This window comes from Vanessa cardui, chromosome 7 (assembly GCF_905220365.1).
Source record: "Vanessa cardui chromosome 7, ilVanCard2.1, whole genome shotgun sequence".
NCBI lineage: Eukaryota > Metazoa > Arthropoda > Insecta > Lepidoptera > Nymphalidae > Vanessa > Vanessa cardui.
Window position 1 is genome coordinate 13748453 of NC_061129.1, and position 72089 is coordinate 13820541.

General features: G+C 32.5%; 1 protein-coding gene across 1 annotated transcript; it reads right to left on the reverse strand.

The window, feature by feature from the left end:
* Positions 1-10970: 10970 nt before the first annotated feature.
* On the reverse strand, positions 10971-13647 carry LOC124531425 (serine/arginine-rich splicing factor 4-like). The gene is made up of 3 exons (XM_047106010.1): positions 13448-13647; positions 12089-12321; positions 10971-11291 (listed from the first exon to the last, which is right to left on the reverse strand). Exons 1-3 carry the CDS (start codon positions 13576-13578, stop codon positions 10975-10977), a joined length of 681 nt encoding a protein of 226 aa, XP_046961966.1. The 5' UTR covers positions 13579-13647; the 3' UTR covers positions 10971-10974.
* Between the last annotated feature and the right edge of the window lie 58442 nt (positions 13648-72089).

Sequence of the window (72089 nt, forward strand, 5' to 3'; positions counted from 1 at the left end):
ACTCAAGTTATCGTTCGACATTCGGTATTGCTCAAACATGCTCATTCCCTCAAGGCGGCTATTAAGAGTACAAGCGTACATAACATTTGAAATAGTTTCCCCTAACAGTATGCACAAAACTTCCTCATCGCACTCTGCATTCAAATTACCTCAGGGAATATCCGGCAGGGGTGTATCGAAGAGCTTGATAAGCTAGATGTGGTTTCAGACGCAAAATTACACACTTAGAAAAGCAACAGTTACAGTCAAAAGACTTCTTTACACTTTAGGTCATGAAACCGTTTTTTGATTATCTATGCTACTCATTAAATTTTTGATATATATAATACATTTCTATATTAGTACAATTAATATATATGATTATAATTTTGTATGGACTTGAAAGTCCATATCAAAACCAATAAATAGTAATAAATAAATATGAGACAACATCACATACATTACTCTGATCCCAATGTAAGTAGCTGAAGCACTTGTGTTATGGAAATCAGAAGTAACGACGGTACCACAAACACCCAGACCCAAGACAACATAGAATACTAATGATCATCTACATCGACTCGGCCGGGAATCGAACCCGGGACCTCAGAGTAGAGTACCCATGAAAACCGGTGTACACACCACTCGACCATGGAGATCGTCAAAAAAAAACCAATGGTACCAAAAATTCTTCCAGTGTAGAATATCGTATCATGACTCTTCCAGAATATTTTATATCAAAGAAAGAAAAGTAAAAGGAACACAAAGGCTCGCCTTGTGTAAACCTAGTGTTAGGGAATTTCCTTTTGTTTCAAAAGAAAAGAATTAAAAGTTTTAATATTTACAACGACGTCTGGTCTCGAGCTGGCTATTTACGAGATCTCGTTGAAAATTGTATTTCTTAATTTCTTAAAATGTATTAATAGGTTCATTCACTAAGGTAACTTGCTTTTTGCAGTTTCCAACTTCTGTGGACGCCATGTTCAAGGTCTTGGAGTTTGAAAAAAATAATTCGAATGAATAAAAGTTTTCATAAATACGTTTTCTTCCGAAAGAAAATTTGCACGTGTTTATTATTTCTATGATGATATTATGTTTATAAAATGAATCTTAGATAAGATGTAACATTTTAGATTCCCTAATGCTAGGATGATCGGATAATATTCGTAGATTTTGGTTATACAATACCGTTACGATATAAAATTGTATGTAATAATTGTACTTACTTAATTTTTTCATAGTGAGATTTTATTTAACTCCATCTGTTATTTGAAAGGACATCATCTTTGAAATTCTGACCTCTGTGAAGTCGCGGGCACAGCTTGTTTATAATAATAAAATAATCTATTAAGTGGCAACCAATCCTTGCATACAAATTTCATCTAAAACGTGTGTAAAAAAACTTCAAATATGAAATTATTTATTATTGAAAAATATTATAAAAAGAAAATTACTGAATTAAATCTATTTTAACAATAACATTGTCATATCGCCTGTACAGAATTGGTACAATTAAATCTAATTCTACAAAATTGCTATCTCTTATTCTGTAGGTACTTCGAAGCATTATTTTAATTATTTTAAACATTTTTTTTTATTTATTTTTTTTATGGTATGGGTCGGCGGACAAGCATGTGTGTAACCTGATGGTAAGTGGTCACCATCACCCATAGACAGTGACGCTGTTAGAAATATAACTACTCCTTACATCGTCAATGCGCCACCAACGTTGGGGACTAAGATGTTATGTCCCTTGTGCCTGTAGCTACACTGGCTCACTCACCCTTCAAACCGGTACACAACAATACTGAGTATTGTTGTTTGACGGTAGAATAGCTGATGCGTGGGTGTTACCTACCTAGACGGGCTAGCACAAAGCCCTACCAACAATTAAAAAATAATATCAACAAAACAGTAATTATTACGATTTAAGTATTTTTAATAAAAATATAAACAAATAAAAAATTAATTATGCTCTTCTTTTTTTATTTAACATGGATGGAGGAAACGGCCCATTCGATTAGTGATCATCAATTCTCAGAAACATACATCTGACAATCTTCTCAACGAGAAGAGCTATAAGGTATGCTCACGAAGATCCTTTAAATTTCTCCATCAGGGACAGTATTCGGAAACCCGTAGATTATTTCAAGTATCAATCTAATACTGAAGCTCAAATACTGGTTTTCATACTTCTTACTTAAAAAAAGAAGAACTTGCATGCAAACTTTCATACACAATTTCGTCGGGATCTTTCAAAAATAACGAAATTCCATACAAATTTACATCCCATTCCCAGCCATTGGAAGATGAATTAAAAAAAAAAACTTAGTGCAAGTGTAAACAAAAATTCCATAATTTTATTTTCCAGAATTAGTATCACAGTGTATGTTAGCGCATTATCTGTTAATCAGTTAGTATGTATGTATATATAACCTAATTAATAAAACAACTGGCAATAATTGATATTATATAAGATTACATTTTCTATCAGATTAATATAAATATAATTAGCGATAAATGACGTCATTAAATAACCAGTTTCTGCTAGGGGACATAAAATCCAGAACCGATTCGTGGGGTCCTTTTTAACGATTCCAGCACCATTTAACTAAACGTATTAGCGGGGGAAGGGTTGTAAACAGATCAAGTAAAAGGATCCGATGTTTTTATTTCCGCAATTTAGAGGGCTCAGTCTAATCTCCCTTGCAATTAATTTATTTAAACCGTGTTTTTTATATTTATCGAATTTGTTCTTTTTAGCGTACTGGCCGAATTTAATTTCTATTGACGGATTTTTCTTTGTTTAAAAAAAATTAACAGCCTAAAAAACAGTTCTCTTGATAAAAGAGGTTTTATAACTTAACGATAAACCAAATAATAAAAAACAAAAACAATGCGATTTAGCTATTCTTCCCTTCTACTAGGTATTGAAAAAATTACCTTTACCTTTACTTAACAGACTCAAGAGGTCATTTCACCAAAATGCTACAATCCTAAACGATATTGATATCTACAATTATACATATATGTAGGTTTCCTTACGATGTTTACCACCAACACCCAGCAAGAAAGAACTCGGGACCTTCGTTAATCGTTTCCTCCTTGACTGTGGTATAAGGAGTCTCCAACTTGGTTGTGTCCCGGCATGGCTCGAAAAACAAGGTTTTACATAAAATTTTACAACCAAACATATAAATCGTAAAAAATGCTCTTTTTAGTGCGTGCGTTTAGTGCATGATTTTACTTATAAAAAAAAAACAACACAATCAAACATCAAAAAGAGTAATATGGGATAATACAGTATTATAGAAACCAGAAAAGTTTTTTCAACACTAATATAGAATGAGACCACAATTTTATATTACAGAGAATATCATTAAATTTCTGTGATAAAAAGTTTCAACCAACTTTCGTTTTTAAATTTAACTTGAATTTTTAAATCTAATTCTCGTATCCTAACGACCGCGGTCTCGCCACTCGCTCCAATCTCTCATTCATTTGGGGTTAAGTTTGTTAGACTCTTTTAATTTTCCATCGAAATCAAATGCAAGCAATTACTTAAAAAACACCGAGTTGTGTACTGAAGCTGAAAGTAAATGTAAATAAAAAATAAGAGAGCACAGGGTGGTTTTTTTCAAAAGTGTGTTCCGTACAAAATTAACTTTCTTATAATATTTATAAAGTAACAGCCTATAAATTTCCCATTACTGGGCTAATAGCTTCCTCTCACATTAAGGAGAGGGCTTGGAACATATTCCACCACGCTGTTCCAATGCGGGTTGGTGGAATGCACTTGTGGCAGAATTTCATTGAAATTAGACTAGACTTAACTTACTGTTAGTAGACACATGCAGATTTCAACGCCGAGCACGAGATGAATTATAAACACAAATTAAGCACATATATATAGTGGTGCTTGCCTGGGTTTGATCCCGCAATCATCGGTTAAAATTTACGCCATCTCACACTGGGCCACTGGTTCTGACCATCGGGGTTGCCAACACTACTAAATTACAGATGATTTGGAAAACAATTTTGGCAAAAATATCCTCTATCTTTCAAATGCCATTTTCCCGGGTCTTAGGATATACAGTTTTACAAGCAAGTCGCAAGTAAATCATAGTAGGTATTACATGAAAGATTAATTACAGGATTTCCAACATGTTGCGTAACCCTAAATGAACCCAGACTCCACGTTCCCTTGAGCAAAGAAACATGAGGGTAGAAATAAAATTATAACGACGGCGCACGCGTTAAATCAAAATATTTACATGAAAACATTCTCTGTCACACAGGTGGCATAATATAACTATACTAATATAAACCCTGTCCTTAATGAGAGAGGAGGCATTAGCCCAGCAGTGGGAAGTTTGTTACTTTACTAATATAAATTAAAATCATTATATAAATAAAATAAAGGAGACTGACTCGATCATTTATTTAGAAAACTAATAGAACAGTAGGAAGCGTTATTGTTTTTTAAATAACTTACTTAGTGGTTTTAAATGGTGCGATCCCATCTCGGTAGGTACCCCACTTATCATACATTATTTTGTAGTGCTTGCCAAATTTGAATCCGCAAACATTGCGTAAGTTTCTCATGACCTAACCACCGTACCATATCAGCTAAGTCATATAGACTGTCAAGTATAAGTTGGCGTTCCTGTGGCAGCACCTGCTACAACTTTGTTTTGCCACTTTTCTGTTTATTTTACCAATATCTCCCTAGAAAATAATTCTCTACGTCTCATTTTTAAAATATTTTGGGTAAGTTTTCTTAATAAGGGCAAATAAAACAAATAAGATATTAAAGGGACAAAAAAAAAATTAGTACATGTTTTTGTCACACGCCAACTTACACTTGACGCGCTATATAAAAGAAACTAATAATACCTACGTTCATAAATCAGCTGTCATAACATGCTGAACAAAACAACTAGAAACTAGACATAACACATTCTAACTTCTCGCACTAATTGGCGTATGAAGACTTCAGAGCCACGCTTGGCTTCTCACACAAACTCTTACATACTTCCAACATTTCAATGTGCTAAAGAAACACCCGCAAAGAAACTACGCACGTGTCGCACACAGACGCAGTTTTAAGTGTGTGTGTTGTTGTTTGTGTGTGCTATTTGTTAATAATAGGTTGGGGAAAAAGTTTCTTCGTATTTTATATGAAATTTCAAAAAGTTTTTTTATAGTTTATTTACATTTGAATAAAGTATGTAGGTGCCATTTTGTTCCATAATTTTTTGCCATCTTGTTGGTAGTGACATGATCCCATTGCTGTAAAAATTTTGGGGCTTCTGGCTCATAATGAATGATGCCCTTCCAATCCCACCATACACACAGCATTACCTTGTTGCGAGTTAATCCGGGTTTTGTTACAGTCTGTGAAGCTTGACCGGCCTTTGACCACGATCTTTTTCGCACGTTTTTGTCGTATGTGATCCCACTTTTCATCACCAGTTATCAGCTTCTTCAAAAATGGTTCGGTTTCATTACGTCGTAATAAAGAATCACAAATGAGTACACGGTTCATTAGGTTTCTTTCAGTGAGTTCATGAGGCATCCATATATCGAGCTTTTTTGTGTACCCAACTTTATTCAAATGAGTCAAAACCGTTTTGTGGTCAATTGCCAGTTGTTCAGCTACATCGTAACTACTAATATGCCGATCTTGCTCCACTTTTTCAAAAATGGCATCAATTTTGTCCGTAACAGGACGACCAGAGCGAGATGCATCTTTGATATCAAAATTTCCGGCTTGAAAACGCTTAAACCAAACTTGCGCTACTCTCACAGATACTGCATTAGGTCCATAAACATCACAATTTTTTTTCGCGGCTCGAGTTGCATTTTTACCTTTTTTATGGTAAAATTTTAAAATGTATCGAATTTCTTCTTTAGATTCACTCATTTTAACAACAACAAAAACAAATGAAAATCACACAAATTCCTAATTTGAATTTGGAAGTGCCTTCTTTAAAATTAAAACTTTTTAATGATACCAAAACCAGCCAGATACAAATGGTATAGCCAAAGAGATTTTATTACAAGTTCATGCATACTATATGCGAAAAGACTTTTTCCCCAACCTAATATAAAGCAAAATAAACGACAAATTAATTTTAATTTTTGAAAAATAACTAAAAGATTTAAAACTAATATAAATTTAAAATTAACTATATTTATTATACTTTCACGACTAAATTATGAAACCAAATTTGACGAATTTTTTGTATAAATGAAGCTTTAAACTCAGGGATAACTGTACTTCTTAATACTTAAAACCTTATCACATGGCCCAACCTTTAACACGCTGGCGAATTTGCAGGCAAATACTAGTCGTACAAAAAATTGTAGTTAAATGTTACCTTGTTAATAGTGTAAATGTGAAATTTATTATTAACTAGCGATCCGCCCCGTCTTCGCACGGGCGAATATCATGACCAAATGACATAAAATCATTAAAAATTGTATCCTATGTGTTATTCTGATATATAACCTATATTACTGTGTACCTTCATCCAAATCTGCTCAGTAGTTTTTTCCTACATACATCCATCCTCATAAACTTTCCGATTTATAGTACTGGTAGGATAATGCTGCATTGTGTGAGAATTTATTCCATTTTCATTTATATAGAACAACATCAAATCAATACAGGCTATTATTTCCCTTTCGCTGTTTGCTATCCATTGATACTATAAATGTTTTATATTGATGTTATATTTTGTTCTTTATAATGGTAATGAGAACATGCGTTACGTTTAACCTAACTGACTTATAAATATTAAATTTGATCATTTATGAATTGCTGGTGTAAAATTACGTAGCATACTTCTGCACGTACATTAATTTTAAAAAAGTTATAAACTTTATATTACACAAGTGCAGGACTAGTTCTAAAGTATGATTTAACGTCGCTTATGCAATTCTGGCTCCAAAAATCGTAAGACGTGGCACCGAGTCCGCGAACATTACCACTTAAAATTAAATATTCACACTAGAATTAATTAAAACTACACTATCACGGCACAGCGCAATATCATACGCCTAAGTATAGTACGACATAACTTAGATGTAGCATCGGCAAATATCGCAAAACCGCTCACATCCGAATTATGTACGCTATCCCAAATTATCAATATTTTTTCGTTATTTGAATATGACCTTCACATAAACGTAATAACTTATAATATCATAATTATGACCAAACATATTCACCAATTTGACACATCGATTTACATACATGTGCACTTGCTTTCTAGGATTGAACTGATGTGGGAATCTATAGCGACGAATACCGTCGAATGGAGCGATAGGGAGCTATTTCCAGTGGTTGTGTAAATCGTCAGTAATCGGTCTTATTGAATTTGCCGATGCTACATCTAAGTTGTGTCGTAATATAACATATTATAATAAAATGGAAATGAATTTTAGTATCGTTGGGTGTGCAAAGTTTAAAACATAAATTTTGAATTAAACGGGCTAAAACAGCAAAGCATCGTTCGGTGTGTACATGACATAAAACTGCCGAGGCTGAGTGGTGCGCTCGAAGACGCTGTGGCGTTGACAAAACAATATTCAATTTTATTATTAATTTAGTAATATATTACATTAATGACCTTTCCCTAATATTAAATAATACATATGATAAGATTCTGTTTCATGTATATCTATTCTCTACACTCACCAGAAATACTATGATTATGTGTTTTCTTTTATCTTATATAATTGTAATTGCCAATCCGGCTCTTACGACTTTTTGAACCTATAAGATTTAGATTGTTTTCATGTCAGATGTTTAACGGCTTTGGAACATCTTCTTAAAGAATGAGATGATTGAAAGGGCTGAGACTGAATAGTGACACCAAAAAAGTCAGTTTTTTTATGGTATAGATTGGCGGACGAGCATATGGGCCACGTGATGGTAAGTGGTCACCATCACCCATAGACAATGACGCTGTAAGAAATATTAACTATTCCTTACATAGTCAATGTGCCACCAACCTTGGGAACTAAGATGTTACGTCCCTTGTGCCTGTAGTTACACTGGCTCACTCGCCCTTCAAACCGGAAGACAACAGTACTGAGTACTGTTATTTGGCGGTAGAATAACTGATGAGTGGGTGGTACCTACCCAGACGGGCTTGCACAAAGCCCTACCAATAAAGTCACATCAACATATTTAGTTTGTTTTATAGAATAGGTGGCAAATGAGCAGAAGGATGACCGCTGTTCATAGATATCTACACATGCAACACCAGGGGTTTTTTAGTTTAAGAAATGTGTACGCTTCTAGAAGTTTTTCAAGTCTTGGCAGGTAGTTCACCGATCTTATGTGCTTCCTTACCATCCTTCGATATTTATATATAAAAATATTTTACCTTAATTTACTTTGTACTTTATTCTACACCACATATGTGACTACAGGACAGACAGCATGGATTCAGCCTAAATAAAAGAGACGTACAATTTTGGCGTCCTTATCGCTACATAGCGATGTCTTCCAAGCAGCCAAAATATTATAATTATGATAAATAAAAAAATATAAATATCTTATTATCTAGGATTTAGTCTAATTCATCAAAAAAATAATCAACTAATAACACACTTACCACGTAATTACGAATATAGAAAATATTTCAAAATAGAATTATTTTTTTGCCAACGGTACAATATTCTAACAAACGAAAATATGTCAGCACTTTAATATCATATCCATTACGTGCATAATAGTTTAATATCAGCCACATGAAGTAGCTCTATGTACCGTTGTCTTAGTTTTTGGGAACTATCGTTTTTCTAAAGAAACAATGGCGTTATTCTTGGAGACAAAAACTTTTTGGTAGAGTTCGGTATTCAAAAACTCGAGAAACAATGAGTGTAGAACGCAATTGTAATAAAGTATGATAAAGTTCATCTTAACGAAACATCCACTCACGAAAACGCGTCTCATCGCGTTGAGTGTGTATAACGTTTCAACATGCGTTGACAAATATAATGTAATTTCAGTAGTTCAACAACAACAACAACAACAACAGCCTGTAAATTCCCACTGCTGGGGCTAAAGGGCTCCTCTCCCTTTGATGAGAAGGTTTGTCACGCTGTTCCAATGCGGGTTGGTGGAATACTCATGTGGCAGAATTTCTATGAAATTTGTCACATGCAGCATACGGTGTTATGACATTTGATTCTACATCATAATTTATATTAATATTATTTCATAGCATTTAATACTGGCATGTAACATTATTAATTATTTTAAAAAATATTGAGACATTTGGGGCATCATTGTAAAACGAGAATATTGTTTTGGCCACCCCGAACTACTGAAATAGTCGAGATGGCCCAGTGGTTAGAACGCGTCCATCTTAACCGATGGTTCAGAGTTCAAATACAGGCAAGCACTTACTAAAGATTAATGTGCTTAATTTGTGTTTATAATTCATATTGTGCTCGGCGGTGAAGGAAAACATCGTGAAGAAACCTGAATGTGTCTAATTTTATCGAAATTCCGCCACATGTGCATTCCACCAAACCTCATTGGAACAGCGTGCTAGAATATGTTCCAAATCCTCTCCGTAACGGGAGAGGAGGCCTTAGCCCAGCTGTGGGAAATTTACAGGCTGTTACTGTTTTATTGTTGATTATGGTACAATATCTGTCCCATTTTGAAAAGTTCCAATAGTAGATAACCATAAAATTAAAGAGGGTTCTTGATTGCAATATACTAAATTGTATAATTTAGAGGCTTCTATAATATTAGAGGCTATATAAGCAAAAGACGTAAAAACGGAAACTTTCTAACTGAACAAATGTAGTATACATTTTGTAATATTAATATATTATACATTTTATCATATACATAAATATTAAAGAATAGAATCGTTTTGACACCTTAGTTTCAGTATGTAAATACTGAAACTGGATTTAAAAAAAAACGCAACCACAAAAAATGTTAATTAAAGAAGATAGGATCGAATAAAAAGAGTTTTAACGTTAGAACATTTTAAACTAAATTCTGGTTGAATTTAAAAGTTTCTAGACTGAATTTAAACAAAAAAAAATCACAATATAAAAAGAAAACACAATTTCATTTTCAACTTATTTTGATTTGAGTAAATAATTTTGAGTATCCATTATTAGCAACAAGATATGCCCTTATTCTACAGATTTCGTAATCAAAGCTAAAACACGAGCAATACAAGTATAATCCATTTAAAACCTGTTTACCAAGAGCGCTGAACTTGCAAGTTCACCGGTGAAACTATCCTCGAGCTGAGTTTTTCCCACGCGTCAATTTTCCGCGCGATAACCCCACGATTCGGTACTAATTTAAAACTTCCCCGTACTCCAACCGGACCATTACTCCTGCTCCAAGCAAGCTAATGTTTAAATTTATCGCTTGCCATGTATTTTTGTTAGAGTTGAAATAAAAATTATTAGAGTTAAAATCTACTTTTTAGGGTGTATCGCGCGAGACTTTAAAATAAAACGCTAAACCATCATGAAATAGCTCTGGTTTATTTGACGATATCAACAATTTCGAAACGTAATAAAACATGATAGAAGTAGGATGGAATTAAACTTCAAAAAGTAGCGCGTGTGAAATATAAATCTACACAATATATGTAGGTACTTGTAGGTATACGTAATAATCAAATGTTTAATAACTTTTTTTAAATCAAAATATACACATGTGAAATTCAATTTATTTTATTAAATGATTTTGTATCCGAAATAAACGCTGGAGAATAAATTTCAATAATCAATAATAATATTATAAATGTGAAAGAAACTGTCTCTCTATTGCTCTTTCAATACCAAACCACTGAACAGAATTTGATGAAATTTGGAATGAAGCAAATTTGAACTAAAAGGAAGGACATAGTATACTCTTTTACCTAACACATGTCAACCAAACTAGATAGATAATAAAAAACAATGAATGCAATCGAAAAACTTTATTACACCACAAAATTAAACAGCCTGTATAAAACCTAGCTTCTTATATAAAATAACCTCCCACCTTTTGAGCTTCGCTATTGGAGCGTCGACGTCCACTGGCTTACTTTTCTTATACTTCCTGAAGAATTCGCCGTCTACTTTCACCCTCTGGTCACAGCTGTCCCGCGATCCCGATTCTGATATCGGATCGGATTCTATTAGGTTCCGGGAACGGGGATAGAACAGCCAACGCTTCGATCCCAAACCGTCACTCTTTAGGATTTCCTGGATACGATCTTGTCGCTTTTTCGTTGTTAGATATTTCGATTCGTTTTTTTTATGTTTGCTGGCTGGAATGTAGAAAAATATACATAATAAAGATAACAATTTTCTTAATATTACAAAAAGAGAAATCGACTTCGAACAAAACACTATTTTAAACAGATTAATATGCACTAAAAAGGAATTAAAATAATTTTGTATCCAAGATATCTTTTAGAGTCCTCCTAAGTAAAATTAAATGAAAAACATTAGACTACTCAAAAGTCGATTTACGATTAAATTATGTAGCTACAATTAAAAGAAATACAGACGAATTGATAACCCTTCTTTTAGAAGTCGGTTGAAAATAATAGTATCGATTCAATAATATCAATAATAGTAAGATATATCGTTACGAAAGCGTAAATTGAAAACAGGCAAACATCGATTTCAACGACTACCATACGAATAATTAATCAACACGACCAATTATTATTTGCAAGAGTTTATCGGCATAAATTTAAATAATAATTTACACACCGTCATAAATTTTATATTAAAATAAGCAACGCAAATTGAAAAAAAAATCACATTGAATGCTTTGTTCTATCAGGCTAATTAAACAAAAGTATTATATCATACATTATATAATATATGACTAATCTATCTATTTATAGATATATTTTTCAGAAACCTAAGTGAATAGTACTTAACCAATTTACAAAAAAAAATTAACATAAAAAGGCACCGCGTTTCGGAGGCTTTTTTTAGTATATAATACACAGTCGAAAGGGACGTAGCTTGCCGATGGTGGCTTGTATTGCTTATTGAATATATTATATATAATGATATATTATATATTATGTTACACAGGACACAAACTTACGTGTCAGATACAATACTCTAAACGCGTCTAAAAATCCCGGCTCTTTAAAGTTAATTTCTTTTTTACTTCCAGAATGACTTCGAGAGCGGGATTTCGAACGGGACCGGGATCGAGATCGGGATTGAGATCCGTGTCGAGATCTCGTTCGTGACCGTGAGTGAGTTTTAGACACACTTCTCGATCTTGAACGTTTCATGTCCCGTCTGGCTTTGCGTTGTTTAGAGCGGCTGCTTCTATAAACAAGAAATATATTATTATACAACGGTAAATTGAAATTACACGTATTTGTAAAATGTGTTTAATGAGTATCTTGGGGTAAACATTGGCCCTTTATAGCACGTAATTTAAATGAATATTTTCGAAGATATTACAGATTTTAAATTGAGCGAATTAGCGGCTCTTATTATGTGATGACAAAAAAGGCTATGTACGTTGTCAGACATTCTGTAGTATATTTAGTATCAGCATTGCACCCGTGCAAAACAAATATAATTTTTAGCGGAAGTACCGAAGAAAATTCGAAAATAAATTTGTTTTTTTAATCTATTCAATAAAAAGAAAAAACAAAATACATACTTTTTTATAATAACGAAAATTTAGAATTTTTTTTTTTTTAAATTGGCTTAAAAGAGGGCAGCTAATTTTCTAAGCCTCGATACCTTACCATTTTGGGATGGTGTTTCGATTTCGACCTCGTGGAATATTAACCCTATATGAGTAAGGTATAAGTGATCCTTACAACCCTGTTAATCCCACGGTCTTGTTATTTATATATTTTTAAGTACACGATAGAAAAACATACGTAATATATTTTCAGATTGAACTAATTGTTAAAGTTGTTACTCTTCAGATTAAGCATCGTAAGTTCAAATCCTTGCAAGACACATTTAGTTTTTGAATATTATTAAATATAATATATGTGTGTCCGTCTTTCAAAGATCATTGTATAATTTGTAATTGCAATAACGCGGATGAAGTGAAAAGCTAGTATTTAATAAGACGATCATATATTTTATTTATAAACATCGATTAAGTAAATAATAATGTTTCAGAACAAGACTTTAAAATGTGTACGATTTTATGAAGCCTGTCAATGCTTCAAAACTTTGAAATCATATCAAAAACTTGAATTTTCACTAATTATTTTTAAGTCAGTTTTAGCCATACATAAGAAAATATCAATTACAGACATACGTATATACTTATGGACTGTCTACTATAGTGATAATATTTAGCTATTGTTTTTAAATGCAACGTGGAAAGCGGGATTGATCTTATAATACGTCATAAATGCTTCTGTGACATTATTTAATTAAAATTTATAATCAATTTGATAGTTACAAATATATCATAATTCACCTCTTAACGCCTCGTTCTCCGTTCAGAGGTCCCAAACCATAATACTCCCCGAATCCATCGCCATGATCCGGATACTCCATTTCTGGGGGACGCACTTGTGGGAAGGGATATGCATAAGCATAACCTTCCATTAACACATTGATTATAAAATACAAATATTTTCCTAAAAATAAATTATTTTTGTATATTATTATTAGAGTCTCGACACTGTCAAATTTTGTTTTTTAATTATCTGACAGTTTTCTCGATTGAAAAAAGGTTCTGTAGGATGTTGATATACTCTTTGATTAATTGAAATTGTTATATGATTCGACTGATGAGAAAAGAGTTTAAATTAAACTTCAAATTTCCGACAAGCTAAGATTAAAAATATTTTTCATTTTTAGAGACCCATTCTTCAATACATATTTCGTTGCTTCTCATATATATAATACACTTTCACGTTTACAATATTATGAGTGAATTAATTAATATATTAATTAGTAAGACAAAGATTTGAAAAAATATTCATAAGAACTTCGGGTCGATTATACAACTTGCCCGTTATATATAACGATTTATCATTCAAAATTGGAGTTAAATGTTCGGACCGATTGGGGACAAAAACAATAAATTTAAGATTTACGACACTTTATAATTGGAATCGATTCGGAGGCAAAAAGTGTACGCGATTAACTTAGCGATTTGAAAGGAGGAAAAATCGAAAAGTAAGATAAATTAGGAATCGATGAATGCTTAATGGTTCCTTCCATTAGAGGGTTTTGAGTTTGTGGAACACTTTAAAAAAGAAAATTTTTAACTACTCCCCTCTGAAGTTTGAGCGTACAAAGATATAGGACGTTTCTGGATATGGTAAGTGGTAACAAATACATAGAATATGGCAAAAACACATAATCGAGTTATCACTTCTTTATTTGATTGAATCTATTACATCGAAAACATCGTATTGAATTGGTCGTTGTAGTAAACTGAAATGAAGCTTAAATTCTTTGATGTTGAGGCAACTTTTTTTTCTTATAATTTTATTTGCATCATCATTTATTATTTTAACGTGTTAAATTTAATTATAATTCTAATTCTTATAGTCGTTTACGTTTAATAGCTATTAATTTAGCTAAGCTAAGCTATTAATATTAATAGCGTTTTACTTTTTTAAGAGTTTCAATAAAAATTGTAAAGAATAAATATATTGCATAGGTGACAAAAATTCCCAGTTCTGGAGCAGACTTGATTTTGTATTACATAGCTCTGTGCACTAATGGATTAAAAGTCCTCTAGATGGTACGTGGTCACTAACGAAATCATTAATTTAGGTAATATTGATTATTACTTGCATCGACAATATGTCAACCTAAGTTGTTCTTGTATCTGGGACACTCGTCCTTTCCGAAACATAACGAGCACCGAGAATTGGTACCTACTAAAACGGGCTTACACAAAACCCTATCCAAGCACGATCACCACTAACGACCAAAACCAAGATTTTAAGGCAAATACAAAAAATACCATATATTTTTTGTCCTACTTAAATAGAATATAATTTCATGTAATTTAGAACACAAGAATTACCTGCAGGTAAACCTACCTGTTCCATCAACTCTAGCTCAAGGAACTTTTAAGTAGAATACCGTTCCCTAACTTTGCTCGCAGTCTATTCTTATATTTTAATATTCCTCAACTTCAACCCATTGAGGTCTATACTTTATTAGGTACAGGCTAGTGTTTTAACTTCGTGTCTATAAATTTAAATATAAGAATTTCCTCACAGCGATATTATTCATTCATATTCGCGTTGTATAAAATATAGTTCGGAACGCTTTTACGGTAACCTACCTTTCAACTTAATGGGAGAAACTATGAAGCTACATATTTTAAGAGCAGTGCCGGTTACTGCATTCGTTCGTTAGACTTTAGTTTTATTATTTAATATATATAAGAAATTATATAATATACATAAAAATTGATCCATAAATTTCAGATTTGTGAACACAAATTTTGAAAATCGAATTCTGAAAAAAGGAGGAGGTTATCAATTCGTCTGTATTTTTTTTTTTTGGTCAAATTATGATTCTTGTTTATGACTCATTACTTATTTGACGAAACAAAGATAGTTATATCCATTGGTTACGTATGAAAAAACAAATGAAGATATTAAATTATTTTAAAACCTCTAAATTGAATTACTAAAACAATCGAAGTCATTTATTTAAAACCAATCTGGCTATATAAAAACAAACAGGCGGACTGCTGTTTATCTATGATAGTAAATTAAAAATTATAAATAGTACTCTGTTTCAGCAGTAATGTTATAAGCTATTAAATTAAAATGCATCAAAATTAATTTAATTAATTTGGTATAAAATTTTCTATAACACCTACTTATGATTTTAAAGCCTAGATCTTGGTCAGGTTACCTAAAACTGAGAGATTTTAAATCCACCTCTCTCAGAGTAACCACCCTTGGTTTGAAATTCACGGTCGTGTTATAAATACGAAAAAATGTAATATTTCTTAAGGCAACTAGCTAATACACCCGCTTATGCTTGCTATATGCTTTGCAAGGTTTGTATAAAGTAACAGCCTGTAATTTCCCACTGCTGGGCTCCTCTCCCATTAAGGAGAGGGCTTGGAATATATTACACCACGCTGTTTCAATGCGGGTTGGTGGAATGCACTTGTGGCATGTAGTCACATGCAGGTTTCCTCACGATGTTTTCCATCACCGCCGAGCACGAGATGAATTAAAAACACAAATTAAGCACATACATAGTGGTGCTTGCCTGGGTTTAAACCCGAAATCATCGGGAGAGTAAGATGCACGCGTTCTAACCACTGGACTATCTCGGTTTGTATAAGGTAATCGTAATACTTGTAACGATTATTTATTTATATAACAATATTACTTTGGGTGCCCTCCGACAGTAAAGGTCCCAATGAGCAGAATATCTTTCATTCTTTTCTTTTTTTCAATATCTTCGTATTTCAGCCAATTTACACAAAACCGCTATAAATTGCACAGCCCGATCATGAATCATTCCGTTCATTAATTAAAAACCGTATGATAACAAAAGTAATTCGGTGTTTCAGTTAATCGCGTAGAGATACTTACAGAAAGACGCAACGATTTTGTTTTATAATACGTAATCTTATATTAATATCGTAAACGAATTTTTGTCCGTGTTTGCGGGACAATATTAGCACATAAAAAATCGATTATGATCACATTTTGAAGAGCTGTAACAATTTACTAGTTTGGTATAATTTGACAAATACTTAATTGTAGAGCCAATAAAGTTACTGTCGATTGGAGAGCGGTACAGTATTACATTTTTTTTATGTTATAAGTTGGCGGACGAGCATATGGGAGCACCTGATTGTAAGTGGTCATCATCACCCATAGGCAATGACGCTGTAAGAAAAATTAACTATTCCTCACATCGTCAATGTGCCACCAACATTGGGAACTAAGATGTTATGCCCTTTGTGCCCTTTGTGTGTAGTTACACTGGCTCACTCACCCTTCAAACCGGAACACAACAATACTGAGTACTGTTATTTGGCGGTATAATAACTGATGAGTGAGTGGTATCTACCCAGACGGGCTTGCACAAAGCCCTACCACCAAGACAACTATCCTTATTCATACATACAATGTTATATATTAACTTGTACATAAGAAAAAAAATAAAAACGTAAACAAAATTAAATTGTTATCGACAAACTAAATTTACAAAAAGCTGATACGATAGGTGAAATCGTTCAAAATCACATACAACTTTTTATTCGTAGTATCACAGAAACGGTGGCTCGGAGATAAAAGTATAAATACATTTTTTTGTAGACAGTTTCCTGCTCCACAACTTTTATCTAACGTATTTTCGTGATAAAAGTTACGATTCTGCTGAAAATCGTGATATACTAATTTTTTTTACCTTTGACCTTGAGTTGTTTTTTCCATACACATTTATGGTGGGTTTATTCCTGTTTTCGGATCTAATTTGGACGGATTAAATACTAAATATTTCTGTTTGATGATACAATATTCATAGAGTGCAAGTCCGGCAGGTACCCAACCTGACAAACTTGCACAAACCTATCAATTAAATGTTACCAGATTTCCATACTGAAACGAATAAAAAAAATTTGCTTTCATCATCGTTCTTTCATTAAACAGAAGACATGATCTGTGTCAGATTTCATCTGATTCGCGTATATGCAATCCTATAACAAGTGCTCTTCGAGATCACTTTGTTGATTGGATTCAAAAGTCTAACCCAATTGATGTCATACACTCTCGAATTTACCCAATTTTGGCTTGGTTGAAACAGATACCTTAAAATAAGTCTGTACTAATATTCATTTATTATTATATATGCGTTTGGAACATGTCCCACTGCTGAGCTAGAAAAAGCCTTGGAACTTATCGCCTTATTCTTAACTTGATCTACCATGCGGAATCAGTTTGGATTAGTTAATACGTTCTCAACTCGTTTCAATGAGTCATAACCGAAGATTTGGCTTAAACCTATCAGCTTACGTTAATGGTAGTATTACCAATTACTGAATTTTTATGTTGAAAAAGAGTAACTATTGAAATTTTTTGTCGGTGCTTTTTGTTCTTTATCTGCATTCTAAACCGTTGGTAGCATGACTTAGTAAATAAATAAATAATATAGTTTAATAAATGACGATTCAAATGCGCTTGTAAAGGCTTACTTGAATAAAGTATATTTAGATTATCTTGCCCATTTTTTGGATAAAAAAATGCCATCTATCACAGTAAAACAGCATGATTATGTACTCATTTAATAATTAGCAGGTAAGTACAGTTGCGGAAGTCAGTTGCCCAAGCCCATAGTTTCCTTTTCTTAAGATTATAATTGAGCTACTGAAATCGCAAAAAGAACATCAATGTGTACATTTCACTTTATTTCAGATGAATTTGAAATCAAATGAATAAAGTTGCTGAATTCTAAGTTTTGAGCCATTAAAAATCTCAAATCGCACTAATTAACTCGAAACGCTACCCGTCATGTGCAGAACACGTTCAGCGCGATTTTATTTTATAATCAAATAATATTCACGTATTTCTCAATGTTAATCGATTTAAGACTCTGTTCGTGTGTGATAAAGTTGCTTTTTAAGCAGCAATAAATTGCCAGCTTTTTATGTATATATAGGAAATTGCAATGGAATCGTTCTTTGCTGCATTTCTATAATTTTTTAATTTTTTTTTTTTTTTTCGTTAAAATCTCCGCTTTGATATTTTCGCTAATTACTTTATTATAAGATATGTTACCTCATAAATCGTGAATTCGGGTTACTGAATAAAAAAATTTTTTACGAGAACGTAATCTATTTGGAATCTCTTTTTAGAACTTTCAGATTCATAAAGATAAAAAAGAGATTTATTTTGCTATACTTATGTATTAAATAAGATACAATTTTTATAAATCAAAACCTATTTCGATTAAATATAAATACATTTATTTAACATAATAAGTTAAATCGCCATAATCTAAGTTGTACAATCTCTTAATTCACCCTTAATTTTTAAGATAACCCCATTAAAACCCGGATTCTAACCACCGACCGCTTTCTTCTGTTTTTCTTCTTTTTTCTCCTGTCACCTTACAATGTGTCCCGTCATCCAATTGGTCAGCCGAGCTAATTCGGCTTTCTTAACCTGCCAACCACGATGCAACAGTGTTACCATCTCTAAAACAGAATAACATGAAAAATAATCATCACACAATACACAATAAAAACCCCATGTGAGTTAAAACACAAGCAAAAATATTTTAAATATTGTTGTATTAGAATGCATATAATTTATCTTTTTTTGTGGCTTTTATTTGTGCCAAAACGACATAGATTATTTCGCCAATGTCAAATGCATATAATAGAAAAAAGAATACCCACGACTTTTGACATTTCCTAATTTGATATATTTCAAAGTATGTAAAATCGGGGTAAGAAAATGTTCGTCACCTCAAGATCTATTCTCGTGTGCTCAGTATGAGCGATAATCTGCTTTACCGATCGAGAATGACATATTGCGTCGCAAAGATTTGATATTTAGATTCAAAAGGTACTAATAGTTTAAGACTTGATAAAGGAATTTATTTGAAAACTGACGAAGGTTTCCTTACTCCGACTGTACATCAACATGTTTTCATAAGAATTATATTTATTTGTATAACAGTAGGAACTTTTGTATAAATATGAAAATCTTGACACGTAAAGACCCGTATAAGAACTAAAGCAATAGCCGTCTCAATAGCAAATCACTCGTTTCAAGGGTCCAAACGAAACAGTTGATTCCAAATGCACGGGGGTAGGGCGAGACGTGATGGTACTCATTGCCCCTGAGGGGTTAAACTTGTAGGTAGAAATACTTAAAATGAGAACTATAGGTACGATCAATACGATCTTAAATACAGATTAAAATCAGTTTTAATATAAATGGACATTCACAAACGAATGCTTATGGTATATGTTTACATATAATATATACTATATGGAATTTATTAACTTTTAGTTAAAAGGCCTCCGTTCATTGATCAAAAGATTTAGTGTCACAACACTCTCAAGTGAGACATTAAAGCTATAACAGCTAACAATTTTAAGTAATATATACGATGTGTCTATTTATTATGTATCTCTTTTTATATTCTCTTTCTCTCTCCATTATATAATGACCAATTAGATTATTTACTTCATTTACAGATAGATGCGTGTTGTTTATCTTAAAATTTAAAGACCTATAGTTTTATTAAGCATTTTTTGTGTATATAATATAGTATGACTAATTATATACATACGTCTTATATCTATTTTACGGACCGATTTTATCAACTTTTACATCAACCCATTCGTCAATTCACTAACAAGCTATTTGTAAGCAAATTTTTCGGACTTTCACTAGCAGATAGCTAATGTAATAAAGAGTAAGTCGTGTGCACAGCTTGTAATAAAATACTATTAATTTAAGGTTAATTCTAAAATAAACTTTTTATTATTATGTTAATTACAAGGCTAACATATTATGGTGTAATTATGGAATCCTGATTAGTCTAGTTAATTGAATTATATATGGGAATATAATAAGAGTTTATTAATGAACGGGCTACCAAAACTTTACAAGCGTTGCAGATTTTCTGTTTTTTTTTTTGTGAGCTTACAAAAAAACGTATGTATTTATATAGTATTCAACATATACAACGTAAGTACATATATGCTTGAAAGTGTATCTATTGTGTCAAATAACTAAACATTAACTTGTCTCAACTGAAATGTTCACACCTCTTTGTCTATTCTTTCTAAAATGCGGCTCCTTACAACCCTCAGCAACTTGCCACTTAGCCGTACTTCTACCCTCTAATGACGTGCTGAGTGTTGTACTAACTTTCCACCCGGATCTACACGAATATGCCTTTGTAAAGCCCGCCCTGCAATCCTGCTAATTTAAAACGTCACCATGAAAATATAAACGCGAGCGATATTAAACCTTATTTCTTTTGAATTTGTTTATGAAACAAGAGAGGCGTGTGCAATATTAAATTTGTTAGGTTTTTGCTTTATTTACATTTAATTTTATTTCAACATGAGTTTGGTCCTTTCAGCGGGGTCCATTCACGCGGCGTATAAAGAATTTTCGTTCTAATTGAATCTTCGTACTCCTAAAAGATTGCGAATGATTTTATTCAAATTACATATTATATATTTTCGACGGAAATTGGGGCGAAATATATTTGAGCATCGTGCGTATTGCATATTCAATATTTCGTTTCTCTCATTTTCTTTTATATGTTACGTTAACAATTTCATTAATTTTAATGAAATCGTTGCTCTGCGTAATTTAATAACAGAATATGTTTAGCCATTAAAAATATTAATGATATTCACGTTTATTTATTTATTTAACGACTTTACTGATCACCGCAAAGTAAGTGGAACAAAATCCGGACTTAATTCCTGAAGGCATTCTCTGTCTGTCAATCTTGAACAGAAAACCATTAAGGCGATAATAATTATTGACAATACATAAAAATATACATACTTATATATGAAACTATAGAAAAGCAACGTATACATATCGCTCCATACTATCTATAATAATAGTGCCTTGAGAGCTACCTTTCTGACAAAATGATTTATAGACGGCTTTTCTAATATGTCCGTGTACTTTGTTCCATAATCAGAGTATACAAAAAGAATGACAGACAAAATTCAAAAAACATTTTTTTTATATGCACTGTGTACATAAATATTAAACATTTAATAAAAACGGTTATTTAAATATTACAAGCACTGCAATTGTATATATGTAAATAGATTTTGAATTTTCAAAATTCTTATTTCAAATTGCTTTCAAAATGATACAATATACGAGTACGTACTCGAAAGTATTATTCTATGATAACAATTTACTATATAAACGCTATATTTACAGTTTTCCTCGTTTCTATTTTATTTAGATATTCAACGGTCATCGTTACATAAAATATATCATTACAGCAATCTTATAAATCGCGACAAATGTAAGAGATTTGAATATAAACCGATATTTTCGTACAAAATGATCCCTCGTCAGGGACCCGTGTCACACTTTTAACGAGAGAGCGCACCATGACAAATGCTAAACATCTTTTATTCACAGAAACAAACTTAACTTTGCATCCGAGGTGATCTCACTTCGGCTTTAAAATGAAATGATTGTACAGATTAAACATCACGAACGTACTTCGTCACGTGCAAAACTTTCCTTGTAACACACGTAGTATTTGCTGACGAAGGGTAAAGTTGTTATTCTGTATATACGCACTTTGTACTAAAGCCGTTTGACGTAACTATTACCCTTAAATGTCTTCATTATGAGAAAACTGACCTATTTATGTATATGTATAAAATATTTGATATTATTTAGCAATTGATACTAATAACCCACCCCAAAAGCATTTTTCTTAGCTTAGAGCGGGTTTCTCACCAGTGCGCCTCGTGTACTTAGAGTAACATTGTGGAACCAGCTTTTGCCGGCGGTTTTTCCGAACCGATACGACATGGGAACCTTCAAGAAAAGAGCGTACTCCTTCCTTAAAGGCCGGCAACGCACCTGCAATCCCTCCCCCCTGATGTCACTTACCATCCTGCTCGTTTGCCAGTTATGTTAAAAAAAAAACATAACGTTACGTTTATAAACACACATTACTCAAAGCATAATGACAGTGGCACGATTGGAACACGCGTTTTTTTTCTTCGGATTCAATCATCTATTTGAATGCTCCTGGAGGCCATTTCAATCAACTTACAACAACAAAAACAACAATAACAGCCTGTTAATTTCCCACTGCTGGGATTAGGCCTCCTCTCCTTTGAGGAGAAGGTTTGGAACAAATTCCAATACGCTGTGCCAATGCAGGTTAGTGAAATACACATGTGACTCAGGTTCTATGAAATCGGAGACATGCAGGTTTCCTCACGATGTTTTCGTTCATCATTCACAAATTAAGCACATGAACAATCAGTGGTGCTTGTCTGGGTTTGATCCCGCAATCATTGATTGAGATGCACGCGGTATAACCACTGGGTCATCTGGGCTCGATCAACTTATTGGGACATAGTACATTTAAGCTCCTTACAATAAAGTGAAAGCCTTCCTTGAAGGTAACGCACCTGCAAACCCCTCGGTGCTGCAGAGGGTAATCACTTTCCATCATTCCAGCATAAAAAAGAACTAGAGGAAATCGGTTCGTAAGGCAAGACCGTTATACCCAATTAAGGCGACATTACACTCCCCCCTGTATATTTCTCTTTTCTCTCTCTCTCAAGGGGTTTTTATTAACAAATTTATATAATTGTTTTTATTATTTAATACATAATATACAGCATGTATATACAAAGCAACTTCCTTGGGACCGTTTCTTTTATTATCATCGCTTTACTCTCACTATTATTCTAATATTAGAAAAGATTCCTTAAAACATTACGAGGATTCAAGAAAAATAATATAATAACATTGAATACAATGTTAATAAGAAAATTAATTGAATATTTTTCTTAGTATAATTTGTTTTTATATAAAACAGAGGAATAATATTTATAATTTCGTGTAACACGCGAAGTAATCCTCTATCTTATACTTGTCATCTGGAAAACGGCTGAGAAAATAGATTAGTTATTTAGAAAACGTTTGCTTAATGTGTGTGTTTCGGTACAGTGATCATTCAATTTATAACGTTAATATTTATTTTATTAACAAGCATATAATGATCAAATATTGTTTTATGTAATTTTTAACATTAACAAATATATCGCCCTTCATATATATATATATATATAAAGCTACTGAAAATTTTATAGATTGATAAGAAATAAAACATAGTGATAATATGTAAATGATAAAAATATCTAAAGACATTGACTGTTCAGACTCTTTCATCCCTTATAATCTAAAAAAGAAGAATTTCAAACAAACTTCTATCCCAAACTTTACTTTCTTAAAATATGTTTTTCAATGTTTTTAAAATAATGTTATAGTTTTTTACTCCTAAGAAAACATCTAAGCACCAATTTTTATACAATGTATTTCTACCATAGCAAAACGAATTATTATAGAAAATTTTACCCCTAATTTCACCCTCTTAAGTGAATCATTTTCAGAATCGCTATATCGCTTGTTACACACATAAACTTATTTTTTTTTTAATTTTCAATAATTAATAAATAAAGTTAATTTCGCCCTCTTTGATGATGAATTCCCAAAACAACATTTTGCATTATCCTTAACTCATTAAAAAGAACCTGAAAACCGATTTCCATATAACTAACATCAAAATGTCAATTTCCACACAAACTTATATCACCATAAAACCCTCTAATTAATTTTGAAAAATCCTCTATTATTACTAATTTACGTTCCATAAGGAATTCCAGTGCAATATTTCATCCCGTTACATCATCATTTCCCGTTTCATCCCATTGGCCTAAGCTGTACGTTGTATATTATCATGCATTGTACGATTTTATAAAGTAAATATAAATTTATTAATTATAGCATATTTTCACCAATCAAAATCAAAATCTACTTTATTCAAGTAGGCTTTTATAAGCACTTTTGAATCGTCAGCTTTTTTATATTAAGTGAAGCTACCACCGGTTCGGAAAGTAGATTCTACCGAGAAGAACCGGCAAGAAATTCAGTAATTACTTTTTTTTCACCACCTAAGGTAAAATTTTATCGGGCAAGGATTATTTATTATCAATAAACATACGAAAAAATCGAATCAAACTTGAAACGTGCCTAAAAAAATTGTATCAGATACGTAGCGCTTTCAAAAATAAATTGATGCACTTTAAAAAGCAAATTTAGTGTGTTGAGTGCAAACCGGCGTCCACTTCCGCGATAACTAGTCATATTAAACAATATGATATGTATTTTACTAATCAAACCCGTCGCTATAAATCATTACAATAATACCGCAATTAATATTAATTAATGGCAAAGCAGCTGTAGGGTGACCACATATACATATCGAAATTAATACCGTTTTTTTTATTCACATGTCATTTGTTGTAACTGCACCGGTAACTGACTCTATGCAGTAGAGTAGCAGGAGTAATTGGTTTACGTTTGCACCTCGTGTCAATATGATTTGAGGTTTGAGTAAGTCACTATAGGCACATGGGACATCTTGGCTCCAAAGGTTATTGCGCAACGTCGTAATGGACATTTACTAATTTTTACAGTGCTCACATCTAAGGATGGCTATGATCACTTTTATCATCAGATGATCCTTCGTATTTTATAAAATAATAGTAATAATATAAGATATTTAAAAATGTATCCAAGTTTTCCTTTTCATTGTTATTGAGGTCAACGGCGAATATCTTTTTTTGTTATGTTTCCTTTACTTTGTAGAAAATTTTTACGTAAAGAAAAAATCGCGGATAAAATTACATGTTTACCGAAATCTTATGCGTTTACACGGGTTTTCAACTGAGACTGGAAGTCAAATAACACCACATCTCCAGTCCGGTCAGTATTTTATACATTTTAAGCGATGAATCAGTACACTCGTTGTGAGTAGCTTGAGCTTGTCCCCGCTACCCTGAAAACCCTCGTCACCCTACACGATGATGGATAACAACAGCGCATTACCGGGCCCACCGCAACGATAAATCATAACACAACCAAGAAGCCGTAAAAAAGTAATTTCGTTCTTACAACTTGCGCCATTTTCTTCTTTTTTTTTTCTATTAATCGCTGGATTAATTAGAAAGACCAGATGTCAGCAACAAGTATCAATTATTGTACGATGATTTCAACAAGTTTTTGGGAGATGGCGGCAACAGATTGCTCACCGAATAATTTCATATTCGATATTTATTATTATCAGTATTTTTTATCGCAATACTAACTTCACCAGCGGCATTGCATATGTGTAAACCCTTTATAACAAGTTCATATTTTTGTTAGTGTTAGGTACTTTATGTTTACTTACGAACTGTACTGTACACCTACCAAAACGTATCATCATCATCATCATCATCCTCCTGCCCTTTTCCCAATTTTATTTGGAGTCGGCGCAGCATGTCTTCTCCTTCCATACTTCTCTGTCAGACGTCATCTCACAAGTAACATTATTTCTAACCATATCGTCTTTCACACAGTCCATCCATCGTTTTCTTGGTCGTCCTCTACCTCTATATCCATCCACATTCATGCTCAAGGCCTTCCTCACAATATGTCCCTCATTCCTCCGCATTACATGCCCATACCATGATAGCCGCCTTCCACATAACTTCTCGGCTATCGGTGTCACTTTCAAAACCACACGGACACCTACCAAAACGTATACCTACTAAATTTTCACGATGACCGGTCGAATAGTTGAATAGTAAATAATCAAATGATATGAATTCCTTTATTCAATACAGAAGCACAACATACTTTGATATCTTCTTTGGTTTAGTTGCCACTTTAAAAATTAGATTGAAATCGTATTTACTGTGTATTCCTTTATGTAAGATTTATTAATACGTTTATTTTTATTTTTGACTCTCTCTCTCTCTACTATTTAAATTTGAAATTGATATATAGTGCTTGCTGTACTATTAACTTTTAGTACAAACATACAACAACAACAACAGCCTGTAAATTTCCCACTGCTGGGCTAAGGCCTCCTCTAACTTTGTGAGAAGGTTTGGTACATATTTCACCACGCTGTTCCACTGTGGGATGGTGGAATACACATGTGGCAGAGTTTCTATGAAATTAGACACATGCAGGTTTCCTCACGATGTTTTTCTTCATCACAAGATGAAGCCCATGAATATTCAGTGGTGCTCGCCTGGATTTGAGTTTCGAAATCATCGGATCAGTGGATCGTGCACATGTACGCGTTATAACCACTAAGCCATCTTGGCTTTTTGTACAAACATATAAACGCTAAATGTAACATATACTTGAATTTATTTTATCGTATTTTTACATGCTTTTATAGCCTATTTTATTTTTAATTAAAATTTTGTGGTAGTATTTGTTACGATCACTTAATTTTATATTTTCGCAATGAATTAATTTGTCTGCAATATTTGCTGAAGCAAATAAACTTCATTTTTGTTTTCTATATTTGCATGCTGTACTGCATCTAGTAGGATAGAACTTATTCTTGTAATATCTATGTATTTGTATTTAGTTTTGCAAGCAAAATAAAAGACGATGTCTTTTGACTTGACTTTGCTTAGCGTAGATTTAACCCAAGTTTATAGGTACTTCTACGTGTTCCTGAGAAAAAGGGTCTTAACAAATAAACAGACAGACAAATGGACAAACGGACAACGAAGTGATCTTATTAAGATTCTTTTTTACCTTAGAAGTGAAGTACCCTAAACACAAACTGTGCTGCTCTAAATCCACTAATTTCCTTTCTTAACCTTTCTTTCTTTTCTGGAGAAGTATAATAGATACCACTTATCTACATATATCAATACTATAAATGTGAAAGTAGCTCTGTCTGTCGATCTGTCTGACGCTCTTTAACGACGAAACTGCTGAACCGAATTTGATGAAATTTGGTATGAAGCAAGCTTGAACTCCAAGAAAGAACATATGCTACTTTTTTACCTGACACATGACAACCAACAACCTAAAACAAGAGCGAAGCTACGGGCGATTACTAGTATTTTAATATAATAACCAAACACCCAATAGTTTTATAAAAATAAAGATATAAATTGAACTTGTTTTTTTTTATATTTATTATTAAAAACAAATGTCGGTCGTAAAATATTAAATTGCCCACGAAGTTGATTTTAACTGTAAATTATTTTAATAAAGCTGATATCAGTGATTTACGCGCGAAGTTACGGAGCACGCGAATTAAATGAATATATTTAAAAAGTTCATATTTATGAATTAAATTTATTTTATATTGATCTTTACTTTTTTTCGTTTTATCTTTGCTTTATTTAGAATTTGTGCTTTCTTATATTGTCTTAAAGAAATAGCTCATTAGTCGGAGGACTGCTTCTTGTATTCCACAATTATTTTTTGTGAGAATTTTTCTGTAAAGGAAAACTGAAAAAAGGAAAAATGTCAAATTTCACCGCAGACCACGATTATAAAATGTTTGTTTAAATAACATTAACTATAATAATTATAACGACATATGAATGTTTACCCCTAAACAGCTATACTGAATTGTATTTAAGTTTGAAAGATGAGTGAACCAGTGTCACAACACGTATAATGGATATAATATCTTATTCCTCAAGGTTGATGGCGAGTTAGCGATGTATTGTATTAGCGGATTAATATTCCTTACAGTGTCGATGTGCATGAGCACCTACCTGTAATTTTCATTATGGACTATGCCCGTCTGTAGTCGAACTCGCCATTAGATGGCTACGATCTGCTTACTTATACAAAGTTTTATTAAGCACATACAAACGGATTAGGTAATAAGATCCGCTAAATACGACAACTAATATAAATAAATCGCAGTAACGATTTACGACTATTGTCTGTTATTTTATTGAAATTTCAAAAATATGTTTTTGTAATTATATAAATTTATTATCTAATTTTATTAAAGATATAAAAAGATAAGCATGGTTGAGATTTAAACATAAAAAGTAAAGTGGAAATTGTGCTGCTAAAGTTTCGAGAGGCTTAGCTTTGTTTCAAGAATATTTTATATTTTTCAGCAGACTTTTGGTCAGAAAATCCATCAGTACTTAAAAACGTGCCCAAAATGGTTCCCTGCGAGACAAACTAATTATCTTCTGTTTAGAAAATTAAGGCTTAATATACTACCTTGCTGTAAGATTTGCAGGTATTTTCAAATTTTCATTCAAATTTTACCTGAGGTATTTCATATTTCCTAAAATCCTAAATTGAAACTCCTTTAAAATTAAGCCATGTTCTTATGTACTCACCTTTTTGTAAATTTATATATGTACGAATAAATAGTCACATTTTAAATATTTTCAACCGACTTCAAAAAGGAGGAGGTTATCAATTCGTCTGTATTTTTTTTTTTTTTATGTTTGTTACCTCATAACTTTGTACTGGGTGGACCGATTTTGATATTTTTTTTTTGTTTGAAAGGTAGTGCTTCCCGTGGGGTCCCATTTTAATTTTATTTTTTTCCGATGATGGTATCCGTATGAAAACGACATAAGTCTTAAATTTGCATTATGTATGTGCGCGATAAATAGGTGAATAACTCAAAATTGGTTGGAACAATTTTGATGATTCTTTTTTTGTTATAAAGGATATACTTTAAGGGTAGTTTGGTGAAAGTTTGGTAAGGTTCTGAGTATAGGATCCATGACAAATTAAGGGAACGGGAGGGAACGGAACAATTCTGAGGAGCACGTTAGCAATACTCGGTCGAATCTTTTATTTATGGGTGACTTGGATATTTGAATCACCTTCCGGAACGTGGTTATGTTCATGTAATTGTCATAATCGAATATTATAATCAACTAGCGACCCGCCCCGACTTCTCACGCGTGCAATACTGGTACTAAATATACTAACGAATTTGTTTATTTACGACATCACATTGCAAACTTCTAAAATTGTCAGTGTTTCTTTACTATATTGTTCATTTATTATATACATAAACCTTTCCCTTGAATTACACTATCTATTAAAAAAAACTGCATCAAAATCCGTTGCGTAGTTTTAAAGATATAGGGACAGAGAAAGCGCCTTTGTTTTATACTATGTATTGACGAAACTCCTAAACGGCTTACAGTCAGGGTTCGATTTGGGGCAGAATTTCTTACTGTCTTTAAACAAATTTTGTGTATATGATGTGATGTCATATGATGTACGACATAGAATACGAATAGCTCTTTTGCAAAGTATTTTTACTGAGGTCGATTACAGCTCTTTCGAGGGTGGTACCTTATAGTTTATGCCGCATGACGTATTAAAGCCGCATTTTCGAAAGTCTATTTTTGCTTTATTCGAAAGTTTCTTTTGAAATTGTCCCCGAAGGAGTTTCTGATTCATATAAACGGCACGCTTAATCTATCCATATTAAGGAAAAAATGTTAGTCTACATCAGTTACACTTAAAATCAAAAAATAAATAAAATTTGAACAAAAAGAAAAACCGACTTCAAACAAAACACTATTATAAAACAAATAAAAATGTACTAAAAAGTAATAAAAATAATTGCATATTTAACATATTTTTGAGAGTCCTCCTAGGTAAAATGAAATGAAAAATATTAGACTGCTTAAAAGTCGATTTACGATTATATAATGTAGTTATAATTATTGCTATATTTGGAGTCGGTGTCAGCCAACCCTATACTATATCTATCAAAAAACAATACGAGAATACTTTAAGAAATATGTTTCTTACAAATTACCTTTTATACGATATTATACTGGGTCAATCAATTGCTTCTTTCTTTTGATTGTTAAAGCGTGTGCCCGTGGCTGACACCGGCTCCAAATATAACAATAACTATAACTACGTTATATAATCGTAAATCGACTTTTAAGTAGTCTAATATTTTTCATTTCATTTTACCTAGGAGGACTCTCAAAAATATGTTAAATATGCTATTATTTTTATTACTTTTTAGTACATTTTTATTTGTTTTATAATAGTGTTTTGTTTGAAGTCGGTTTTTCTTTTTGTTAAAATTTTATTTATGGTAGCATTTACTCCTCTATTTGTAAGCCGATTTCTGCTTTTAACGAGTGTTATCAATTTAAATCTTCGAAATGAGAATATATTACCAAATATCGAAAATATAAAAATAGCAAAGTCATAATTTAGGTTCTAAAAGTGCAGTAAATGTGTAATAAGTGCTGTTAAGCTAAGGCTTATCTTACATTGTAATTGTGTTGAAGTGTAAGCTTAGATCTCACCCTGCTGCTCACATGTAGATCAAACATATATGTGACAAAAGTTCTTTAAAATTAGACACATGCAGTTTTCTAAACGAAAATTTCCTTCACTATCAAACATTTAAATATTCAGTGGTCCTACCCGAACCTATCCTAACCAATGGGCCAAATAGATACTAACACTAATATAAATTTATTAATGCTAGCTGATTTACAGAACGTCACCAGAACACGCCTATCCGAAACCTTTCAATCCTTTTTAAAATTAAAACAAACGAGACAATTTAAAATAACTTTGTGCTCGGATAACGAGATTCGGAATGAGTAAAAAAGGCCATCAGCGGCCATTCGTCTGTCTTATAAATCACTTTACATCTCAGAGCTAGAAAACTTTTCAATTACAAGCGCTGAGATTTCAACGATCAACGAAATGGAATGGAAATTGTGTTATATTTAGCGTTTTCAATTATTTATCGACTTTACTATTGGGAGTTAAAATTAGACATAGAGCCAAATGTATGCAAATAGTATTTTCTTGCTTGTGTTTTTATAACGTCTGATCTTGAAAAGTTTTCTAAGTCACAGATAAAATTAGATACAATAAGGTCCCGTGATTCAAGCCTATAACCAGCTCTATCATAAGATTGGATACAGTTTCAGATGATGTTGAAGTTTTTGGTATGACATTATTTTTTATCTTCCATTTTTAAATACTTCTAACGACACAATTTCTCTCGCTTGACAGCACAAAACACACATTCCTGCTATAAAAAATATAGCCTTTTTAATAGCATCAGATTTCATTCAAAGAGAAAACAAATTCATATCAAGCAAAACTTACAACAACGGTTGGAAGTAACAAGACATGGCTGCAATCCGAACGACTCGGAGTGCCTTAATGGAAATTTGAATAAAATCAATTTATTTTAACTCGACCCGCGTTTATCGTGACCCTAATAGATTGCCAGAAAAGAATAATGAATGTTACTTTCTTATATTCGCCTGTGAAATCTTATTAAGTGGAAATCGTCGTTGCGATTGTGGAAATCAATGTCTTCACGTCACTATTGTGGAAGTTTTATCGGAAGTAACTCGAATTACTTTACATTATATCAAAGGTCGTAACTCCGAGAGTTACTAATAGTTATTTTGACCTTCTAAAAATAGTCGAAAGTTTTATATTGTGCATAAGTTCTGTTAAAGACAAAGTGAAAATTTATTTTCAAGAAGATTGATTGTGAAATCAAATTTGGAACGGAAATAAAAACTTTAGTGCTGAGAATAATCAGCGAAAGAATTCAGAGAGTTTCTTTTTTAATTTAAGATTTATTTTATTCTTTTCAACCACTTGTGTCGTGCTATAAGAATGAATTGAATGGACTGAACTCCGACTTGAACGCCATTCACTTTCACCTTAAGACGAAGCAGCTGTCCTTGCCCCTTCTTACCGAGATGTTCTCTTCAGTTGATACCACTTTTCTTTCCTACACATAGAATAAAATTATATCATTCCTTTCTTCTACGAACAGATGAAGAGATGAAATCTGCTTACGTCACCTTGACAGCCGTGAAGGGCAGGACCTATCCATTATCTACCTTCTTGACTGCTTTTACACATGACACAACCAGTTCTACGGCGATGATCCCCTCGCAAAGGCTAATATTGGACAAGGAGAATTAAACACCTTCCTTTTAGGAACTTTAGATGACTTATCCGGACGGCAACCAGGATGCGGTGGGTCCCACTCTGGGATTGTCAAATCACTTTTTCGTTTAGATAAAAGTGTTTGTTATGCGTTCCAACCGCCGGGAAGCCGCCTCTTGTGACAGTAGAGGTCAGCGGATCTTTGTATGCCCATGTAGTTTTGTTTCCCGGCCTTCTGATTTTTTTGGTGCAGGATTAGCAAGTGGGACGTAGGACCATTGGTACATATCTTTTTTTACTAAATATTTATATTTAATCGGAAAAATATCAATAATCATAGTGTTATGACATTCAACGGTTGTATTTCTATTATAATTAACAGATTACTTTCAAATTAGAACAGTACTCGTATCTGTATCGAACAACTTAAGAAATAAATAACACCAGATGTTCTCAAGAATTGCGCTCCCACATAATGTAGCTGATCCCTCTGTTACCAATAGTTGCCCTAATCGAGTTTCAACCATTTATTTACACAAACGATTATCTAAATTGCGTTAACAACATCTGCCTGTTTTCACACTCCGTCTCTTAGACTACAAATCGAAGGTCACGTCAATGAATACATTTTTGCAGATATGATATCAAAAAGTGCCCAGATGGCGCAGTGGTGTGCAATGTGCATCTTAACCGATGATTGCGAGTTCATACCCAGACAAGCACCACTGAATATTCGTGTGCTTAATAATTAATTTGGAACTCGGTGGTAAAGTAAAACATCATAAGGAAAACTGCATGTGTCTAATTTCATACAAATTCTGCCACATGTGTATTCCACAAACCCGCATTGGAACAGCGTGGTGGAATACGTTCCAAACCTTCTCCTCAAAGGGAGGGAGGCCTTAACACAGCAGTGGGAAATTTACATGCTATTTTTGATGTTGTTATTGATATAAAAAAACTTTATTTTTTTTTCTTTTCAAGAACAATAGTTACGGTATTTTATATCCCCCGCCCAACAACATAAATAAGATATATTCTATAATAACATTAACCTACCAACAAAAACTGTGTACTCTGCACATAACTATAACCCATTTCGCTCTTAAATTTTTAATTCAGTATATTTGACTTCGTCGATTTATTGAGTTATTTTATTTTTAATCTATGACAATAGGCCGGGAGCGAAAATGAAATTATCGTAGGTTAGCTAACAACGCAATTTAGGCTATTGAAGAATTATTATCTTCACCCCTAGGGTCAGCCCTCCTAATATTATGATTTATGGGCGGAGGGAGTTTTACGAAATTTTAAACCGTAATTGCAATATCTAATAACAATCATTGTAGTTCGTCGGTAATTGTCTTAATTCAGAGTAATAAATTAGGCAGGCGTATAATTTGAAAGTATTTTTAATTCGGAACACAAAAAATATTAGAAATATGTTTTGAAAAAAATTATCGATAAAATAATCTTAGCCTATAACTGAAGGTAACAATTGCTTCATACGCTAGCTCTGCTTATGATGATGATTTTGTCCTGACTGATTTCAGCCACTGCGGCTAATCTCAACGGAAACCAGCCTATGCAGAACATATTAAACACAAGTGTGAGACAAAGACAGATGCATTGTCTTTTCCCTCACACTCACACAAACTGATGATGACAGCAAATCCAGCACGACCGCAAAGAGTTCAGGTGCAAGACCAACAGCTTTGCGTGTTATCCGAGGCACGGATTATAGTCAACTTCCAGACTCAGTATCGTTACTGAGAAAGTTTCGAAAGGAAAATTCAATAATTGATTATGATTCCGTGTTAGGGTTTGAACATAGAACCTCGAGTCTGTAGACCAAAGAGACTGGCCAGCTAACGAATAAGGCAACCTCTTTTGGTACATATGTATCATAGCTATCTCTTATAAAACGAAAACAAAAAAATATCATAAAGATCTCTTTTTTAAAAATCGTTCTAAATTTAAAATCAAAAATAAATACTAAATAATTTCAATATGCATGAAACTTATTTAATTACTGTCAGAAATGAAACCCTGACCTGTACAAGAGTCGACGAAAGAAGAAAGAAGTAGCTTATAGCATTTTATTTGATTAAAATCCGAAAATAATGTTATTTATACGATGAAGTCGAGGGTCTGAAGCTATAGTATTGGCCTATTTATTTGTTTCACAGTTATCACGTGCCAATTTTATAGCCTACCACTCGTAAATTGAAATTGTGGGACGCACACCGTTCGGACGTCTATTGTTCAATGACCAACGCGAAAATGATATTGCGTCTTAAAATAGCTTACTTCTTAAGGCTTACCGAATTTCGAGAATTATTATTATTAATTTTTTGTGTATATTTTAATCGAAACAATTAAGAAAAAAAACATTTATATATTTTTTAATTATACCTATTTTATTCGATGTTACTTTCAGATTTTTATGGTATAGGTTGGCGGACGAGCATATGGGCCACATGATGGTAAGTGGTCACCATCAACCATAGACTTACATCGTCAATGTGCCACCAACCTTGGGAATTAAGTTGTTACCTTCAAACACAATAATATGAAGTATTGTTATTTGGTGGTAGAATAAATAGATGCACACATCAATTTGAACATATTATTTATGAAAAATAATTAATTATTTTTCATAAATAATATTATGAAAAATAAAAACCGTCGTTTTTAAAATTGACTGTTTTCTGTTTGTCCGAGGTAATCATTAAAAAAATCAAAATTGTATCTATTTCAATAATTTACATTCGACCTGTCAAATGGTACAATTATGAAACACTTAAAATAGTATCCCGTGTAGGTAATAATACAAATTTAACATAAGCAGAATTCTCAGTAAAATTTAACCTACAAAAAAATTAATAGATGTCTTTTAAATAGCGCTTCCAAGCTGTTATTACTTCTGCGTTAATAACTAGGCATATTGGTGCAAAATTTATTCACCCTGCTTGACAAACTGTGGTTTAATTTCGCGTTAAGTTTCTTGTTACGTTATTTATGTGAAGAGACCCTTAGCAGATTCGAAGGGGTCGATATTATGTTGTCGAGTTCCTTTGTATTTATTTATTTACCGTAAACGTTTAGTTTAAACATGAAATTGACGTTGTTATTTATGTAAGACTACATAGTCTTACATAAATAACATGATGAGTGATTACATAATCACTCACTCATGACATATTCTATATCCAAACAACAATTGTGTTGTTGGTTTCTGGTTTGAAAAATGAAGAATTTAGTGAAGCTATAGGCTCATGGAAAATAGTACCTCATTTCCCATTCCCAAGATTGGTAGATCGTTGCAGGCTATATAATTAATTTGTGGGAAACATAGTAAATGTACGGCGGTGGCCACTTACGATTGGCTTGCCAATATTTCAGTACAGGAAAGTTTCGCAATTATTCCTCAGATAATAATGATTTTTAAAATACAGAAAAATGATATTCTCCTCCTTTTTGACGTCGCTTAAAAAGATAAAGACAAAAGAGTATCTCTTCTGTTAGTTTTTTATGATTATTAAGCATTAAATCAATCAGAGTAATCTAATGAGGATATTGTTTTTTTTTTTATATGAACTTCACCTTCTCTCTGGCGTGATGAGAGTGAAGGCATAGAGAGACCACTTACTTGCGCACCGTAATATGTCCTGCGCTGTTAACTAGTTTCCCTTAACCTTGACCTGAATGATTTAAATCGGTAAGGTTAGCATCAACAACAACAGCCTGTGAGCCTGTAAATTTCCCACTGCTGGGCTAAGGCCTCCTCTCCCTTCGAGGAGGAGGTTCGGAACATATTCTACCACGCTCTTCCAATTCGGGTTGATGGAATACACATGTGGCACGTTTTCTGTGAAATTACACACATGCAGATTTCACGATGTTTTCCTTTACCACTGAGCATGAGATGAATTATGAACACAAATTAAACACATAAATAATCAGTGTGTGTGTGTCAGTTGACCCCGAAATCATCGGTTAGGATGCACGCGTTCTAACCACTGGCCCATCTCTGCTCATGAGTTATCATCGTTTAAATTTAAACTAATAAAGCTTTGAACCGTGCAAGCGACAATCTAAAATATCCCTTACACATATGTTACACTAAAATAACACCATTGTAAGTAAATCTCCGACTACAGTGGAACAAAATACACTTAAGTTATAAATCTCGGCTCTAACTTGAAGTTAAACGATTCAGCCAACGGGAATCAGCAATGTGCGAAGAAATTTATAGTCGGCCGTCAGACCGAATTTTATCGAAGGAAAATACATCTTTTTCATTCGTAAGGTTTGTCAATGTCGAACGGCGATTCCGACGAAATGAGCGCCATTTGGTATAAACTCAACGTGCAAGGGAAAATTACTGATTATTTTATATCCCATTATGTATGTATAGTGTTTTCGGATGTTCGATTGCTCAATGTCATATTTTATTAACGATCTTTTCAACTTTATTTTCAGATTTAATTGACGTTCTCTCATGTCTTTAAGTGATAATCCGCTTCGGTATCGCAAACTAGAAAAGCATTTAGGAAAAAAAATGAAATTTATCTATTATATTTCGTTATTGTATATTACTAGCGACACACTCCGACCTCGTACGGGTGCACAATTGATACTAAATATACTACGGAATTTGTTTATTTATTTTCGACATCACATTAGAAACTTCGAATAAATATTAGTGTTTCTTAACTAAATTTTCTCTATATGATTATCAAAAATGTTCCTCTCGAATCACCGTATCTATAAAAAACCGCATCAAAATACATTGCATATTTTTTAAAATCTTAGCATTTATAGAGTCAGACAGCGATAAGCGACTTTGTTTTATAATATTTAAAGTTTTTTTTAGGAAAAAAATAAGTGTGTCTGTCTTTACATATATGCGGTGGTATCAACTCTGCGTTGTCTGTCAGTCAGTTCGTAAAGCACTTCTGTATATCTCTCTCATTATATGTTGGGAGTCTCAGGAACTAACGATGCAATAGAAAAGACACTGGTAGAAGAGTGCGTTATTCATGACTGGTATAATGATTATATTGTATTTATTTATTCTTAGGTCATTAGTCTTTAATGAGTATACTGTTAACATAGTATGTAATAGCGATACACGTACAGATTCGATTCATATTATACCCTAAAATACTTTTACGTAATCCGTTTTATTTGGTTATTTTTTTATATATGTTTTCGGAGACTAAATGGTAAGCATGTAGTAGAATTGAATGCAGCAATAACACCTGGACCAGAGTAGAACCAGTGTAATTTACTTATATTATACTGTACCATTACTACAATACATACAACCATTGATTTAGCGTGTAAAAATAACTTTTCCGCAGAAAGAAGTAGACAAATGTATCTAAGAAATAATGAAAATATAAAATTTGTTTAAAAGATGCTGAAGGTTTCGTAAAATAAATTGATCTTTAATCATTATGTCCTGATATCTTGTGTAGGAATATGACTCGTGTGTCATATGTATCTATGTGTATGTACAGTTTAACGAATGCAAAGACATTTTGGATCCATAAAAATGTTTATACTTAAACACAAACTTGTTAGTATTGGTTACGCTAAGCTGGCAATCGGTAACTTAGATGTCTCCTTTACATATAATAAAATTGGAATGTCTATTTTTATTATATATGTAGAAGGGAGAAGCATGTCCAAGCCTGTGTTTAAAAAACATGACGTTAGCATAGCTGACGTCACGAGTGTTAGGGTTTCGATCTTTAACCATTCTCGGAGGTATGAAATTAAACTCAGGAAATAATCTTCTCTGATTTATTCCAATATGAGGCGGTCCGATCGCTCCAACGGTTCGAACAAGCCTGTTTATAACAAAAATAGGTGGGTAGACTTATTCACTCAACATAACACCTGTTTACAAACACTAAAATATTTTAGACTAATTTAACATTTCACAATTCACAAAAAAATATTAATTTAACAATGAAACAGTTTTAAATTATTAAAATAATCATTTCCGGACACGTGAATTTCTTAAATTCGTGGTTTCGCGCGGACATATATATAACTACTTAATACAGAATTAATGAAGTAACGTCTGAGAACTGAACAATAACTTTTTTGTTAAATTCAAACGAGTACGAAGTCGCGGGCACAGCTAGTGTGTGAGACATAACGCTCATACTGACATGAATATGCTACTAAAGTTGAAGGAACTGATATTTTTTTAAATTATCAATGTCAATCAGGCGGGGTTAATGACCCTTTACAAGTGGCCACATTCATTATATACATCTTATGTATATATCTTTACATAAGCGTATGCCGGTATAGATTTACAAAAATACTTACAATGTGTATCATTTATTTGTGACTTATTGCTCTGCGATTTCACATGTGATAAATATGACTACTCCGCCTGAGTTAGTCGAAGCGTAATGCTATACTTATGTGAAATCATTTTCAATAGACGGAAAATATTTTTTTACATATCAGACTAGATCGTTGTGTTCCGGTCTGAAGTGTGTGTTTGCCAGAACTTCTGACACGAGAGACTTAATACCTTAGTTTTCAAGCTTGGTATAGGTGATATGAGAATTGCGGAGGCAGAGGGTGCCAATTACGATCAATGAATCAATTATGATCAATTAATTACGATAAAAAATGACATAAAAATAGCTAGCACTAATTGCGCTATGGCAAAAACCTATATACTGAGTATATGACAAAAGAATCCGAAAGAATAAAATTCCGCAGACATTTTTAACTTTGCCGTTTGGTAAATTCAAATCGTCTGTAAAAAATAAATGATGTAGATAAAGTATATTATTCGGTACAAGATTTTATAGATGATAAAAAAGCGTGGAGTTAATACCAATTGACTTCCAAGCAGGATATATTAATTTAAATAATTGTATTTAACTACTACATGACTTTGTATTTTTTAAATGTTAAAAAGAGTAACTACTGATTTTTTTGCCGGCGCTTCTCGGTAGAATCTACTTTCCAAACCGGTGGTAGCTTCACTTAATTGTAAAATGAGGATTCAAAAGTGCTTGTACTTAAATAAGATTTGTTTTGATTTTGAATCATCGAACCGTTACTTTGTTTCTACATTTAATACAATGTGTTTATAGTTTCACATTAATGGTATAAAATACGTATATTAATTATTGCTATGTATTGTTCCTAACAAGACGGGCTTGCATAAAGCCCTATCAGAAGAAAAAAATAATTTATTATTTATTGAAACCAAAATTTATAACAATTTTAATTAATATTTTCAAATTTGGAATCCAAAAATGTTATTTATTAATAACATTGAAAGCACGTAAGCGACGGTCAATTTCCGCAAGTGGTATATAAATCTCTCAGACGCGGCACCCGTCTCATCTTCACACGGAAATGCAAACCCGACCGCGTTAGAATTATGGACCGTTTTAACAAGGAAAGCGTTGTAGTTTTTCACTTGTCTCCCTCTATTATTATGGGATTCAGGGACGCTGAATGCTATGATTTATTCGCGCTATATATGCGAGTTACTCTCTGCTGTATTAAATGGAATAATACAAATGTCCTTTAAATGTAGATTTATGTTAATTTTTGCTTTTGTTTATTGTTTTTAAGCGCTAAAACGCTTTATTTATTTTTTCTTTAAAATTTGTTTTGACATTCTCTGTGCTAACCATTGCTTTTTTATATGAAGTGATCATTTTTATAACATAAGCTGATATGAAGCAACAAATAATCATTTCTAATCGATATTAATAACAGCCAACAAAACGAAAACATTGGTTTTCATTGCTTTGTGCATTGTTTCATTTATTTTAGTCTCCAGTATAAATGAATATCAGAAACGTTTACAATCATAGTCAATAATTATTAATCCACACCAGCATTGAGATTCTGCAAGAATTCACTTCGTGCCTCTCGTGAAAAGTTGACAATTGACTTACTCGTACAGGAGTATGCAATTATGGAGCCTGTATATTATAAATTTATATCACATTGTGATATTTCAAGCTGTTCTGCGACGATATTCGATATTCTTATTACAGAATAACCCCACAGCCTATCCATAGGAATAATATTTATTGATTTACATATATGGCATACAGAATATAGGTTTTTGGTATGTATACAACATTATATAATTGATATATAATTTCATTTAATCTTGGTAATCACATGTTCGTTAAGACCTTTTTGAATAAAGTTTATTTCGATTCGCCCTGAACAAAGTCACGAGTTCCAAACCCATCCAATATCCGAATTATTTGGCACGAAATGTTTAATTTATTTTCACTAAAGTTATACTAAAATAAGCAATGGAATAAATAAACTGAAATACTCGTACATCTCGTGCTAAGTCAGGTCTTCTATTTCACGCGCAAATAGACTGTGGGTCTGTGACTCGTGGAGCTGATTTATGCGTGTTAGTGACGGGTTGGCTCGTGAGTCTTGTCTGCCTATGAATAACTATTGTAAACTGGTTACATAATACTAAACTATTCGGTATATTGTTATTGTTTTCTTATCACTTATAACAAATAGCATTAATTACTACTTACACAATCTACATTAATTGATGTCCTTTGTAAAGAGATTACTATGATTGCCGTATTAAATTAATATGATAGACTAGAAGGACTTACATTTTTTTGATAGTTCAATGTCAGAAATCCTCACAAAAGACAATTTTTAATCAATTCAAATCAAAAGGTTATACTGTAAACACTCAAGTTTAATCGTTTACATTACAGGTCAATGAAAAATTAAACGAAAATTAAAATTTTTATTCATTATAATTCCGTACGTTTTTTTTCGATTGTCAAAAATACATTGCTTCTGTGGAATTAAAATAATTGCCATAGACCTAAGAACAATTGGTTATAGAATAAATGGTTTATTTTTAATAAAACACCATACTTTTCTATTGGCAGTTTATGAAAAAAAAGAAAGTAAATTTTACGTGATTAAAAGTAAGTATCTGCTTAATTCTTTTAACGTATCATTAATTTATTGAAGCAATTTTAAACGATTTAAAAATTAATTTAAAAAAGCTGGTCATTAATATTTAGTTGTTTACTAATAAGTTTCATGATTTATGAGTGAGACGATAAAAAATTATTAGCTCTTCGAATTGTAAAGACTATTTATTGACTTATATTTTAAGTATGACTTATATTTTAAGTATAGAATAAATACCGTTTAAAAATTGAACATAAATGTCAAAATATAATATTAATACGAGTACAATAACACTAGTTGTGACGTATTAATAGTACTGTAATAAATCTACATATTTATATGATCATTGAAACATAATGCAAATAAATATATACAAAACTATCCTTATCTAAAAATGAATGCACGCCAAAAAATTAAACGCATATAACACGTACCTATAATAGCACAGAGGCGACATCTATTTCACGCGCAAATGCACTGTGTGAAGGGCGTGATTTATGCGTGCCGCTGACGTGTTAGCGCCCTGTCTGCTGATGTATAGCTCTGTGGTAACTTAATAGCAGCTGAGACAAGCTGCGTATATAGTAAATTGAAGTTTGAATATAAAAGAGGATTTTCCATTTTTTTATGTGTTTCTCGTATTACTAATATTATATACAACGTATTAATACGTATTTATATATTATTATGTACATTTAAAAGCTTGAATAGTTTTGTATAGGGTTGCTTGATGGACCTCGTAATTTTCTGAGTTTCTTTCGCCGGTTCTTCTCAGGTCAGGGTGTTCTTTTTCGGAACCGGTGGTAGTGTTTAATTTGACCATCAATAAGAAAGTGTAGTTGAGATGGCCCAGCGGATAGAACGCGTGCATAGCGTGCATGTAAGCACCACTGAATATTTATGTGCTTAATTTGTGTTTTGTGGTGAAGGAAAACATCGTGAGGATCAGATGAAACATCTGCATGTGTCAAATTTTATAGAAATTCTGCCACATGTGTATTCCACCAATCCGCATTGGAACAGCGTGGTGGAATATGTTCCAAGCCTTCTCTTAATGGAAGGGGAGGCTTTAGCCCAGTGGGAAATTTACAGGTTGTTACTTTACTTTTTACTTTAAGAAAGTGTAATGCTTCTACGTTGAATAACGTAATTTGAGTTTGAGTTTGAATCATAACAATTTTAATATGTGCGTAATCTTTTTAATGCAAATCTTGAAAAATCAATTTAAATTAATTTATAATAAAAAGATATCGTATAAAAGAAAAGCAACTATGAAAATATAATAATAATTCAGACATATTGAGACGGACGGATCCTAATGGAATTTCGTTGACTCTATTGTTTGGCAAAACTTATTATCTACTCGGAAAATATTCCGAAGACAATATTTTCGCTTATCTCGAATAATTTATGCGAAAACTTGTTCGCTCCTAGCGAATACAAGTTACAGATGCCGATAGAGATAATATCGGGTTACTCGATTTTTGTTCTGGAGATTCGTAATAGACAACAACATCGTTTCATTAATTTATATACATGCTTATTATATGGAAATGCATTGTAGATTTTATTAATTATTAGGCAGAAAATTCTATAGTCTGAGCCTTAAATCATAACACAGCATTTAAAAAATAAATGTTCCGAAAATGAATTCTCAGTAGCAACTCGTAGGTCGAAAACAGTGTTGCCAATTATTCCTAGCTCAGAAAGCGTGAGAATCAATTGAACGTGCAAATGTCTTTTCGTTCACTACTATAAAAAGTGTTTTTAAGCACCCTACATATGTACATTATAATATCTCAAGGGTGGTAAATATTGCTAGGTCATATGCGTAGTTGGTTAGCTATGCTCAATTTTTTTTATTTATATTTTCAAATTTCATTCTTAATATTAAAATAATATTGCTAGAGTTACATCAATAATACGTATATCATAAGAAATAATGTATCATAAACAAATAAACAAATCATAAACAAATATTATAAATGCGATATAGAAAATGTTGGATAAAGTTAAAGGAACTTACATATTCATAGCTTAGAATTCTTATTTTTTTAACATTCATTTGAATGTGTTAAAGTATTGTTCATTAAGCTTGTTCTTATTGATTTTATCTTTAATAATGGTATTACTTACTATTCAAAAAATTTACTTATAACATTTTTAACAATTAATCTGGAAATTTAAAAAAACAAGGTTTTTTTACTGAAGAAGAACATCCCAGAAGTAAAAGTGCTCCATGAGCGATGGGCTCAACTAGCGTCTCGCCTTGATGAACACATCAAGTTTTTTGATGCCTGTTTGGCTTTACCTTCCAATGACCGCGAATCGGAACGAAGCTTGAATCATCAACGCCTAGTATTCCAATACTACCTGTGATAGCAATGGAAATGTTCTCAAAGCGAATTTTTAGGGGACGTTAGACAAAGTTAGAAAATATTTGATTAAATTTCGAGTAGAATGTATTGGATTAGATAGTTTATAATAATAATATCGCATAAATCGTATCTGAATGAGTCTTCTCCCTGTAATTTAATATAAATAACCTCATATTTCTTCGTGCCACTTATGAAAGAATGCAGTACAAGGGTCCCGAACTAGGGAACCGAGAATTATACAGAGCTGTTACAACCTAAGCAAAATATTTAATAATATTGACGTCACACTAAGGCACACTAAATTTAGTAAAAAATAATGTTATTGTTGTTATTAAAAATAATGTTAGTCAGTTTGGGTAGCAACCATGCACTCATCATCTAGTGAACCGCCAAGCAGTTTAACTTGGCTGCTTTATTTGCTTCTTTGCTTTTGTAGGTTCCAAGGTTAGTGTTGTATTGGCAATGTGAGGAATCATTAAAATGCTTATAGCGCCAATTTGTATGAACAGTGGTTATCACTTAACTGAATGTTTGCCTGTCCTTATGTAAGGTTTTCCTTATAATCCACAAAATATCTGTTTTTGTAACAAAATTTCGTTACTTTAGACCTATGCAGGTCTCCTTCACCGCCGAGCAAGAGATGAAATATGAACACAAATTAAACGCATGAATTTTCAGTGTTGTTTGTCTAATTAGTTGAGAAATCTCAACTCACTGGGTCATCTAGCCTCGCTGGGTCATCTCAGCTCGGTCTCTGTTAGGACTGGGGGATAGTCCAAATTTATATAGACATACATTATACTACTATCTTCGAGTTTTAAAGGTTAGTGAACTGCGACTTAGGATGAAGGTGACCGCTAACGATTAGTTTGCAGAATTGATCATCTTCGTCCCCTTTTCACAAATTAAAAAAATATGACTTGCAGTTTTCCTAATATCTATTGTTGACACTTGAATAGTGAAACTAAAATTAATGAGAAAATATTGCTAAAAGTTTATGTATTAAAATAGTTGTGAGTTTTCGTCGAAATTTACACTTAATAATTTTATTTAGTAGTAATGTTTGATATTATCATTAATCGTAAACAAGAGAAAAAATTATATTTTAATAAATTACATCATAACAATAACACAATTTGACGACATCCGTCGTAGTACTTGGGGTCGATTCCCGGCCGAGTCCATGTAGAGAAAGTTCAATAGTTTTCTATGTTGTCTTGGGATTGGGAAGCTCGATTTTGTGAAACGGTCGTTACTTCTGATTTTTTCTTTGACACTACCCTACTTACATTAGGATCACAGTAATTGTTGTGATGTTGTCGAACATTTATTTATTTTATTTATGAAATAATAGGGATGAAATTATTTTCCACTAATAACCAGGAAAAAAACAATTCCGTTAATTGTCAAATCTTAAATCTCAATCGAGAAAACAAGCAATGGATTCCCGGTTCTGTTTTAATACGATGTTTAATATTCCATATTCGTTTCAACAGCTCCATATGATATAATCTCCCGGTCACCCCTACATCTTAAAACCAGGGGCTCAACAAAGATCATAGCTCCTTTCATAATCGTTCGCCGCAGACCCGTTAAATACAGGAGACTATAAAAATTGCACTAAACCATAAATAACCCCCAATATGCAATTACATTCGGGTCTGAAGTTCGAGGGTGGGTTCATGACACTTGTCTGCATATAATTGCATTTTTATAAAAATCTATTGATATATTGCATCGAAGTTTCGAGAAAGAGCTCATATTAAACTCATATGTGTGTGCAGGAATTTATAAAGTACATTCTAAATTTGAATTTCTTTTTTTATGATATAAAAATGAAATGGCGTTGGTAGCAACTTAGCCAGGTACAGTCGGGGTAAGAAAAGGTTCACCACCTTAAGATCTAATTTCGTATGCTCAGTAAGAGCGATAATCTGCTAATAAGAAATTATTGAGAACTTCATATTGCAATTATTGGATGTTCAGATTCAAAAGGTACTAAGAGTTTAAGACTTGATAAAGAAATAAATTTGAAAACTGTCGAAGGTTTTCTTACTCTGACTGTACATTGTTATCTCAATTACAATACGCCTACTGTTTGTTCGATAGTCCTGGAAATAGGTTTTGACCTTTCAGCGCACTTAAGTCTTATAAATAATAATTTTATTAGTAAAGGCAGAACTTAATCTTAGATATTAATTTAATGAAAAGCAAATTGAAATATTTCACTGTAGTTACTATGTATCCAAAAAAAAAGATTGAAATGTTTCTTTAATAATCCAACTTAGTTAAATCCAAAGTGAAAAATCTCACGAACAAAAAAGTGTTATATACGGAAACGTTGCACTTTTTAATGCTTTACATATACTCGTATAGGTTAACGGAAGGGCGTATGAACCACCTGATGGTAAGTGCTCACCGACGCCCATAGACAATGGCGCTGTCGGAAATATTAACCATTCTTTACATTACCAATGCGCCACCAACCGTGGGAAATAAGATTTTATGTCCCTTGAAGCTGTACCTACACTGGCTCACTCACCCCTTAAACTGGAACACAACAATTCTAAGTAGAATATCTGATGCGTGGGTGGTACCTACCCAGACGGGCTTGCGCAAAACCACCAAGTAATATATCGCTTAAACTCATCGTGACCAATCATACAACAACAACAGCCTGTAAATTTCCCACTGCTGGGCTAAGGCCTCCTCTCCTTTTGAGGAGAAGGTTTGGAACATATTCCATCCTGTTTTCCTTCACCGCCGAGCAAGAGATGAATTATAAATAATTGGGTTCTAACCACTGGGTCATCTCGGCTCATCACCAATCATATTCACTTCATTTCTTATGTTATATACCAAAATATATGTTACGCAAGCTCAGCCCGTATGTATGTCGATAATATACACAGTTCTATCGACGTCGAGGCCGGCGTCCGCACGGATATTCGACTGCGGCCGTATTTGTCACGCGACTCCACCGCACCCGCGCCCATCTGTCATGTGCTCTTGAGTGGCGAGCGTGCACAAAGACTAACGGTCGCAGATACACCACGCAACTGATTTTATTTTAATAAAAAATATCCACAACAGTTTAGAGGATAAACCACGTAGTTGTTTGTTGTAAAGGGAGTTAAATACATATACATATAACTTACTATTATATTTTACCAGGATAGTTTATATTTTTGTTTATAGAAGTAATACTTGTAGGAGATGCAAATAAGGATTTCAAGATCGTTTGTGTATCGTTTTGTCCCATGATTGGGCCAAGGACTCCGCTACTATTGAGGAGAAGCTATGGAGTTTTTCCTATTTATATAGGTTTGAATCATTAAAAGAAGTGACTGTCAGATGTCTTAAATTTGTTACAATTATGCCAATACTTAAAAAAATTAATTTAATTTAAATATATCATTTGACTCAAACAGTCTAACTCAAAAAGTAGAGTTTGAGCGAGACTCGATAGTAGAGCTTGAGCGAGCGTGTGTTTAAGAAGGGGTGCATGTCAGTCATCTCCTCATGGTGTACCCTGGGCAACGGGGCCGGCTTGAGCTTACTCGTAAGCCACGGCTAAGACTAGCGGGAGGGATGCCGAGGGGCTGCTCCTGGTACGTTCCTGGTTGGCGTCAGAGCGGACCATGTGAGTGGCCTCGTTGGCTAGGAGGGAATGGGAGGGCTGGCTACTCGAGCCTCCCATGTGTTTTACACCGGTAGTCAGCGGCGGAGCCTACCATCTTTTCCACCGCAGGGCGTCAGTTTTGTTGAACCCCAGCCTCCAGTGGCAGACTCGGGGGAGTTCGTCACATAAGCACATGGAGGATGAGGAGGAAGGCGCGCACTAGGCTGCCGCTGGTGGAGGTCGCGGTTGCCTGCCCTGGGTGATCCCGTTGCCTCACCACTCGGCGGCATGGTGGAAACCCGAGGGTGGTTTTAGTGGGTAGGACAGGGTATAAGGGGATAAGGCCCTGGCAAGCCCTTTTTGCCTTTGGTTGAGTCTCACATACCTGTCCCGGTCCCTCGACCGGGCGGCATGCGTAAAAGCATTTCCTCCACGTTAAACAAAAAAAAAGAAGCATGTGATTAACTAAGCAAAAAAGAAATGTGTTTATATTGCGCAAAAAAAAGCGTAAGCTTGCGCAGATACGTTCCAATGCTCCTTGTGTCACTGCCTATTTTAAAGCTCGTGGGGAGTCATCGCTTATTTTATTTATTTCAGATTTTATTTCAATGTGTGAATAGTAAATTGTTTACCAGTGTAAATCTCTCTGCGTTGCGCTTCACTTGATACAATGAATCGTTCATCGTATTCCTTCATTTTTGTTTCAAATAAATTATTGAATATCATCAATATTCAAAGTTGTCATATCTGCGACTTCCAGATCATAATCTATAAACATTCTCAAGCAGGCATCTGTTAGGTATCTGATTATTGCCCATTCCACCGGTCGCAAGTGTCGCCTTAAAATATTACCGAATATTATCGGACGTGTGCCGAATATCGTGCCTTATTACGCTTGTAATCATTCAAGTACCTAACAATTCCAGCTAAGTTTGGGGTGCGGTAATGTACGTATCTATTAACTTATTTTAATTTGATATATAACCTGTAACCTTAAAATAAAATAATTAACGTACCTCAATAAGATTATACCTATATTTATATAGATGTAATCTTATGATCTGATGTTTCTATCGGTTCGAATGCACTTGCTTAAATGGATTTATGATTCAAATCGTTATTGCTTGTCAAGGTTGCGAAAAAACTGCATGTGTTGTCTTAAATTTTCGCGATTATTACACATTTAAATAAAACTAATTATAACGGATGAATCGTGGTCACGGGTAGTCTACCCGTGACCACGAACACTGCAAAGTGCTCGAAACGTCGGGATGTTTAAAAATAATTAATATACGCGATTCATCCGTTATAATTAGTTTTATTTAAACTGCATGTGTGTTGAACAACATACACATTCACCGCCCGTCAGCCCGATATTAAAGCAGCGTGGTCGAGTGGAATAAGCTATGAATCTTACCCTGAAGAAGAAAAACTGAGACTAGTAAGAAATTTACACATAGTACATTCTTTTTTTTATTAATTGAATGTTCCATTTTGACAAGTGTTTAATTGGACTAATAATTTTTTTAAATAGATTAGCACTTAGGCCACCAGACGGTAAGTAGTCAACTCGTGCTGTATATTGGCTATTTAAAAAGTATATAACCATATCTTACATTGCCAAGACGTCACAACGTTGAAAAGTAAAACGTTAGATCTCTTACACTGGCTTACACTGGCTTATACTGGCTTATACTGGCTCACCTTTAAACAGAAATAATACAATACTAGCTATTGTTGCTAGGGTTTACATCTAATTAGAAGATGTTACCTTCATAGATAGTCATGTAGAAAGCTTTACCATCATGTAAGCCACGATTATTATAACCATGAAAGGTAATAGAAAATAAATAAAGACACATAAACTCGCCCAAGCCTACATTTTTTAAAAAAAACCTACAAAAATTATGCAAATATTTTTTGATTCATAATTATAAATAAACAGACACTTTTTTATAATTAACTTAACATTAATTAATTAACATTAAGATCTGAATTAAATGCAAATAAAAGTTTAAATAAATTACTGTGTAAACCACGACCTCCTGGAATAGTATATATATCACCACTGCAGGCAATAAAAGGTGGTACGTACGTACTCATAATGAAGGCTTTTGCGTTATGATTCCAAGATCAGACTTCAATACAACACAAATAAAACAAATATATAATTGTTTGAGGATTTTAGAAGTGTTTATTTATTTCATTTTATAAAAAATAATTGTTCTGAAAAAATAAACGTAAGTAATTAAAAGGTCTCCTTCTAAGAGCAATTCTTTACAACAAACATTTATTTAAAAAAGTCTGTTCATTTGATATAAATATTTAGAGCATAAATCATTCTAATGAAATACGCTTTTTTCTATCTTCGCAAAATAAAAGTCTGAGATAAACAATACTGTATTTAATTAAGGCATCTTTTCATCTTATCTTTAAGGCTATGACAAAGTACCCGCTCAGACTGCGTACGGTTACAGGTGAGAGTTTATTCAATAATATTTTTAGTTTCATTTGTATCTCTACATATTATAAAATTAAGTCGCTTTCCGGTTTTCATAATTTTTTTTTATCTTGTAGGTTGGCGGACCTGATGGTAAGTGGTCACCATCACCCATAGACAATGACGCTGTAAGAAATATTAACTATTTCTTACATCGTCAATGTACCATATAATACCATACAATCGTTAATGTGCCTGTAGTTACACTGGCTCAACAACAATACTGAGTATTGTTATTTGGCGGTAGAATAACTGATGAGTGGGTGGTACCTACCCAAGCGGGCTTGCACAAAGCCCTACCACCAATTAAATATACAGAGTGTTTCAGGAATAGGGCTTATAAGTTATATAGTGTTATATAGTAAAGAAAAGCCGAGAATTTCAACAATACTAGTCGGAAAAAAATTAAATATATTGTTTTTAAGCTGTGCTTGTGTCTTGTAAAGCCGGGCGCGTAGTATAATATCCATAAATGTACTTATAAGAACAATTACAATTTCATCGTAAAATAAATGTATACAGGTTTTTCATCAATACATGTATAATTTGTATTCAGAACATTCAAATCTGATAAATATAGTTTATAAAGTTTCGTTTTCTGGAGGAGGAGATTCTCAATTCGTCTTGGTTAGTACCTCAGAACTTTTGATAAACCGATTTGGCTGACACCGACTCCAGAAATAACAATTATTGGAACTAGTACTATCATAAATCGAGTTTTAAGTGGACTAATATTATTTATTTCATTTTACTAAGGAGAATTATTTTGATCATTGTTTGTTGATCATCGGTATATATTAAGTTTGAATTAAATATGTTACCCACCTATCTTGAGTGGTTAACTTATGGATCGTCTACTCACTTTTTCTACTCATTAATATGTGGGTAATTTATGAGGTAATCAACTTACTATATAAAATATATGTATGTAGTGTTTTTTAAATTATCTTGATTGGCAGCCAGACTGGTAGCTCTGATGGTAAGTGGTTTATAGACAATGGTAAGGAATATAAGCCTTTCCTAAAATAAAGATTCTTACGATAATCAAGTAAATTACATAAACGAACACCTGACTCACGAAATACTTACACGCAGACTAAACTATAAGGAAAATATAACTGTATTGGTTCACCCCCTCAATCTAATTTTCTTTTCCACTATGCCGATAAAACTGAACGTAACTCAAAAAGTACACAACGTATTAATTATATCTCTCTTTGAACAAAGACAGACAGTGAACAAATAACATTTACGGCGTTTATATAACAACTAGCTACAACTAGCTGTGGAACTCGGATTCGCTCGTTTATTAGGTCGTCAAATATTATGTATAAAAAGTAGACTAAGTCCTTCATTAAAGTTCAGGTTCGCTTCATACAGATAGATACATAATAAAGACATACAGCCAGACAGACTTTCCCATTTATCATATTAGTATATACTACCTATACTAACAACAACTATCTATACTAACAACTTTGGTTTCAAAAAAATAATTCAATATACCACTTATGATATTTTCTTAAGATGAATAAACACGCAATAGAACCTCAACCTTTTTATCTAATAGCAAAATTGCATGATAGTACATTCTTTAGAATTATTCTATCTATTTCGTATAAATATAACATCGATATCAATTGTTTAAGACCGTATTATTTTTATATAAGGAGAGAAATATACCATCGAAAATATTTACTAGTCTATTTCAAAGAATACTCACTTTTGGGGAAGTTTCTATAAAGTTATGTCTATTATAAACACATAGTCACAAAGTTTTTATTTCTATTATTACATTTAAATAAAAATTATCACTTGTATTAATAATAGTTACTCCAATACTTTTGATTGTTGTTCGGCATTAAAAAAAAACAGATTAGAAACTCAGCAGTTAATCTCTAACACTAATTTACAAAGATATATTTATTAAGTAAAATTAAATCCATTACCCATTTTTTTATATCTACAGAATCATTTTTTGAATCATAAGTTTTACTGAGCAATGGTTGTATTACTTGATGTCAGGATTAAACATGCACACCATTAAACCTCTTTTGTGAATGTTAAAGTTTTTTTAATATAAAATTGTCATGTTAAGTTCATCGGTGACGCCTCGATGGCATTCTTAAATTTATTTAAATTTCTGAATCGCGCTTTTGTTTGGTAAGACTGTAAATATAAGAGATTGTAAAAAATATTGTTTTGTATGAATCGCCTCAGGATTGAATAGACGCGTATAAGTGTTCAAAATGTTTCATTTCGTGTTTACGGAGCCGGCCGGAGTTTATTCACTTGATATTAAATTTTAATATAAGATCCAAGTAAAACCGAAGGTAGTAAGTCATGCACGTTCAGATTATTCTCTTTTAATTTTCATTTCCCTTTATATTTATTGTGATGTGTTTTTATGTAACTGGTAGTCGGACAGGTAAATGAGCTACCTGATGATATGTGTTCACAAACACCATGATAATGGCGCCGAAGAAATATTAATTGCATGCTTTAAATCACTACAATGAACCCCTAACTTTGGGAGCTAGGATGTTACATTCCCAGTGCGTACAGTTAACGCACTTACCTTTCAAACTGGAACACAATAATACTACGTATTGCTGTTTAGCGGTAGAATATATGATGTGTTGGTGGTACCTACCCAGACGAGCTTGTAAAAGCCCTTTCAATTTATTTGGTTTGATTGCTACCTATGTTCTTAGCTGAACAATATTTTCTTAAAAAATATAATAAAGAGCCTTTGCTACTCATAATGTTTTTTAATCGAGCATAACTGTTTGCTTTTATATCATGAGACATTCACATAACCGCACACACGAAGACATTTCAATTAAAAAACAAACATGCATTCGAAATCCTTACAAATTAGAACACACGCACACATTCACAAAATATCACATCAAGTACGCATATATGTAGTACATAAACATGCACGTAATAAGCACATATATTTGACGTACGCACACATAAAAATCATTAACACACACGCACAAGCTATACGCTTATAAAATATGAAAGCTAACGAGAAAACGTCAGCGTTGTAGAAACAGTCGTTTTACGTGTCTGTTACAATTAACATTGCATCATAATAACGCAGGGTTGATGGAGCTCAGTTGTTAGTGGAAAACGCGACCCTTTTAGTGACGCCTACGCTGGAAAATAACGAAACTGAAAATTACGTATGAGTTTTTTCAGCAAATCATTTGACTTCTTTTGCGTTTATTTTAATGATAAATTACTATTATTATCATCATCATTACATTTTTATTAACATAAGAATTAATGACATTAAATGCCTAATTATATCTTAATATGAACTAAAACTAGTTACTGTATAATTCTTGACCGCGTGGAATGGTTGCAGGAATGCTAGCAGCATTTCCCCGTTGAATCGCAATTCCGATCCTCTGGGCAAAAAACGAACCAGCGCTCCTGTCACCAGTGGAGGCAATGAGGCGAGGTGTTATACTTTTGATGAAGCTTTATGCACCACTTCTCCAAGGGCTAAGCGTTTCGACAGCAAATGAAATATTTTGTTATAGAAAATGTTAGTATGATCGGTGAACAAGTTTAATGTGTTTCATTCTTAAAGTATGAAAAATTCAACTCTAATTGAAGGTTCAATAAAACATTTAATTCATATTCTCAAGACAATAATCAAAATATTTCAAGTTATAAAATTTGATTGAAATTGTAATGTATCAAGAATTTGCTTTCAATCCAGCCATAATGCTATTAAATAGTTTGAGAAACCTCAAATTACGCTTCACTAGCTCAATATAAAACTTGGAGTATTCAATTAGTAATCACTTGGTTGACTAAATTTAATATCTACAATTAGTCTTTAGAATATAATATATATAATAAACTTACTAAACCATAATATATACCAGAGCACGTAGCGCGTTTCAAAGAATATTTTATTTTACAAATAGCTGTAACTCGCAGTCTGACCCGTTTTAAATTTAATTGATCATATTATGTCGGTACCCAGTCAACAGCTCTCTATTATCAAATAATGTTAAATTTGGAGGATTGAAATCCACTGTAATTAAAAATATGTCACATGAAATTGTAAATACTACATGAACAACAATAATGTTTAGAATTTCCAATATCTTTAATGCTGAAGAACTTACAAGCAACATCTACTTTGGATAGATATAGAAGATTTGTTAGGTTTAAATGATAGAAAAAATAGGGCTCAACTGCACCATACCTCGTCATTGTTACAATTTACAAGAAAAGAGCAAATGTCAAAAAATTATTTTTGTTGATTTTGACATAAATAGTGTTGTCGGTGACAGTGCGAGTGTTTCACATGTGTACGTGTGTTGCTTTAGTAAGTTATAAAAAAAACACTAATTTCAGTTTTCTCCCGTATGACATTAAAGCTAATGAAGGAATGAGGATCATGATGTAAGGAAGGTCTTAACCATGGATGTGGATGGAATAGAGGTAGAAGACGACCAAAAGAAACGATGGATGGATTGTGTGAAATAATGTTACTTGTGGGATAACTTTCGACAGAGAGGTTGGAAGGAAAAGACATGCGCCGACCTTAAGTGAAATTGGAAGAAGCAGGATGATGATAGTAGTAGAAGATATATGATCTAAATACTATCAATGTGCTAAACTATAAATTGGCTACTGAAACAAAATTCAGTTACAACCTTCTGCATGTTGACGAGTTGTTAACAAGTGCGCAAGTTTGCGACGTCATTAAACCGGATGATTGTGTAGCGCCCGGTCGCGCCCGCACCGACGATGATCATCATTAGTTTACATCTCATTAGCTGATAATGATTCCGTTAAGTTATCTAGCCGGCTATATCGGCACTGGACTAAATCGGCGCTTGTGCGAATAAACCTGTTATATTATTATATATATATTTATATTGGAAAGAGATCCACAATGGCACAGTTGTTACGATTGTCTACAAACTTATATAAAAACTAGCGACACGCCACACGGGTGTAATACAGATACTAAATATACTACAAGATTTCTTTATTGACAACATCACATTAGAAAATTCTAAAATGATCAATATTTCCTTACTACACTGTCAATGTATAACATACAAAAACCTTCCTCACGAATCACTCTATCTATAAAAAAAACCGCATCAAAATCCGTTGCGTCATTTTAAGATTCTATGCATACATAGGATCATACAATGGTAGGCGACTTTGTTTTATACTATGTAATGATTACAAATTATTTTATGCTAATTTTTAAATTAAATCTAAATAAAATATAGGGAAAAGAAAAAGAAAGCGAATTATATTTACACGAATATCATTTTTAGTAAAAAAAACATGGATTTTCTGGTGCAGGACCAACTGTTTAACTTGCTTCTCTTGACAAAGGACTGTGCATCCAACTTTTAGACTCCGATTTGCTACTGAGACAGAAAAATCCTTTAGCTCTTGTGGACTTGTAAAACTTGAGACAAGCGGAATACATTAGGTCGTATTAATAGTCTCCTGGTCAAGAAACGAATACTTATAGCCGATTTAGCTTAGTAATAATTAATGTTTTTTTTTTTTTCACACGACACACGTGTTTATTACAAGACTTTCCTTTCTTTATACCTATAATCTCTAATAGCACACCAATTACAGATAGTAGAAACATGATGAATAATGAAACATGAATAAAAATATCAAATTTTGATTTCCCTTTTTATATGACATTTTTTTTGTTTGTACCTTTTATCAATCCTTATAAATCGCGATAAACGCAACACGAACTAGTAAACCCTAAACTTAACACACAAAGTGTCGTTCACGTAAACCTCAAACGTGTACCATAAAGGCATAAAGTCTCTTTCGCATACACCCATTCAAAGCGTATCTATGAAAATTCAATTTGCCGCGCCGCTTTTTGTCCCCGCCGTTCAATGCACGCTATATCTAGTAGTGTTTGCATTGCACTGCAAGCGATCTGCATTGCAAACACGCTTATTACATAAGCGATACAGCCGCTTACAATCAAAATCCGCGTACACTTGCGAATGCATAGTCGCGTGGTTCCACGATTGATTTTCAATTGTTTATCGCTGCGAGCGAAATTAAAAGTGCCGATACATTTCATATTTATGTTGATGTTTTGCGTTTTTGTGTTATTCTTTGTTTGTTTGTGTTTATTTTGTACATGTTTATCTAAAGTTGAGTGTTTTGTATTTAATAGGTTTCATTTATTTATTTTTAATATTGTTTTATCAGTGTAATAAATTTGTAGTCTGGCAAGCAGTACCTCCGAATTACAATTAGGATGGCAAAGCTAAATAACATAATTATGTATATAGATCACCAAGATCAGAAATTATAGCTCAGATTGAGTTGAAACTGACCATAGTTATTCTTCATATCAGATTATTGGAAATATCAACATTATGGAAAGAACATTTTGGAAAAACTTTGTATGAATTTAAAAATATATTAAGAAGCGGAATGATTTATACAGGCATAGTGTATACCTTTTATTTTATATAGGTTTCAGTAAAAATATCGAGCTAATTTATTCAATAAAATATTTTAGACACAAAAATTATAATTGCATAGCTTCAATATTGTCCAGTCACAGTCAACTAACTCTTTTTTGTTGTTGAGAAATGCTTTTATTCATGCCCCAACCAGAGAACTCTATGCGATGCTCCTGACAGCCAGACTAACTACCAAAAACTAGCGAAATCCATCTTCGTGGATACCACGACGTCTCGAGATTGCTTGTGCATTCTACCCCTTTTCTGTATATGCTTAAAATAAAAAGATTTCATTATTTAAAAAACGAAACGAGTTCACTGACCCTTCAGAATAATCAAAGACATTGGCTTCGTGTTTGATCAACTTATTTTGATGACACTCACATGAAGAATACCGAGAAATCAAACAAAAAAATATTGCAGATTGTTTATTTATATAAGTGTATCATAAATGAGACGTGGAAATAATATACAAAATATGTGTCAAAATATAATTGTAATACTTAGAAAAATTTGTCCATATACTTTAGATCAAAAGGTTTAATTTTGATTCAAACTCAAAAGAGCTCACCAATGAAATACCATATTCAGTTCTAATTGTCCTTCTAAACAATTTTTATTATGACACCTAAGCTGTCGAAACCACAACTGAAGACTTCATAACATTCATTCAATTTGATTTAATAGCATAAAAAGACACATGAGTCCATTAATAAGTACTTATAAAAGAATAAATGAAGCTAAATAAATGGATGCGTTATTCTTAACTGCAGCGACAAGTTGTTTATATTTCGTCTCTATCAATCAAAATCAATGGTAGTCTAAAAAACCTATATTTAATTGGAGAAAACAACAAAAAAATATATAGAAACAATTACATTAATATTACAAAAAAATACATTGCTTTTAAAACAGATAAATACACTAAAGCTACATAAATTTAAATAAATAAATGTGTTTTATATTCATACTCAAAATTAATTCAAATAGCGTTCCGTTGTTAATAATGTCATAGTTTAATCAAAAATCACATTAACATTGTAGAGTTAATTAATGAATCAATAATGTTCCGGAACACATTCAATAGCCAGTAATTATATTAATACTGATACTAATTCCATCAAAGTTATGTCTCCATTTAAAACAGTGTACAAAATCATGATAAACTTTGTTTACAGTCATATATGTCCTGAGAAAAACATGATAAAAAGGATTCTCACATACACGTATAAATACGCATCCCTACGCACACATAAGCACACATTGTATTCTAAAGTTCAAAATCTTTCTTTAAGAAAATTTATATTCTAACTAGCCCCCCCCCCGCCTTCGCACGGTTGCAATACTGAAACTACATATACTAGTACTACAGAACTGATTCTTGCCAACATTGCGCACATCAAGATTTATACAGTAACAATTTTTAATTAATATTTGTATATAAGGACTTAACGTAATAATAATTTATAAATATTCTCAAATAATAGAAAAAATGTTGAGGTTCGAATGAAATCATTAAAAAAAAACGAGAATTTGATTTCTAAAATACAATGTTTCTTAAGGATAATAGAACTTGCAATACATTATGGGATGATTTAAATTATCAGCATCCGTTATGCCTTTTTCAAGTTGCAAGTTCCGTAACAAATACAAATAGTAGGTCACCCTAAGCATATTCTTGGAAACTAATAATGTTTACTATGCAAAACCAACGTATTCCATTTAAATTATGTCATTGTTAAAATCTCTCAACGATCGCATAATCCATAATTATATTCAGTCCATACATATCACATACAGTAATATCAAACTCAATAATAATTTGGATAGATGTACACACAACAACAATAAAAGCGTGTAAATTTCCCACAGCTGGGCTAAGACGTACTCTCCCTTTGAGGAGAAGGTTATGGTGGAATATACTTATGGCAGAATTCAAAGAAATTAGACACATGCAGGTTTCCTCACGATTTATTCCTTCACCACCGAGCACAAGGTGAATTGTAAACACAAATTAAGCATATGAATTTGTGTGGTGATTGCCTGGGTTTGAACCCGTAATCATCATTTCGGATGCACGTGTTCTAACCACTGGGTCATCTCGCTTCTTTTAGTTAAATATTCTTTATTGTACACCAATAAAAACATACTTAAGTCACGTTCAAGAAAGATGCACAGCCGGCCTTATCACTAAAACAGTGATCTTCCAAGCTATTTTTTGATTTGCATATACAGACAAACAATTCAATTTAATTTATTTGTATAGGATACGTCTATACATTTAGTTTCGTAATGCAAATGTTGTTTACTGTTAAGGGTAATGATACAATAACACGCCGTGACAATGTTGTATTAAGTGCTTAATGTTAATACGATGGTCTAACTTTGTCATTAGATAAACAAATAGCCATGTCGATTTCTAAACCATTTTAGCCATTTAAACGACCACAAAAATAAATGGTATATAATAATTATTTACAATCTTATACGCAAATATATTTCTAAAAATCCACAGGAATGAATATTAAATGTACCTATATAAAATACAATTACAATTAAGAAAAAAAACCAGACATTTCACCAAATGCCTTCCAAGTAAATAAGAAAATCCGATCGTTGTTTTTTTATGGCATAGGTTGGTGGACGATCATATGGGCCACCTGTTAGTAAGTGGTCACCATCACCGATAGACAATGACGTCCCTTGTGCCTGTAGTTACACTGGCTCATTCACCTTCAAACCGAAACACAACAATACTGCGTACTGTTGTTTAGCGGTAGAATATCTGATGAGTGATGGTACCACCAAGTAGCTTTAGTTCGTGCCTTAATAGTGTTAAATTCTTTAACATAAATATAAAATTACATGATGTACAAATATCGACAGGAATGAACGATAACAAAAATCGGACATTTCACAAAAAGTCCGGTAACTAAATTAGCAAAATTGTCAAATCATTAATGATTCTAAATTCGATGTTCTAACAAAACCATAACACTAATGTAATATCAGATTAGGCTTGCTCTGTAATACGTTAAGGCATTAGTATTCAAATTGCCGATAATCGCATCTGATTAACGATTGTAAATTTGTAGCATGTGTATTTGGGAAATCGTATTAATAACATACAAACATAAATTTGTAATCGATTTAGCATAAATAAAGCGCGAAATTATATTTATTTGCTTACGGAATACACCCTGTACATAAATATGAAATATGAGTTTTAATTTTGAAATATTAATTCGTAGTTGGGATAAAACCGTCTCGAATGCCGTGACGGTATTCGGTATGTCGTATGACGCTCTCTCATGTATTTTCCGACTCCTGGCTCGTTGCTCCATCGTAGATTCGATCCGCCCCAGCTTCGTACTTACGCTTAATACAGATACAAAATATACTAGTTAATTTGCTTATTTACGATCACATTAGAAACGTTTAAAATGATCAGTGTTTCTTTACTATATTGTCCATGAATTATATACAAAAACCTTCCTCTCGAATCATTATATCTATTAAATAAAACCGCATCGAAATCTATTGCGTAATTTCAAAGATTTAAGCATAAACATAGGTACAGACAGCGGTAAGTGACTTGGTTTTATACTATGTAATATATACCAAAATAATGATTTATTAATTGGCTTTTTTTTAATTATAAATCCTTGCATTCGTAATTCGACGTTTCACATATACGAAACACTTTGCCGTGAAGGTATGTGGTGGTTACATTTTTATCTGTGGTCAACGTTGAAAGAGCACATCGTGATTTCGTTAAGTGTGTCAATGAGACAGCTTTAGAAGTTACAGTGAAGCGACTTGGTTGATTAAAGTCTGAATTCTTCTCTTCAATGGGAAACATTAGTTTTCTAGACGTACATTTACAAACGTATACTTTACTTAATTAAGGATATTATGAAGGGTATTCACCTTTCGAATTGAGTCAATAAAAATTTTAAGGTTTTTCTGTTAAGATATATTTTTTATGGTATAGGTTGGCGAACGGGCATATGGGCCACCTGATGGTAAATGGTCACCAGCACCCATGGACAATGACTCAGTAAGAAATATTATCTATTCCTTACATCTTCAATGTGCCGCCAACCTTGGGAACTAAGATGTTATGTCCTTCGTGCCTGTAGTTACACTGGCTCACTCACCCTTCAAACCGGAACACAACAATACTAAGCACTGTTGTTTGGCGGTAGAATAACTGATGAGTGGATGGTACTTACGCAGACGGGCTTGCACAAAGCCCTACCACCAAGATATTCACCCCTAACTCAAAAACTCGTGAAGTTGTTAATATTTAAGAGAGCGTCTCTCTCGGTGTATCGGTTTATGTTCTATGCAACTATGAGTGTAAGGACATAGCGAATGAATCTGTACTTTTGCTCTGTAATATGTTTACACAAACATTATTTGCAATCATCATCAACTTCTCTGGAAAATGACCTGACACAAAAATAGTAGCAACTTTATTATTATTAATATGCAATCAACTTAAGTGAGTATTTCATGTCTAATTACCTAATATTCTTTATATACATATATGTAAATAATGATTTGATTATTATTTTACATATATTTATTAATATTACAAAATAAATAGAACGTAACTCAATCAATGCTAACCGCGTAATGAAATCCGCTACGATTACACACGGAACACGGGTCACTCACAATGGTGTGCGCTTATTTGCATTTTCACTGAACTGGCCAATCTGCATTGCAAACTTCCACTATAGTATGTAAACAAATGCATATATAAATTTTCAGCCAGCCAATGAACCGATCACCTCTATAACCGGCCGGTCAAGACACATAATCGCCTATTTTTTAGTTCATGAATAACGCATCGATGTTTGGCCTGACGTAATGCGTTGGGTTGTCATGCGCCGTTTTGACGCGATCGAATGACATTTACAAACAATAGTCGGAATGCGATGGTTGGTGTGTAGTCACTCGACGGGATTTACGGCTTAATTCCCAGGCTGTTTGAATCGATTTTCGCGCCCACATTATCCGATATCGCGTTAATCGCATTGACGGCATGTCAAAGTAATTTGAGGTTTGGCTACACTGCTAGTCAAACATTGGTCAAAACTATTATAATTATTTGTGAATAGATTAAATATTTATGTTCAACTATTTTGTATTTTGGTTACTGGTTTTATATTATGTATGCTAAAAAAAAAATTAAGAAAAAATAATAATCATTTAGAAACGACTTTGAGGAGCCCATTACTTTGGAATAATCTTAAACTTTTGATTCGTTATTCATGATAGGTATATATAGCTCGACTATCGTAAAAGGCATATTGACTATAATTTAATTTCTTAAGTTTTATAGAAAACATCATCCTATAAAGATTTCTCACTACTTTTATTTCAATTCGCATCGCGTGTGGTAATTTTCTGCACATTTCGCAAAAGACAAGCACATATTCATTTTAATAATTTCTTATCAGAAGTTAAATTATTTATAATTGAAAATTCATATATTTCACAATCACAAAACACATTGTCAATACACGTAGAAGTATCGTTGGTTATTCGTGTCGATTCATTATCTTGGTGCGTTAAATTAAATGACTTAAACAAGGTGAGTAATCGAATACTCCGAGAAGTTACTTTTAATAAGTCGACTTTAAACGACGTTAAACGACGTGGATAACCTCCAAACCTCAAAAAGAAGAGATCCAAACCAAGTTGCCGTCACTGACCAACTATAAACTTTTTTTGCAAAAACAAAAGCTCATAGCCCCCATATAAAGAACTGTAATACATTTTTGTGATGTTCACCTATTATAACATACGTACTATCATGACATACCCATAATGCCGTCATCTACCTAAATAAATTTGAGAGTTATGAGCAAAGAACGCGGTATAAATGTAAATCAATGTAACTTTAATAATAAGATAATAAGAAATAATAAGACCATTCAATTATTTTCAAAAAGAATCAAGACATCAAAAAACCGTGTATATATAACGATAGAGATTATTTTTCTCATTAATATTCCCGTTAACGACATTATAGACACACCACGGTAGCGTAGACTTCCTAATGACCTCAACTAATACAGTTATAACGTGGAATATACTTCCCAGTTACTACGAATTCATCACAAAACTAATGACATGTTACAGAACATTCCACACACATCGTAAACAACAATCAGACGATGCATTTGAAATGTATAACGCTATTCCAGTTGAATTTCGGTTATGACGGCACTGTCAGCCCATTGGTTAACAGCTAATGGAAATAAATATTGAGGACTAGCTGTGCCCGCGACCTTTTACGCCTTTGAATATAACAAAAAAAATATTATTGTAGCCTAAGTTACTCCCTATTATATCAGTTATCTGCCAGTGAAAGTCCCATCAAAATCGATCCAGTCGTTCCAGAGATTAGCCGGAACAAAGAGACAGACAAACAAACATTGTAAAAAAACATGTTATTTTGGTATATTACGTACCCTGTATAAATACATATGCATTGAGTAAAAAAGGTTTTTAATATTACAAACAGACACTCCAATTATATTATATGTATAGATAATTTGACTATTCAACAACTATTACAGAAAATTTATGACTTATAATTAATGTATGGGATGTCATCCGATTCAGTTGATGTTTGTAGTTAGATACCCGTTCCTGTCATAATACTGTCACTCAGGTTGAAGAATTAGATTACTCATAAAGAACCTTACAGTTCCCTTTACAACGAGCAATGCATATAACTTATATACAAAGTTTGTTTTAGTGGTAGAATCTGTGGCAGTACATATTTACATTGACCCAAAAAAAAATTAAGAATGTAAAGATTAAAATTTTTAGTCATTTAATTTTTATAAATTATATATATTAAATATATATTTTCGCTTGACTTTTTTTATTGGTGTCGTGTAAGTAAGACATTTTATTATGAAAAGTAACTATTCGATCGGCACGCCATTGCCATATGCCACGCTAAACTAAAGCCTAATAAATATAATAAACTACTACTAATTTGTTCTATAAAATAATGTAACTTCGATCGGGGACATCAAGGAAATTATATATGTACTTCAATTTTTGGGACGAAAGTTTTGTTAACTAATTCTTTGTGTCCGCTTAAAAAAAGCACATCTTTTTTTATTTCTTAAATCTCTTTTATCAACCAATTAATATCAATGAATTTTGTTAATAAGTTGTACTTGAATCTATACATATATTAAAAATGAAATGTCTTTTTGTAATACCAAAATAACATTTTTGTCTGTTTGTTTTTCCAACTAATCTCGGGAACGGTTGTACTGATTTTAACAGGACTTTTACTGGCAGGTAGCTTATGTAATAAATAGTAACTTAGCCTACTTTTCTTTTAGAATTATGTATAAAATAATAATAAAGTCACTCTGCATTTTCAAAATGGCGGATGTGGGTGACCGCGTGACCGTGTGTGATCGACGTCTAAATATCACATAAGGTACCTACAGAATTAATAATTTATAGTAAAATCTACGAACTGAACAGTAAGTTTTTGTTAAATTAAAACGCGTACGAGGTAGTGGGCACAGCTAGTCAAAATATAAAACTACATCATCATTATATTCGTCTATTTTGTCATTAAAATTACGCAAGAAAATCACGCAACATAAAACCCTAAACGTTATTAAACTATGACAACACAGCACATGAATAACAGACACGATTACCAATTTGCATAATTGAAATTTAACTAAATGTTTGCCAAATATTGACAAGTGCTGCATAAATTTAGTTCTTTGTAGCCATATCAATATGTTAAACTATTGTTTAAGTGCCGTTAACCATGCACTAACGGAATACGTTATACAGGGTTCCCATTTAAATATTTATGGAGTAGTTACTGCATCGTACGAGGGAGGGTCAATAATTAAGGTTTACATGTGTGCAGACAAGGGTGACTGTGTAAGTAACAAAAAGTCAATATCAAACGACAATATGGAATTGTTGAGGAAAACTGAGCTCGGAAAATTTTATAGAAAATAATGTTTTATGCGACCCTATTATTGTAAAATATCAAATTACAACAGATAAAGATATAAATATAAGTATTTATCAACACAAAAAACAGCACAATTTAATGATTACGTTATCATGAACGAAACCTTTAGTCAAATTAAGATCAGCTACTATTAAGATCAGCTACTATTAATTTTTCAATTAAAAACACCTGCCTTATTAATCTGTTAATCACATGTGCGTGAATTGCAAGAGTTAGGAGTGCTGAACCAGCAACAAAAGGAATCTGAGGAATCCGAATTCTTAATAGATTTCGAATTACGGTCAGAACAAGAATAACCGTTATCATTATCAGAAGAATACGGTTTGAAATTTTTATTATTTTAATGACATTGTGTATTTTTGAGAACATTTCATATTATTTATTGGTAGAAGTTATAAAGTTATAGAGAAATAGCAATTCTACTAAATTATCTAACTAGTGTTTTCTGAAGTTCTTTCATTTCAATGTAAACTCAACAACAGTGGCATATATTTATCAAATTAAATGTTTTTCCAAACAGTCTGATGAGACCCAATTAATATTCTCTCTCTAGTCAAACGTCAAATCAGACGGATTGCATCTTGTTGAAACAGAGTTCGTTAAATCCGTATAGTTTGTTCAGCCTAATCATCTGCTAATGGTATGCCAATCCGCCATGCGAATTTATGCGAATGTGCCGTGTATGCATATCGTGACGACTCAAGGGTTAACTAAAATGCTAATTCTGAACACTGAGAAAACATAATTATGATTATATGTGCTCAGACGGAAGGATATATTACAAGATAAGACAACTACTGGAATCTTTTCCATTACATAAATAGTTGGTATGGAGTTTAAAAGGTAAGTAATTTATTTGTGTCGTACTAAATTAATGCTTGGTATAAATGTTCCTAATATAATAGGTTACTATGTATGTGTGCCGTGTTAAATAAACATTTATTTCATTGAGAGAAACTATCAAATAGATTTATTCATTAAATTCTCGTATTTATTATTTAATTTTCTCGTTTTTCTTTAACTGTATTATTTTAAAAATATATTATCAAGTTTTTTAAAAGGATAATGAGTAGCTTATATTATTAGATGGTCAGTTATTTAAACAAAAAATAAATATATAGACAATACAACGTTTACGTTTGGCCTCTTATTGATAGAATATATTAAAAAAACCTAACTAAACATTATTTAAATGGTTGTTTTGATAATTTAGTGTCATTTAAATGCTGTTTTTATCAATTAAAATGAATTGTAAGTTATTACTGTAAACAGTAAAAATAAGCAGATTGTCTGCTATAGAATTTATAGATAGAAAATATGTATTTCTATTTTATTTTTAAGAAAAAAATATAATCATAATAATGTTTATGAAATTATGAAGTCTAAAAATCTACTTACGTTATTCATCACGTCATAGTCATGGGATCGATAAATTTCAATAAGATTACGGGTCCCATCAATGTGGCCATAGACACCGTTAGCTACTTAATTCGGAAGGTCCATGATTATAGAAAGCCGGATTAAACTGGATTCACTAATAACAAAATACGAAAATGTGATAGCAGACAGCGTGGACTTGTTTTGTTACAGTCTGAGTGAACTCACAATAATTGCTGCTTGGAATATATCATATACAATTTAGTATTATATTATAACATGGATACACATTTTAAATTTGTTTTTTTAAAGTGCTGTAATATCGAATTGGGACACAATTCTGTAATTATATGTATACAGTGTGGCATTATAAATAAATAAACGATCGAAATGATTAACTTTCAATTTTAATAACTCGCTCTGCTATCATTAATAACATTAAACATAGTTATCGTTTTTAAAACAAGACAGAGTTAAAGCATAGAATTAATCATTTGTCATAATTGCATATATTTAAGGGTACAAGCCTCGCATCAATACTTAGATATCTTCTTTTTCAATTATGTCCACTATGTTGGAAGTCTTCGAGAGAGAAATACAACAACATACATATGTTTGTATAATCACTTGTTTGTCTACTCAGCTTTTTAGGCGGATTAAGCGATACATTTCTTACATTTGTATCAAATATAATCAACAACATAGATAGTGGAAAAGAGGTAGATACAATTTAATTACAATTAACTCTGATTTCTCGAAGGCTTTTGATACAGTTAGTTACTCAATTTCTAGAATAAAACTGTATTTATATCCTCGATCGTCGATCCAAAAATTATTACCAAACAATAACCTAACTATTACGAAGAAATATTTTTGCATGAGCTTCTCAATAATAAAATGGGTTGCAGAGTCACGCTTTGCTGGAGTTAAATATTACTATAATAATGCCTTGAAAACCTGTAGCTTTGTTTAGTATCTCGAAACACATAAACATGACATTATGATATTGACTTTTTTGAAAAATACATAGTCAATTTTTTTTATATTTCTCAGAATTATGAAAATGTTTTTGTTTTCTTTTTAAATATTTTGTTGTGTGTGTTTTTTGATATTGATTATTTCACTAATGCTAAATTTAATTTTGTTTTATGTAATTTAACTTTTTTATATTTTCAATTTCTTATTTTTTTATAACAATCCCCATCTATTGATAGCCTATTGCTACTTTGTCGTGTAAAATAAATGTTCAGTTGTTATAAAAAATTGTATACGTATGATAACAAATCAGGTACATAAAAAAATAATATATATTTATCAAATCTCTGATACTTTTTTACGTTTTATTTAGAACCTTGGAAATAAACATAAAATTCCGTCGCTATCGGAAGTAGAGAAAAGATTTGCAGTTAAGAAAATCCTTATTACGACTCAATAAAGTATAAATTTGCAGAAAACGTGTGCTAAAAACGCTGGGTATATTATACTTTCTTGCAATTGGAAGTGCCAACTTTACGATCTAGCTTCGTAATCGATTGTAAACGTGACCGGTCTACTAATATTTCGGCTGTAAGTGTAAATTTAACGCGCCCTAATAATTCCAGAGAATGATATAAAACTACGCAATGAAATATGTATTATTATGTACTTATGTTGTGTTGTATTGGTATTCATATCGTCATTGAATATAGGAAAACAATTTAAGCTTTAGCTTTTGAGAAACCTTTAAAAAATTACTGTCCCCTGAGATAAGGAAATAGAAACTGTTTTATATTTAATCAGTAATTTTATTAGAGAATATTTCAATATGACGTCTAAACTTCATAAACGTAATTTTCATCTAAACAGTATATTAAACTAACTGTGAAATATATACATATTTAACCAAATATAACTTAAAAAATTTCTGTGCTCAGCAGATTTCAATTCTTATTTTAAAATACTGACGTTGTTTGTAATAAAGTGATGTAAACGAGAATATAGTAGGTATATTTTTTGTTTAAATCAACTTTCCATATCAATAGGTTAAGGCCATTCCCTTTGAGGTTTGGAACATATTCCACCACGCTGTTCCAATGCGGGTGGAATACACGTAGAGAATTTCTACGAAATTAGACACATACTGTAATGCATATTAAATTTAACAACGTATAAATGTCCCAGTGCTGGGCCTTAGACCATCAATTTCATTTAAACGTTTTATTTAATTTTTTTTTTTTTATTATTATTATTTTTTTATTAATTTTATTTACGTAAATCATAACTGAAAGACAGTCAAGGTGACTTTATAGAATTTAATTACAATAAAATGTATCAAATCATATAGGTACAGTAATAATTATCATAAAACATTTATAAGTATATCTACTTAGATATATACTATAAGTATATATCTACCTAGTATATACTTGCACAGAAACCGTCATTTTAAAGTTATGTAATACGAATCGTTTGGACGAATAAGCACTGTATTCACGTATTCCGTAACAGGCGTAAATATTTAAAGTAATTAAACTTTATTTCAACAAAGAGCCGGACGCGAATACACGTACTTCTCGACTGGAAATAACATTTTTGGAGATTATCTCGTGCTTTTAATGTAAGCAACATTTTCGTATGTACTAGTTTTTATTATTATTCAGGAAATGTGAGATTACAGAGAACGTATAGTTATTTTTATAAAAGCGCGTTTGAAAAATAATTTCCTCCTAATATTTCTTAAGCGATGTGTTATAATTATTATTGTTCGCAAGTGTGAACAAACACACACATATCTCTCCCTCTTATAATATATAATATAAATTATAATTATATAATAAAGTCTATCAATTATAATGAATATTATATAATATATAATAGCTATCATAATATTCTTCTTCTTAATTTTTTTTGCTCATTCTCTTGTCTATGAAAATACGTAAGGCCGTTGATTCTGAGTCGGAACTTTGTATGTTTTTATTGAATATATAATATATACTATATTTAGTATAAGCGATTTGGGACAAGAGACCCAATTATGGTCACTTTCAAGAGGTTTCGTATTTTCAAGTACACCTATTTTTATATAACAAATATAAATAATCTTAATAATTATTATTGTATTAAGATACATTGTTTATAAACAAACTGTATTTATATCAGCTTTTATTGAATCAATAATTTCATATTATAGTTGTATGTATTTTGGGCTAAGAATTAATCGGTAAATTAAATTTCAAAAATAATTAATCTTTAAAGAGTATGTAATCTTAGCCAATTATTGCAACCCTAACTTATATTAGCCGTCAAGTAGCTTAGCCGCGGGCTATAGCTGGTAAACAGGCGGTTTTACCGACATACTGCATAAGAATACCGCTGTATAATAAACCTCGGAGGTGTATGTAATTAAAACTTTGATGCCTCGGGATGCGCGACAACCTTAATTATAAGCACTTATATTATATACTAGTGATCTCCTCCGGCTTCGCACGGGTGCAATTCTGATAATACACTAAGGAATTTGTTTATTAACGACATCACATTAGAAACTTCTAAAATTATCAGCGTTTCTTTTCTATATTGTCCATGTGATATACAAAAACCTTCCTCACGAATCACTCTATCTGTAACAAAAATCGCATCAAAACCGTTTGCCTAATTTTAAAGATAACAGTAAGCGTCTTTGTTTTATACTATGTATTGAAACTATGTTGACGACCTCCGTGGTCGAGTGGTGTGTATACCGGTTTTCATGGGTACGCCACTCTGAGGTCCCGGGTTCGATTCCTGGCCGAATCGATGTAGATTACTATTAGTTTTCTATTTTGTCTTGGGTCTGGGTGTTTGTACCGTCGTTACTTCTGATTTCCATAACACAAGTGCTTCAGCTACTTACACTGGGATCAGAGTATTGTATGTGATGTTGTGTCATATTTAAAATAAATAAATAAATATATATATATGTTTTATTATGTGCTTGTTTATTACGCTAATGCTGAGGCTTCATAAATCCTGATATTCATGCGAACTTTGTCTTCGGTCTTAAATGAATGTGTATGACCATACTTCGTTCTGAAACTCAGTCAATTCCCAATAAACTTTACAATTTTCCTTTCGATATGGCAAGAACTCAGTTTTTATAAGAAAAGCTTAGTGGAGCGCCCGCATAATAATAGTGAAGCAACTAAAGCGAATACAGTATTTTGAAGTTCCAAAAAAGACTTAAATGTTTTGAATGTCGCTTATCACCTTCTGATATTTCAGCATCGTGTTGTTCTACGGTGAGTTTCGAGTTTAGTTATTTTTTGTTTATTTAGGTCACGTGACTTGGTTCCATATTTTATTATACAGTGACGTCACAAATCTCACGTCACGTCACCGATATTTTAGTAAATATAATTATAATAAATAAAAAATTGTAAAATATAGACGTATAAAAAAATGATTTATTAAAGTGTATGATTATGTATATTATTTATCAAAGATCATATATTATTACATATAGTTAGTACGAGTCATCTTGATCTCGATGTGGTCGAGTTGAACTAACTTAATATGATTAGATTTAAGCTATAGTTTATGTGCTATGCTAGTACAACATAATGGACTAAATTCATCGGGGAGACGCCGGTGGATTCGACGCGCCATAAATTAGACCGTTAGATCGGTCAAGTGACATCTCGTTACAGGGTACACAAACATTTTGTATTTATTTATCTATGTATTTTAATTTATATTAACACTAGTTACCCACGGCTTCGCTCGCCTTTTGGATGTTAGTTCTCAACAACAACAACAACAGCCTGTAAATTCCCACTGCTGGGCTAAAGGCCTCCTCTCCCTTTGAGGAGAAGGTTTGGAACATATTCCACCACGCTGTTCGGGTTGCAATGCGGGTTGGTGGAATGCACATGTGGCATCCTCACGATGTTTACTTCACCGCTGAGCACGAGATGAATTATAAAGACAAATTCAGCACATGAAACAGCGGTGCTTGCCTGGGTTTGAACCCGCAATCATCATTTAAGATGCACGCGTTCTAACCACTGGGCCATCGCGACTCTCTTCACACCAAATTTCATCAAATTCTATTCATTGGTTTGATCGTGAAATAGCGACGGACAGACACATCACTTCTATAATATAAGTATAGATTAAAACAAATTTGGCCATCGAGGCAAACACGGAAATAGGCAACATAAACATAATTGTATATTAGTTATTATAATAATATATAATATTAACGCTACACATAAACAAGGGGCATTTCAGCAGCTGTGGGGAGCGAGGAGTATTGCATACGATTCAGTCTAAAAAAGACACATGTTCTTATAAATAACATAGTTCTTAAAAATAACTACTTTATTATTTAACACAGTACAACACTATATATATAAACTTATAAATTATTGTATGCTGTAATAAGTAAGGTAACACAAATACGAGTACACTGTTCAAAGCACTTTTTTCAAGTAACAGCTAGCGTATTCCTCGAACTTCGCCTTGCACAGTGCTGCCATTAGAGACGAAATTTGACTGGAAATAAGATGGCAATAACAAAAAATAGTTTTAAAATGAACATTGCTGAGGTGAGATATTTTCTATTTAAAGCGACATTACACTTGATTGGCGGTTTATCGAGCAACTTCATCAAGTGTTTTTCATGCCAAAATATGCTGTCATTAGTAAAATAAAAAACATACTCGTATCTTTTTAGGGGGGTCGGAATATTCCAGTCCAAAAAAATTTACCACCAGTGAAATATTTTATTAATTTACTTCATTTTCATCCCTTACAAATGCAACAGCTATTAATATAAATAAGTATGCAAACTCATACCACACTCAATTACAAAAGCCTCAGAGATATAATCAAATGAGGGTTGAGAGCCCCTGAGACAGACATCGCCCGGGGCTTGAATCATGCACAAGACTATTCGCCAACACAGAATCATATGTACATACATTTTATATACACATAAATTATTTATTATGTCTGCACGTAAATTTTTCAAAGGATGCATCGCAAGGGACATTTTTGTCCGTCTGTCTGTACATCGCATGGATGCTAAAAAAATATTTGAATGTAACGACGTGATATCCATTAGTTAATGCGTAGTATAATCGAGTTACAAAAAAGGTTCCGTAGATTACTTTAACATGGGTGGAATCAAATATTTGCTTAATTGTGTGTGTTTTTTTATGTTATAGGGGGGGGGCGGCTCACCAGATGGAAAGTGACTACTACCG

Coding starts and splice junctions, on each gene's coding strand:
- LOC124531425 (XM_047106010.1), bottom strand. CDS start 13,578: ATGGAAGGTTATGCTTATGCATATCCCTTCCCACAAGTGCGTCCCCCA. Junction 12,322..13,447: donor GGAGAACGAGGCGTTAAGAG/GTGAATTATGAT, acceptor TCTTGTTTATAG/AAGCAGCCGCTCTAAACAAC. Junction 11,292..12,088: donor TAGAGTATTGTATCTGACAC/GTAAGTTTGTGT, acceptor TCTACATTCCAG/CCAGCAAACATAAAAAAAAC.